At 40.6% G+C, this 66,108-nt stretch overlaps 4 protein-coding genes across 7 annotated transcripts in view; 3 read left to right on the forward strand and 1 right to left on the reverse strand.

Moving 5' to 3' along the window:
• The window catches only part of Tmem269 (transmembrane protein 269), a 13,928-nt gene extending 2,248 nt beyond the window's left edge, over nt 1–11,680 (forward strand). Inside the window, exons 1-5 of the mRNA XM_078026071.1 lie at nt 1–537; nt 3,547–3,644; nt 4,267–4,410; nt 5,320–5,520; nt 9,289–11,680. The exon at nt 1–537 is cut by the window's left edge and continues 2,248 nt beyond it. Coding sequence (XP_077882197.1) covers nt 497–537; nt 3,547–3,644; nt 4,267–4,410; nt 5,320–5,520; nt 9,289–9,410 — 606 coding nt within the window. The 5' untranslated portion in view covers nt 1–496 and the 3' untranslated portion in view covers nt 9,411–11,680. The remainder of the gene's footprint in view (nt 538–3,546; nt 3,645–4,266; nt 4,411–5,319; nt 5,521–9,288) is intronic.
• Nucleotides 11,681–14,722: 3,042 nt separating this feature from the next.
• Nucleotides 14,723–21,597, reverse strand: Svbp (small vasohibin binding protein). Of its 2 annotated transcripts, none has more exons than XM_078026072.1 (3): nt 21,460–21,597; nt 20,637–20,782; nt 14,723–15,123 (listed from the first exon to the last, which is right to left on the reverse strand). In XM_078026072.1, exons 2-3 carry the CDS (start codon nt 20,748–20,750, stop codon nt 15,037–15,039), a joined length of 201 nt encoding a protein of 66 aa, XP_077882198.1. In that variant the 5' UTR covers nt 20,751–20,782; nt 21,460–21,597; the 3' UTR covers nt 14,723–15,036. The 2 variants fall into 2 exon arrangements, with proteins under 2 accessions (XP_077882198.1, XP_005317951.1); XM_005317894.4 differs by lacking the exon at nt 21,460–21,597 and adding an exon at nt 21,253–21,374.
• Nucleotides 21,598–34,550: 12,953 nt separating this feature from the next.
• Nucleotides 34,551–49,356, forward strand: Ermap (erythroblast membrane associated protein (Scianna blood group)). Its single transcript, XM_078026073.1, has 11 exons — nt 34,551–35,899; nt 36,208–36,546; nt 37,825–38,106; nt 39,706–39,822; nt 40,456–40,488; nt 41,386–41,418; nt 43,438–43,458; nt 44,542–44,562; nt 44,661–44,687; nt 45,161–45,187; nt 46,940–49,356. Exons 1-11 carry the CDS (start codon nt 35,821–35,823, stop codon nt 47,659–47,661), a joined length of 1,701 nt encoding a protein of 566 aa, XP_077882199.1. The 5' UTR covers nt 34,551–35,820; the 3' UTR covers nt 47,662–49,356.
• A 1,521-nt stretch (nt 49,357–50,877) lies between these two features.
• Nucleotides 50,878–60,732, forward strand: Znf691 (zinc finger protein 691). 3 transcript variants are annotated; one of them, XR_005735147.2, is made up of 3 exons: nt 50,878–51,019; nt 55,664–59,660; nt 59,784–60,732. XR_005735147.2 is itself a non-coding variant. In XM_005317895.5 (2 exons), the coding sequence occupies exon 2, from the start codon at nt 55,673–55,675 to the stop codon at nt 56,525–56,527; it is 855 nt and encodes a 284-aa protein (XP_005317952.1). In that variant the 5' UTR covers nt 50,878–51,019; nt 55,664–55,672; the 3' UTR covers nt 56,528–60,732. The 3 variants fall into 3 exon arrangements, 2 of the variants coding, with proteins under 2 accessions (XP_005317952.1, XP_040144420.1); XM_005317895.5 differs by having other exon boundaries at nt 55,664–60,732; XM_040288486.2 differs by having other exon boundaries at nt 51,008–51,138; nt 55,664–60,732.
• Nucleotides 60,733–66,108: the final 5,376 nt, after the last annotated feature.

Raw genomic sequence — 66,108 nt, forward strand, 5'->3', positions numbered from 1 at the left:
GTGAGAGAACAACTTTGCCCTGTGGGACGAAGGTGCCTTCTGAATCCACTGCTCTCTCAAGCCAGCTCTTAGGATATGACAAAGGCCAATTTCCCAGATGGAGGCCAGGGGGGTGCCAGGAGGGTCAAGGGGACAGGAGGTGAGTCAGAGAGCAAGTAGAAACTATGGTTGCTTGAGTTCACCTGCTCTGCTACTGAGCTTTCCCAGGACCCTCCACCTTCAGCACCTTTGTCTTTCCTTCCTATGTCTCCTTCATCCACCTCTTGTCCTTAATCTAGCTTGTGACACTGTCTGGGGAGGGTGTAGTTCTGGGATGAGGTCTATGGCCACAGAAGCTACCAGGTCCTTGGGAGCCTCTTTTGGGACTTCTTGACCTTGGAAACTTCTTTTCCCTCTCTCCTGGGCCCCAGGTCAATGCCCCAGCCATAACCGGAGGCAGCCCAAGATAAATGAATTTTCCTGGAAGGATGTTACCAGTGCCTTGTCCCTGGCCAACATGGTTCTGGGGCTCTTCTCCATCTTCTGCAGCGTCAGCAGGTAGGTCTGGGGCCCAGCATGCTCTTAGCCAAGTGCTGGAGCCCATGGCATGAGGGAAGGTGGGGGGGGGGAGTCTAGAGAGGCAGGCCCCACAGCCCTGGGGTCACCTCGGGGGCAGGAAAAAGAACAATAGCCTCAGTTGTGCCACCAATATGATATACAACCTTCACTAGGTCGCAGCTCTTGGCCTCAATTTCTCCTTCCATAAAATTGAGGTGCTTACATTATGATTTCTGAAGTTCTTTAAGTTATGGAAGCCTAGAATGGTTTTTATAAGAAAAATCAAGAGATTCTCATCTTCCATTCATATTTTCTGATTCTTAAATTAGAACATATGACCTGGCAGAATATTTGAAATCAGCACTGTTCTGGAAAGTCCAAAACACATATTATGTGCCTCCAAAGCAATTTATATAAGCAAATTATGTTTCTATGAATTGAATCATGTTTCAATGTCTTTGAGAAGTCAGCTTCTTAAAGATAAATCCTTTATAATGCAAATGATAATCTATTTGATTCATAGCCATCAGCAAGTGAATTCTTTTAGGATCTTTTTTTTTTATCCAAATGAGAAGAAAATGATATTTAAGCTCCCTCCTATATTAAAAAATTTTTGATTCTCTAATTTTGGATTTTTGGAGTCTAATAAACTATGCACATGGGCATATCTGCAAGCAGAAAATCTCTGTCTTATTAGTTCAGCCAAATCTTCTGGGAGTGTGGTTTTTCATACCACAATAGTATGATAAATATTTTTTATTTAGTTTTAGTCCCCTTTTAATCCTTAGGTCTGGGTCTAAACAAGGGACAGGTGAAGTCTGAGGTAAAGCTCTCTGTTTGCTTCTGCTGGGCCACCTAAGCATTGTAGTCACCTTGCAGACTGGGAATGGACCTCCTGAGGACAGGTTGCTTAGAACTATGGTGGCTATTTTCAGAGGGCATTGGGAACATGGGCTGGACAAGGTACAGGACTCAAGAACATGAGGTCTGAAAGAGTCCTTTGAAATCATTTAAAGCATCAAAATACACAAGACCACAACTGGTAGAACTTCAAGGAGAAATTGATAAACTCACTATTTTAGTAAAAGATTTAAACACCTATCTGTCAGTAGTTGGCAGATCCTGCAGACAGAAAATCAGCAAGGACATAGTTAAATTCTAAAACACCATCAGTTACTGGATATAATTGACATTTATAGACTATCCAATACCAGTGGAATACACATTTTTCTCAAGCTCACTTAGAACATTAACTAAGATGGACCACATTCTGGGTCATAAAATACACCTTAACAAATTTAAAAATCAGAAATCATACAAAGTATCATTTCAGGTAACATGGAATTAAACTAGAAATCAATAATGGAAAGAGAGCTGGAAAATCCGGCACTATTTGGAGATTAAACAACATATTTCTAGATGATACATGGATAAAAGAAATCTCAAAATACATCTAAAAATATTTTGAAATGAAAATACAATTTACCGGGCTGGGGATGTGGCTCAAGCGGTAGCGCGCTGGCCTGGCATGTGTGCGGCCCGGGTTCGATCCTCAGCACCACATACAAAATAAAGATGTTGTGTCCGCCGAGGACTAAAAAAAAAAAAAAAAAAAAATACAATTCACCACAATTTGTTGGATGCAGGAAAAGCAGGGCTTAGATGGAAATTCATAGCCTTGAATACATTTACAGTCATGCATTGCTTAACAATGTGATGTTCTGAGAAACAAAACAGTAGGTGATTTTATTGGAATATCATAAACTAAGAAAGCTGTGACATCTCTAGGTGATATCTTCTGGGACCACTGTCTTTTATATTATACATATGGTTTGTAGTAGACTAAAATGTCATTATATGGTGCATTGCTGTATTAGAAAATAAGATCAAAAATCAATAATCTAAACTTTCACCTTCAGAAACAAGAAAAAGAAGAGCAATTCAGAGCAGAAAAAAAGAAATAATAAAAATAGAGTTAGCGATATAGCTCAGCAGTGGAGCACTTGACTCACATGTGCAAGGCCCTGGGTTCAACCCTCAGTTCCACACAAAAATAAAAAATAGAGTGGCAATTAAAGAAGTTAAAATAGGAAATAATTAGAGAAAAATCAATGGAATCATTAGCTGATTTTTTGAAAATGTCAATAAAATTGATATACTTTTGGCCAGGAAAACCAAGAAAAAGGAGAGAAGACACAAATTACCAATATCAAAAATTAAAGAGGGGCCATCACTACATTCGTACAAATGTGATAGCCTGGGTGAAATGGATCAATTCCTTAGAAGATATAAGCTACCAAAACTCACACAAGGAGAAACAGATCATCTGAATAGGTTTATATCTATTAAATAATTCATTTAGCATGTACCCCTCATTTTGCAAGTGGAGGGGAAAAGGCCTAGAGCAGGATAGTGATTTATCTGAGAATTCATGATGAGATGGTGGCAGGGGCTGGATTAGGACCTAAGAATGATACCTGGGCTATCAAATATGCCTGGAATTTAGAGTCAGAGGGGGCCTTAGAGATTACCACAGGGATTTGGAGAAATCCTTTAAGAGGATGGGTTAAACTGGGCCCAGTGGCACATGCCTGTAATCCCAGTGTCTCTGGAGGCTGAGACAGGATGATAGCAAGTTCAAGGCCAGCCTTGGCAATTTAATGAGAACCTGTCTCTAAATCAATAGATCAGTCAATCAGTTGATCAATTGAAAAGGCTTGGGGTGGTTAGCTCAGTATAGATTGAACCCTGGGTTCAGTCCTTAGTACCAAAAGATAAAAAATAAAAAAAGACTATGGGTTATGTGTTTGAGAAGGATATAGGTGTATGTGAGGGTGTGAGTGTATATGAGTGTAAGGTGGAATATACTAGAAAGGAGGTGAGCCTAGAGGATATGCTTGGGTGGGCATAGGTGTTCAGGGAGTATATTAGTGTATTGGTGGTGGGAGAAGTTGTCCAGTGGGGACTTAAATGAACTGTCCTGTTTGGGCCTGCTGGCCTGCACTTCAGGAAACCTCAGTCTGCCTCCTGGACGCTTCTGATCAGCTTCCTGCTAGACATGGCAATAGGGGCTATGAACAGACAATTCAACATATTATGCAAATCAGGTGAGTCCTGGCTTCAGGCCCCAAATCCCTGACCCTGGGAACATCCATCTTGGGTCACTACCCACCCTCTAACATCCAGCAGACTTTTTCACCTTCTCTCATTTCTGTTCATGTGCATCTAAGAATAGCTGAGCAGCCCTGGAGCAGGAGTTAGGGAGCCTTGCAGCCTAGATCAGCTCCTCTGCAGGCTCACTTATCCATCTTTGGGTAATTTTTGTCCTGGCATTCAGTATCCTCATTGGCCCTGCCTCCCTGTCCTGGGTAGATCCAAGTATTAGAGAGGAAATGGGGAAGGTGGGGGGGGGTAGTGGGGAGATGAAAAACTACCTTAGGCAGAGCATCTGGTTTAAGATTCCAGGAAATGTTTCCCTGTATGATTTGGCTTGCATAAAGGATTCCACTGCTTGTCATTTTGCAGTCAATTGTAATGCAACCTTTAAGTGATGGGGAAACTAATATACCAAAGGCCACAAGGTCATTCAGAGGCAGAGCTGGGAGGAGACCCCAGACTTTGATCTACAGACCACTCTAGGGACCTTAGGACCCCTCCAGCTCCGCCCCCCACCCCATATCCACCCAGGAAGGCTAAGGTGACAACATGAGTGTTGGGCCTCTCGAACAGGAGCTGAGCTGAATGACTTTGCTGTCTTCACCACCTTTGGCCTGGCCTCGGCCCTTCTCCTTGGTGCGGATGGGCCGCTGAATGGGTTCCTGGCTGTCCTCTATGTGTTAACCACTTCTTTCCGCCTGTGTTTTTATTCATCTGGTGAGTGGAACCCAGGTAGCCTTAGGAAGTGAGGGTAGGGCACCACAGAGAGGGAGGAGCTGTGGGAAGCTAGAAGCCCTCTTCCTTCCTTTGCGCATGCCCCAAGCCCCACAAAGGTTTCAGGCTACCTTGATAGAGTCCTCATCTGAGAGAGGTCTTCATTTATTGGAACAACTGTACCTCTTTCATTGTGTGGTTTTTGGTTGGAGAACATCATTTCATGGACTCTAGAAATGGAGGTCATACTCCAGTTCCCCTCAAACAGGAGAAAGCTAGCCGTGGTAAGGGAAGTTACTTTCCTAAGGCCACAAAGATAGGGAGGGCAAGTACAGGAGGGGCAGAGGGGAGATGAAAAACTACCTTAGGCAGAACATCTGGTTTAAGATACCAGGAAATGTTTCCCTGTAAGATTTTGTTTGCATAAAGGGTCCGCTGTTTGTCATTTTGCAGCTGATTGTGGTTGTAGCCTTTAAGTGATGGGGAAACTAAAACCTAGAGAGGGAAGGATTTGCCAAAGGTCACAAGGTCAGTCAGAGGCAGAGCTGGGAGGAGACCCCAGACTTTGATCTACAGACCAATCTAGGACCCTATCAGCAGGGACTTCCCAGGGGCCAGGGCACATGCAAACCCACACAACATCTGTTTGTGAACAACTAAGTGATTCTACAGCTGCCATTGCCTCTGGGCCCAAGGGAATTTTATAGTCTAGGAGGGAAGATCCAGGGTTGGGGATGTAGCTCAGTAGGAGAGCACTTGCCTAGGGTGTACAAGGTACTGGGTTCAATTACCAGTACCACAAACAAATAAGCCTAAGGAGGGAAGACCCAGAGAGAAGGGGACTGGATTCATTTAGATGACCCTAGATCAGGAGAAGCAGCTAACCTGACCCCATGTTTCTTTCCCTGGCAGAAGTTTCCTTATCCTATAAGGGTCTACCCTGCCCCTATGCTTCCTGTGTTTTGGCTTCCACCTCCCTTCTGACCAAAGGCAACCCTTTCATCCTCGGCTGCATGGCTTCACTTATGATGCTATTCATGGTAGACCAGAGCTACTACCCATATGATGAAATTCTGGAGTCAGACAGTTGGAAAAAAGCAGTTTATGTGGGAGGTGAGTGAAAATACTCTTTCAAATGTCACTATTAATATTGCCTTTCCTGGCTACCCCAGAATTCCCTATCTACTCTTCTACCTTGCTTTATTTTTCACCATAGAATTCATCATCATCTGACACAGTATATATTTACTAGTTTTAAAAAATGATCTGTGAACACTTAACCTACACCTCTGAGCATAGTGACACATGCCTGTAATCCTAGGAACTCAAGAGGCTGAGGCAGGAGGATTGCAATTTTAAGGCCAGCCTCAGCAGCTTAGTGAGACCCTGTTTCAAAATAAAAATAAAAAAAGGACAGGGGATGTAGCTCAGTGATAAAGTGTCCCTGGGTTCAATTCCCAGTAACAAAACCAAACAGACACTAAATCTACCCCAAATATGCTCTCTTGTATTAATATACTATAATCCCCAATTCCTAGAATTATACCAATAAATTATACCAAGCATTATGTCAATGTTTAATCATTATTTGTTGAATGTTAATGAGTTCTATAAAAATTTAGGGAGCACCTATCATGTGCCAGGTACTGGGAAGCAATCTACATACACAAAGTTCCTGCCTCAGAATTGACAGATGGGGGAGAAAGATACCAAAGTAGAAATACCTAGAAGCACATGGTCTTTTTTTTCTTCCAGTACTGGGAATTGAACCCAGGTTGCTCTACCACTGAGCCACAACCACAGCTACCTCCTTTTTTTGAAACAGGATCTTGTTAAGTTGCTGAGACTGACCTTGAAGTTGAAATTCTCCTGCCAGACTAGAAATAGATAGTTTTGGTGTACCATGAAGAACAGGATGACGCTCTGAGACGGTGTCAGAGAGTGGCCTGGTATAGATTGAGATGGTCTAAAGGGAGGGAAAGGATCCTTAAGGCAGTGACATTCAAGTGAGTCCTGCAAGTTGAGCCTTCAGGTGAGTAGGAGGCTCAGACAGAGGAAACAGTATTTTGTTCTGAGCCAGGTGTTGGAAGTATTAGCAGAACGGTGTGGCTGGAACTTGCCAAGAACCCAAGATACAAAATGAGACCAGTGAAGTAGGCAGTTTAGACAGGATTGGGATTTGACCTAAAGGCCAGTGAGAAACCTCTGAGCATATTTTTGCAGGAAGTGACGTGATCAGGGAGGCAGTTTCCAAGGATCACTCTGACTCCATTGTGGAGAACAGAGGTAGAGCTCTGAGGCTGGAATCAGGAAAGCCAAACTTTTGTTCAGATGGGAGAAGATGATAGTGTGGATCTGAGAAGTGACTGGACTTCAGAAACATGTTGAAATAGAGTAGATGCCATGGGAAGGGGAGGAGTCCTGGGTGACTTAGAAGTTTTGAGTTTAAGCAATCCAGTGCTGGGTTTCAGGCTCTGATGTTCCTGCCACACTGGGGCCCTGGAAGATGTCTTCCTAGTCTTTTCCTTGATTTACAGCTTTCTTTAAGGAATTTTGATTCTTTTCTTTTAAAATGTGCACACATCAACAAAACAATAATCTTGAGGATACTGTTTTTCCCATTATTCCTTTGTGGTGAGTCTGCTGTAGTTTATAGGATCCTTGGTTCTATCCTGATCTTGCCTTTAGGGTTCATACCTTTTGTAGCATTAGCACCAACAACCCTATCCAAGTTCTCAGTGCTGGCCCTTCCTATTCCCTAGGTGGTGGAGGCAGAATGGTGGTGAGAATCTGGGTTTGGAGCTTAACAGATCTGAGTTCAAGTTCTAACTTCAGCACATAGTAGCTGTGTGAACTTGGCTAATACCTCATTGTTTTGAGCTCATATTTTTCATCTGTGAAACAAAGGCAAAAATCCCTACTTTGCAGGATCATTGAAGTAAAATGAGGTAATTCTGAATTCTCTGGCACAGATGTGTGCCAGAGGTGATAACTCCCCCCCCACCCCGCACTCTGTCTTCTTCTCCAGCTTCCCTTCCCAAACTCACAACAAGATTTACCACAGTGTTCTTTGCTCCTGTAGATACTACTGATGCTCTCTTCTCAAAGTAAACCATGCATTTGGCCTCAGCCTTCCAGATTGTCTTGGCTGTGGGAGACAAGGAGGAAACTGTATCTCACAGATTTTGACACCAGTTAATACCTGAATCTCATTGGGTAGATTTCAAGACGACTGCTGTTAGCTCTATTCATAGTAGCTAAGCTATGGAACCAACCTAGGTGTCCTTCAACAGATGAATGGATAAAGAAATGTGGTTTATATACACACAATGGAATATTACTTAGTCATAAATAAGAATGAAATTGTGGCATTTGCTGGTAAATGGATGGAACTGGAGACTATCATGCTAAGTGAAATAAGCCAATAGCAAAACAAACAAACAAACAAACAAACAAACAAACAAAAAACAAAGGGTGAATATTCTCTCTGATATATAGATGCTAACACACAGTATGGGGTAGAAAATAGAAGTTCTTTGGATCAGACAAAGGGGAATGAAGGGAAGGGAGGAGGATGGGAATAGGAAAGACAGTAGAATGAATCAGACATAACTTTCCTATGTTCATATATGAATACACAACCAGTGTAACTCCACAGCATGTACAACCACAAGAATCTGAAGTTATACTTCATATGTTAATATGTCAAAATATATTCTACTGTCATGTATAACTAAAAAGAACAAATAAAAAAGATGGCTGCTGTTGATATTCCTCTTGCCTGAAAAACAGACAATTCTAAACTATAAGATTATTATGAAGTATAGATAAAATAATTTATGCACAATATCTAGCAGAATATTTAGATATGCCACTAATGGGGCTGTCCTTTGCCTTTTTGGTGATGAATCTGAGGTTCAGCTTGTATTGGGAGTCCCCAAGACCACTTCCAGATTTGGTGATTTGTTAGGAGGATCCACAGGACTCAGCATCTTATCTTATTCAGGGCTATGATTGATTAGAGAAAAAGGATACAAGGCAAGATCAGCACAAAGGAAAAAATGCATGGGATGAGGCTCAGAGGAAACTGAGTGCAAGCTTCCAAGAGTTCACTCACAGTGGAATCACACAGGCATGCTTAATTCCTCCAGCACTGAATTGTCATGATTCACGTTTTGTTGTTTGCTAGGGAAGCTCATAAGAAACTTGGTTTTTACTGGGGACTGGTCACCTAGGAACCCTCTACCCAGCATGTACCCAAGTCCCAAACTCTCAAAAGTAAAGCAGGTATTCAGCACAAACCACTGGGCTTGGACAGCCTAGACACAATGAGTCACTCAGATCACTTAGAAGTTTTCTGTTAACAGTTTTCTGCTGGCCATGGCCAACCTTGCACCCAGGCCTTTATAGGGATGGCATTCTCAGGCCTGCTGTGTTAACTCCTTCCTGCATACAAAAAATATGATATTGACCATTTTTCCATATTAAACTCAAAGTAATTAGGAAGATGCCCTCTTACGCCAGTGAAGGATGTGGGCAACGCACATTTATTCTTGCCTAGGACTGGTTTCTTCCAAAATAAAAAAAAAAAATGGAATCTAGAAGTGCAGTAAGGTACAATTGTCTAGTTATTTGCAAAAATCCACTAAACTGAACTTAAAGACAGGGCTCCTGTCTCTTTTTTGCTGCTAAGTGTCTGGGGGCTAGGGTTGTGGCTCAGTGGGAGAGTGCTTGCTTAGCATGTGTGAGGCACTGGGTTTGATCCCCAGCACCACATAAAAATAAACAAATAAAATAAAGGTATTGTGTCCATCTACACCTAAAAAAATATAAAACAACAAACAAACAAACAAAACTGAATGTCTGTTTTGCTTCTTCCAGGTGTCTTCATGGTGTTTTTCTTCCCATTCTCCCTCACTGCATTTTACTGTCTGATGTGGTCACTCTCCTACATCTTCTTCCCAGATGCTGTGTGGAGCAGGGCAGCCTGTTTTAGATTCTAGCACTGAGGAGCTGCAGCTCTACCAACTCCTGCTGGCCTTTGTGGGATTTGTTCCAGCATATCGGGCCAAGCCTGGACTTATCCTCACTAAAGCTTTTACTTGTGCCTGTGTTGTCATTTGTTAGATAATGCAATCTCTGTTGTCTTAAATCACAGCAACCCACAGTAGGCCTGGAAGCCATTTCTTCTTTCTCTTTATTCAGGGTTCTGGTTCTCTTTGATGCAAGACTTGTACATGTCATGTGGAACAGATTTTTTTTTTCCCCAAGCTAAGTTTGGGCTGAGTTTGTGTTCCAGCTCTGTCACTAGCTAGCTGAACTTGTGCATTAAGGTGTATCCCGTGGGAAGGAGAGAAGGCCTCCAGAGTTGGTATAGCCTCCATCTCGGCCCTGCTAGATCAGATTCAGAATTACCCCCTAGTGTTGGGGTGGCCTCATGTTTTACACTTGCGGACTGCTGCAGAACCTGTCACAGGACAGTTACACTGTCTGCTTGGAATATGTGTAGAGTCTTGTAACTTAAAAATTCTGCCTTTTAACAGTCCAAAGCTTCTGCCTTGTGGGCTAGAGATATAGCTCAGCTGGTAGAATGCTTGCCTTGCATGCATAAGGCCCTGGGTTCAATCTCCAGCACTGCAAAAAACAAACAAAAAGCCTCCTGCCTGTTACTTTGGTACAGACTGGATGAATTGGCAGCACAGGGCATCCTCTGGTTTCCTGGATGTCTTTCCTAAACTCTCAACACTAAACTCTAGATAATAAAATGCTACTTCATCTCCTACATACATCAAATATGGTATTGTCCATTGTCAAATGATTGTCAAATACAAATCAAATAGAAATAAACAGTATTGTATGGTAAAGTTGTGCTCACAGAGAACTTGGGTCCACTGGATATAGTGAGCCACAATGTGGCCCTTGGACTTTGGATTCAGATGGGACACCAAGAGGATGGCTGGTGAATTCTGCTCCTTGCCCAAAGGTGGCGCCAGAGCACCTTTTACCACATCTGACTTTGAAGTTTTCACAAGTGCTTGTGGTAAATAAGCATCAAATTTACAATAGGATTTAAAAAAAATACTAATCCAAAGAAGCCCACATCACTCTGATTTGACTGTAGAGGAGCAGGTAGCATCCTCTTCTCTACTGCTTTCTAGTCATGTTTCTTAGATCATTTGTATTGTCCTCATGGTTAGATGAATATTCTGTATCCCACTAAAGTTTTAAACTGCTTCAGTTTTCATTTACATAGTTCTGTGACAATAATATTTACTTTGTAGATGAATTGATTTGTGGATTCTAGTGAGTTATACACAGGTTACTATACTATAGTACCTTAGTGGAGTCTGAGGGGTCTAAGCAGTTCCACTAGTCTTTTTTTTTTTTTTTTTTTTTTTAAAGATTGACATTTATTTTTTAGTTCTCAAGGGACACAACATCTTTCTTTGTATGTGGTGCTGAGGATCGAACCCGGGGCCGCACGCATGCCAGGCAAGCGCGCTACTGCTTGAGCCACATCCCCAGCCCTCCACTAGTCTTAAACTCTGGGTTGAATGTAGATGTCCCTCTTGACCTGCTATTCCCAACCTGAAGGACTATTTTGTCTAGTGAGCAGACTCAAATGACAGAGAATTCTGCTACATTTTTAGCTCTGTAAACTTGAGTAAAGTGTTTAATCTCTCTCAATCCACTTCCTTATCATAAAGTGGAAGATTTACTTCCTCCCAGGGTTTTATGGACTAAATACAATGCATAAAATACCTAGAATAGTGAATGACATGGAAAAGGTGTTAAATGCTAAATTGCTCTTTTTCTCCTTTCTACCTTCCTCTTCCCATATATATCCTTCAACTTAAAATAATGTTAATAATAGTTCATATCTACAATGTGCAATGCAGTAAATGCATAATTAACATGTACTATGTGAAGAACTGTCCTTGCATTTTACTGTTTCACTTAATGCCCTAAACAATCCAGTGAGGTAGGTGACCACAGGCTTAAGGCCAGAAGTTCTCAAAGTATGGTCTGTAGACCTCTGGGGTTCCTGAGACCCTTTCAGGATCAAAATTATCTTAATAATCTGAAAACAGGGACTGCAATGTTATTGTGATAATTTTACTAATGGAGCAAGATCATGTCTTGTTGTGACTCCAGCTGGTCCTGGGAGTCAGGGCACTTTCCACCACCACTGGCTCTTTTAAGGAAAACAAAGCAGTTTCTCTTAAGAATGCTTTTGATGAGGCAATAAAAGTTATTAATTTTATTAAATATTCACTCTTGAGTGTACCTTTTTAACATTTTCTGTGCACCGAAATGGAAAACATGCCTGAAATACTCCTGCTGTATAACGAGGTAATGTTTTCTCCAGGAAAGTCCTGGTTTGAGTTTGAGTTAAACTGACTTCTTTCCTTATGAAACAACAAAGGATTATTAACAGACAAACTAGGGCTGTTCAGACTGGTTTTCTTGAAATATGAATTGAGTAAGCCTGTCACTTCAAGAAACATTCTTTGTTGCCAGGGATAAAATTTTAGTTTCCATGTGAAAATCTGATTTTGGGAAAACTTGTATCTATCACTGTGAGCTTGACCCCTTTCTAATACTCTTAGGAGTTTTCCTCTGAGCTTGGTGGGATATGAATGAGTATGTACTTTTGATGTTGCATAATGCAATGTGTCAACATTGGGAAGACCAGCGTAATTCAGTGAACTGGGTATTTTCGAAATGACCAATGCATTTATGGTTTAGTGCATTGGTGCATGCCTGTAATTCCCGCAACTCAGAAGGCTAAGGCAAGAGGATTGTAAGTTCCAGGCAGCCTGAGAACTTAACAGAGATCCTGTCTCAAATAAGTTCTGGGGATGTTGCTCAGTGGTAGAGTGCCCTTGGATTCAGTCCCCAGTATCACACATGCTTGTGCACACACACAGTTAATTTATAATGGACTTTTATTCTACATTTTAAAATTAATTAACATTTCAAACTTTTATTCATTTTTAACATAGCAAAAATGATACATACAACCTGCATAAACAAAAGTTCTTTGGGGTCCTTAATTTTAAGTGTAAAAACGTCCTGAAACCAATTAAGAATTACCCTCATTGTTATACAAAATTACATATAAGAGGTTGTGAGGGGAATGGGAAAAAAATAAGGAGAGAAATGAATTACAGTAGATGGGGTAGAGAGAGAAGATGGGAGGGGAGGGGAGGGGGGATAGTAGAGGATAGGAAAGGTAGCAGAATACAACAGTTACTATTATGGCATTATGTAAAAATGTAACCGATGTGATTCTGCAATCTTTGTAATGTTTTGAACAACCAATTAAAAAAAAGAGTTACCTACGAAGATTAAAACTTGCACACACAATTAGTAAGTGATAGACCTAATTAAACCTAGACAGCCTGACCTCTGTCAATGTTCTCATTATTGATTTTTTTGATGTAAGGGCTTCAAAAAGATGATCTCTTACCTCAGGATTAGGGAATCCTAGGCAGATGAGCAGAATGTGTTCCTAGTTTTCACTGATTATACCTATAAGAGCCTTGGCATTCAATGCTATTCCAATTATGGACAAAAAGGCATCTGGAGCCCTTACCCTAGTATTACTCAGAAGATGACTCCTTTTTGTTATTTAAAATATGAATAAAGTGATGACCCATTCCCATCTTGAGTCAGGTTTTTTTTTTTTTTTTTTTTTTTTTTTTTGGTAATGCTGGGGATTGAGCCCAGGGCATTGAAGTGCTCTCCCACTGAGTGACATCCCCAATCCTCAGGCATCTTCTTGTACCTCAAATTTTTCTGTAAAGCTGTAACTCAGTAAGAAATAACATTTGCATCAAATTTAATATATGCATATGAATGTATATAAACATATAAACCTGAAACAAAAGCTTCATGAAACAATATCCTTATCATATATGATTTTTTTTCTTTTGGTTCTGAGGATTGAACCCAGGGCCTCAGCATGCTAAACACACAATCTACCTCTGAGTTACACTTCCAGCCTTCAAATATGATATTTTCAAATTTATCATCTCATTAAAAAGAAAAGTCAATTTAGTAAGCTGATTTTAAAACCCCCTGTAGTTTGAAAAACACTGCCCTACCAGGATGCTTCTCCAGGACAAAAGTATACCCATGGATGAGACATATTAATACAAGCAGTTCAAGAAAGGTAGGAATCTTTCCAAACAATCTCATGTATTACTTGGTTATTAGAAAGTTAATGCATTTCCTATGAAACAATCTGAAAGGTAATTGGGAAGGGAAACAGCCCCGTCTAGCACAAACATTATTTATTTCTCAATATTGATCCTGAGAGGAAGAAAACATTATTCCATTATGTAGATGGGATTTGAGGCTCAGAGAGGTTAACAGATACTTAACTCAGGTCATTTGGCTTCCAAACCGTGCTCTTTCTGGTATATTAACAGCAGTTCCTTATGTTTATACGAATAGCTCCCTTGAATAGCCACTCCTCCAAAAAGAACAAAACAAAAAGTTCAGCCAAAATTTAGCAGGACACTATAGAACTAATTACCATTAATGGGAATAATCTATGGATTATCCATAGTTATAATTTGGGCTTTCAAAAACACATCCTCACAGTGGTAGCAAGTTTCTAACACTCACTTAACTCCCCCAATTTACTCTTGGAGTAGGGGAGGTGGTAGTGGTTGTCTCCTCTGCCCTGAGACTCTGCCTCATTCCATCTTTGTTCAGCTCTCTGAAATCTTTTTCCCCAACTCCCAAATAAAATATCCTGAAAGAATAATCTCTTTTTGCTCAGCATTAAACATGTTGGTATGAACTACCATTCCTGATACATACTTGTTTCCTGAGGCAGAAACAACTTTACATTTCTACCCCTAAAAATGGAAGTTGGATGGGTGGATGTTTGGTTTCTGAGGGACTAGTCTTAATATTCCCATCACAAACTTAACCCTGACAGAGTGGCACCCAAGATGAAAAACAAAAAGCACTTGTTCTGGCCCCTGGCAATCAGGCAGTCAGCGTTAAGCCCACTGCTAGTACTCTGCAGTCACAGGTAAGGGGCCCCAGCTTCCAGCCTGTGGCCCTGGCTAGCTGCTCAAGTGGGAGTCCAGGTCACACATTTTTACCTGTGAGATCAAAGTCTGTGATCAGTAGGGTCTTCAGAGCTTTAGACCCTGAGTAGCACCAGGAACAGCCATGCTCCTCCTATCCATCCAGCTCCTGGAGGAGGAAGGCTGTTGGCTCACCCCCACATTTCTTACCTACTACTTTCTTTACTTTCTATGGTTAGGCATTCCCAAGCTAAAGAATGAGCAAATTAACATTTTATTAGTATTTTATTTGCATTTTTGGAGAAGATACACAGTTTCACAAGAAACACTGATTTTTCTCAAATAATAGAAAAAGGTTCTTAAAAAAGAATATTATCTTAGAAGAAAACAAGTCTCTTCAGCAAGCCAGGACCAATTCATACTGGAGGAACCAGTGAAGTGGAAGTTACACATAGGAAGAAAGTTCAGGTTTATGCGTAAGTGTCTTCTTGTCTTGTCTGTAAGGGCAACCTTAGCTTAACACTGGTAATAAGCTCACAGACAAAGCCTCCAGGGTACAACAGTTGCACTCAGGGCTGGCTCACTCTCCAGGAGGCTGCATCTGTTTACAGAACTCATCAAACTGCTGCTGCTCCAGTTCCGTCATGACTCTGTTGAGGGCATAGATCTGAATAGAGAAACAGATATGTTAGCAACGGAAGCAGCTGTTCAGCATAGTCTTCAGACACAATAGGCTAAGTCATCTGAAAATGCTGGAACTGCACCAGTAATGGTAATGCAGGGAGAAGGGTTTGGGAACAGGAAGGTAGGTATTAATTCCATCTGGGGAGTCAAGAAAGAAGCAGTGAGAGAGGTGACTTGGTCTTTAGGGAATGGTAGGCTCTGAAGAGATAGAGACAGATGCGACTTGATAGATAATGGGAGGAGTATTATGCATAAATAAATATGAAGGAAAAGAACAGGATCATGTTCTGGAATTCAAGTAAGAATACAGAGTGGAGGTTGGGGATCGGGAGAAAGCAAAACAAGTATATTGGGTCCTCAAATGCCATCCCAAAGAATCTAGACATTATCTGCAGACTTTGGAGAGCAAGCCAATTCTATCTGTGCTTTGGGAAAGATAACTGGAGGCCACAGGAGGATGGAGTGGTGGTGGGAGATCATCAATCACCCAGGAGGCACCAGGGAGACTGTGGGATTATGGCCTAGGGTAGTGGAAAGAACTGCCCACAGACATTCCAAAGTGAAAGGTGGGAGTCTACATCTTCCTCATTCCTTCTTCCTCACAGTAATTTACCTATCTATTAAAGAACAGAAACCAATCATAAAACTTCCCAATGTGCAGAATAATGTAGTTTCTGTGTGTCTAGGAGATATAACTTGGTTAATTGAAAAGAAGACATGAAAGGAGAAAAAAAATGAAATGAGACAGGACAAATAGAAAATACAACAAAAGAGCAGAGAGTAATACAATAACAACCAAACATACAATGGAGAGGATCACCAAAACTACAAGATGGCTCTTGGAAAAGTACTAAAAAACCCTTGAAAACCTGACATGCCTGATCAATATGAAAAGGGAGTGGGCATGGCAAGCATCATTAGGAACTGAAAAGAGCATAGGACCATGGACGTGACAGAGATGAAAACAAGACATCATGAATTTATGTCAAGACATTTGAAAGCTTCATATTTCTAGAGAAAGCAAACTGAACTGATCAAAGCTTACTAGAAAGCTTGATCTTATCATCTTTAAGGAAAAAGAAATTCCACACAGTGATGAAAATAGTGACAACTACAAACGATTTCCCCCAAAATGTAACGCTGATGGTGAAAGTGGTAAATTGTATTTTATGTATATTTTGCCACAAATAAAATAATTTGAATGGTTAAAAAATGTTGAGTGCTAGATGCAGTGGTGCATGCCAGTAATCCCAGTGGCTCAGGAAACAGTGGCAGGAGGAGTGTGAGTTCAAAGCCAGCCTCAGCAACTTAGTGAGGCCTTAAACAACTTAGTGAGACCCTGTCTCAAAATAAAAAATAAAAAGGGCTGGGGATGTGGTTCAGTTTAAACACCCCTGGGTTCAGTCCCCAGTTACTGGCTTCCCCCAAAAAAAGTTGAGTGAAGAGAGCTAGTCACAAGGAAGACAGATAGACACACACACACACAATGTATATAGAAGTTCAGAAACATGAAAAACTAAATGATATATTTAGTTTATATAATTAGGACTACACAGAGATAGTAAATTTATAGAGAATAGCAAGGGGAAAAGATTAGCAAAAAATTAAGCAAGAACACTGCTTATGTAAAGGGTCAGGTACATGACCAGAAAGGTGCTCAGAGTTTCCAAGTTCTGGTCATGTACTAGTTCTTAAATTGAAAGGTAGATACAAGGGTGTTTTATTCTTTAAACTATATACACACATTATATGAATATGTGTATGTGTGTTTCTAAAAATCTCTGTCCCATTCACTTGGTAACTAACAAGCATTTGTCATCTGCATATTATTGGGCTGGGGCCTGAGAGGGATATTAAATAGCTTCTTGGAGCCCTCCACTTTAGAAAGGCAGTGGCAGGAGAAAGGGGAAAACAAAATAGGCAGGGGAAGAAGAGAGTCAAAATGGGTCAGGGTGTCCAAGCCAAGGAATGAAAGGCTTTTGGTCAAGTAGGAAAGGGTCACTAATAGTGTCAAATACTGCTTCAGCTGCCAAATGTGCCTCATTCCCATTCATCCCTCACATCTCCTTCACATTGAACTTTCTGGAATGTGGCATCTTTGCAGAGCTGAATGGAAAATGCTGCTTCCTGTGAGGGGGTCTTGTCACATTGCTATTTTATGTGATTACATTCCAGGCAATACAGATAAAGAAAATAGCAAGGAAGCTGTAGGGCAAAGCAAAAAACAGACAAGGGTAAGAAGGCCTGTTCAAACTATAGGCCTGCCCCTCTGGTCACATCACTTTGTCACTTTGCTTTAAAGGGTCTTACCTCACAGAGTCATATGTTTTATATATCCATACCTTATTCCAGGAAGAATTTACAAAGGATAAAATGGGAATAACAATAATACCTGCATTGGTGGGGGGATTACAAGTGTTCATGCATGTGCAGGCTCAGCCCAGTCCTGGTACATCCTAAGAGCTCAACAAGTGCCACCTGCCACTAGACTGCAAACCCAGAATACATCTCAGCAAAGAACACAAACAGGATGTTCATTTTGCAGTCCACACGAGGAAAGCAAGCAGACTGCTTGGAAGTACCATGATTCCTGATCATAACTGCTGCTACTTATGGAATGCCTTCTCTGTGCCAGGCACTGTATTAAGTGCTTTACATATGACATTTCTATTCCTTATAATAGTCTTGTGAGATAGACAGTTGCATCCTCATTTTACCAAGCAGGCACTGAAGAAGTGAGGTTCAGCAGGGTGCAGTGGCACTTGCCTATAACCCCAGAAGCTCAGTAGGCTGAGATAGGAGGATTGCAAGTTTAAAGCCGGCATCAGTAATAGAGAGGTGCTGATCAACTCAGTGAGACCGTGTCTCTAACTAAAATACAAAATAGGGCTGGGTATGTGGCTCAGTGGTTGAGTGCCCCTGAGTTCAATCCCCGGTACCAAAACAAAAAACAAAAAAACAAACACATGTCTGAAGAACTGTGTGAACTGAGGTTCAGAGAGATTAAATTTCTTTTCCAGGGTCGCTGTGATTTGAAATCAGACAAATAATTTCAACTTCTGTAACCTCACAGGAAGAGTAGCAATAAGGACATGAACAATGTTCTCAGTATCTATCTTTATAGTGTGCACAAAGGATGATTTCATAGGGTTGTTTCTTATAGCAACCCTCAAACTGTTTGCCAAAGCATGATGCAATAAAACCATGCAGTAAAGGAAAGGGCAGAACCACTTGTTAGAACCCAAGAGCACACCTTTCAGGTGGTCTGCTTTAATCGAGAGGTAGATTTTCATTTACAGATTAACTTCAGACATGCTGTTATATTTATTACATTTACTAGAATGCAAGCTCCATGAAGGCAAGGACTCTGCTTTGTCCAGTCATGGGTCTCAAGTTCCTAGAATAGTGCCCAAAACAGCAGTATGGCTGCTGTTTGTTTGCAGTACTGGGGACTTAATCTAGAGCATGCTAGGCAAGCATTTTACCACTGAGCTACATCCCTGACCTTTTTATTTTACTTTGAGACAGGGTCTTGCTAAAATTCACAGGCTGGACTTGAACTTGTTATTTTCCTGCCTCAGTCTCCCAAGTAGCTGGGATTACAGGTATGTGCTACCATGCTCAGTTTCTGTATTTGTTCATCAAATGGATCAGATTAACAAAATTAAAAGTTTGGCAATATTAAGAAGTGAGAAGTCTCATACTGCTAGTGGGGGTACAAGTTTGTACAATCGCTTTGAAAGCAATTTGGCAATGTGTAGTAAAACTGAGAATGTAATTCAGTAACTCTTCCAGTTAAATATCCTATAGAAATCTTAGCACAGATGCCAAAGGAAACATCTCAAAGGTTATTACAACAGCAAACCTTTTTTGTTTGTAAAAGCAAAAAAAAAAAAAAAAAAAAAACTATAAAATGTCAGTCACTGAAAAAATGGGTAAGTATACAAAATAAGGTATTTATAAAATAAGACTGCTAAGAGAGAAATTAACTAGATTCTTATGTTAAAATGAAGAGCTCTAAAATAATGCAAACAAAATGCAAAAATGCACAGAATTTTATTAATGTAAAAAGTTAAAACACAAGAATATTGTACATTGTTCAAGGATATTTGTTAATATATTTGAATGTAAATGTATAAAAATATTGCTTACCTTTGGGAAGGGAAAAGGGTAATAAACAAAGGGGTATTCAATTTACCTTTTTTTTTTTTTTTTGGTACCAGGGATTGAATTCAGGGGCACTCAACCACTGAGCCACATCTCCAGCCCTATTTTGAATTTTATTTAGAGACAGGATCTCAATTGAGTTATTTAGAACCACGTTTTTGCTGAGGCTGGTTTTGAACTCGTGATCCTCCTGCTTCAGCCTCTTGAGCCACTGGGATTGCAGGCATGCACTACTGTGTGCGGCTTACACGTGATTTTTTTTATCTTACTTTTAAAAGACTCCAGGCAATTATGACAAAATGCTAACCATTACCAATCTGTGGTGCTGAGGACCAAGCATTTGTCTAATCTTCTGTATTCTTAAATTTCTCAAAAAGAACAAAATGAAAAGAGGAGAAAAGACCAGAAAGTTTTTTCTTGATAATATTAAAATATTCACGTCTGGATGTGGTTTAACTTTAGCATTATAAACAGTTTAAAGATTTTTGGGAGGGGGCAGATACTGAGGACTGAACCCAGGAGCATTCTACCACTGAGCTATATCCCTGGCACATTTTATTTTTTATTTTCAAATGGGGTCTCACTAAGTTGTGCAGGCTGGCCTCAAATTTGTGATCCTTCTGCCTCAGTCTTTTGAGTTGCTAGGATTACAGGCATGCTCTGTGGCATTCAGCTCAGTTTGAAGTTTTTTATTCTTAAATTGATTTTTTTTTTAAAAAGAGAGAGTGAGAGAGGAGAGAGAGAGAGAGAGAGAAAATTTTTAATATTTATTTTTTAGTTCTTGGCAGACACAACATCTTTGTTGGTATGTGGTGCTGAGGATCCAACCCGGGCCGCACGCATGCCAGGCGAGCGCACTACCGCTTGAGCCACATCCCCAGCCCCCTTAAATTGATTTTAAGTGTTGAGAAAACAAAGGAATACACGGGTAGGTTTAAAGCTTGGGGCTTTACCTGCTATGAGTAGAGCTAGTTTTTGTACCAAATCCAGAACATGTGTGCTGGGGTGTCTAACCCCAGTTTGCTTGCCTGGTCTCCCCTGCTGGCCGAATTCTGACCTTCCCTTATGCATGGCTTCTTTATCCTATCACAAAAGCCAGGTGCCAGAAGTCATCTGAAGACTTGGTGTGGTTTGAGATTCTGACACTAACTTGGTACTGTGACTCTGGGCTGTCACCTCATCATTCTGGACCTCTCTAAATCTGGAAGAATCCCCTCCGTGCCTGGAGGCAAGCAGTGATCCTCTTCATAATTCTTCTTTCTATTGTTTGCTATTCCAGCATCTTAATCAGCAGACTACAGCCATACAGAGCCCCCTCCTTACTCTCACCTCTGCTCTTTGTCTTTGCTTCAGCTCCTGCTGGGCTGATTTCTGCTTAGCCTTCTCCACTCTGCTGACAGGTTCTTTAACTTTGGATTTTTCCTTACGTGCAGGTGGATCCATGGCTTGGCTTCTGAAAAGTTCTTTGCTCTGACCTGGATTGTATAGAAAGGGGCAGATGAAAGAAAGAAACAGAGAGAAGAAAAGAGAAGGGAAGGGAAGGGAAGGAAGGGGAAGGAAGGGAAGGGGAGGGGAGGGGAGGGGCAGACAGGAAGGGGAAGGGGAGGTTGTAACTCGCCTAAGAGTAACTCAGCCCATCCCTTTGACAGGTGAGGCATTTAGAGTGGCCTGATAAGAGAGAAAGACCCCTCGACCTCGCTGGATGTCCCTAGGCAATTCTCCTTCCCACTCTGAACCTTAGTTTTCTGTCTGCAAAATGGGACAATCGTCCCTTCCCAGACTTCCCTCCAAGAACTACCGCGTGAGCATCAGCTGAGAAGGCCCAGTGACAGCGGTCCGAACGCCGCAGCTGCTGTGCCCAGCGCGGCGCGGTTACAGTTAGGACACCGAGGCCGAGAGGGCAAGCCGGCCCAATTCCTGCAGCGGAAAGGTCGGAGCCCCTTACCCAGCCTCGGGGCCAGGACATCCCCCACTGCCCAGCCCCGCAGCCGCCGGCCCACTCTGCTCGCAGGACACCCGCTGCCGGCGCTCCCGGGCCGGGCAGCCGGTCCCACAGCCCGCCCTGGCCCGCCCCCCGGCCCGCCCCAGTGCAGCGACGGCCCCCTTCCTTCCCGCGGCAAAATGGCGGCTCGGGATTCGGTGCCTTCCCTACCGGGCCTCGGACTTTGGGCCTCGACACCGTCGCAGACCCGGGCCACGTGGAGGATACCCTTGCCTCTCCCCTTCCGTCAGACTCGGGGAGTCCAGCCCGCAGCCAGCGGACGGGGCCGGCCCCGCCGGGAGGGCGGGGCCGCGAGTGGGGGACTCCCCCGCCCACGGGAACAGCCGCGCATGTGCAGAAAGCTCGTCTGGGCGGCCCTGAGGGAGCCGGGGGCGGGGTCGGGTGGGCCTGGGCGGGGCCTAGGCGGGGTGGGCCGGGGCAGGGGCGGGGTTACAACTAACAAAAGCTTTCCCAGATAAGCAGTGTTTATAAATGCTGGAGTTTTATAGGGCCGTAAAAAAGAACAAAAGTGGAAAATGGATGAAACTAAAGAGCATCATGTTAAGCGAAATGAGCTAGACAGAAGGACAAGTATTGTATGTTTTCTCTCATGTATGGAAGCTAGGGGGAATAAAAGAAAAGAAAAAAAAATTGTATTGTGGGGGCGGGAATGTTAAGGAAAGTAGAAAGGAGACCTATAGGGTACAGAAGGAGATCCCGGAGGAAGGAAGGTAGGGTAAGGAGAGTCAATGGGGAGTGAAATTGACCAAATAATGTTATAAGAGTATATGAATGTACCAACATACCAGAATGAAACCTATTCTTTACTGGTGTGTTAATATACACCAATATAAAAGTTTTTTAAAAAAGCTTTTCCAGGGAATATTTTCTGAGACAGTTGCTAGGCTTTGAAGGGTGAGATCTGAATCCTGGGATTGCTCAACACTGTATTTTGAAGCTTCATTTTTTAAATTCAAAAAATTAGGATTGTGATTGCTTCATTTCTAATTCACGGTTTATTTAGGAGGATCAAGTGAGATCCTGTTTGCCACAGTGCTTTGAAAGAGGAAATCTTTTTTTTTTTAATTTTTTAGTTGTAGTTGGACACAATACCTTTATTTTATTTTTTATTTTTATGTGGTGCTGAGGATGGAACCCAGCGCCTCACACATGCTAGGCGAGCACTCTACCGCTGAGCCCCAACCCCAGCCCTGAAAGAAGAAATCTTAACAGAAATACAAATAGCCAGTGTAAACATAGAGAAACATAGTCCACAGATAATAGAAGACTTTTAAGTTAAATAATTATCTGGGAATCATTTTCTATTTGTTAGATTAGCAAGAATTCACCAAAAAAGTTAAATGATATGATGCTGGTGGTGGTGATGATGATGATGATGATGATGATAGCTTCCTCTTTTTTGGGCTTCCTATATTCCAGGCATTGTTCTTAGAATTTTATTAACTCATCTATTCCTTATAATAAATATTTATAATATATACATGTATAGCAGTAAACTATTATATATATATATATATATATATATATATATATATATATAACTAGGACACTGAGCAGTATTTTAGCCAGGATTTACATGACAATGCCTTTATCCAAAAGAAAAGATGCTCAGGCCCACTCCCTTTGTTCCTCTGTCAAAGAATGATGAAACAAGTGACAGATGGTAAGCAGTGAATGCATAGCCCAGGTAGACACTCATTTATTCCCAATCTGTGTAAGTTGTTACATCATCTTTGGAGGCCACTTTAGCACTAGATATCAAAAGCCTTAATAAACACACTGCACAAAAAGATAGTTATGGCTTAATTCCATTTACATAGGTAGCTAAAGTAGTCAGACACTAAAAAACCTCAAACAGTATGATGGTTGCCAGGGGCTGAGGGGAGGGGGAAAGGAAAGTTATTGATCAATGGATAGAGTTTGTTTTGCAAGATGAAAAGCTTCTGGAGATGCATTGCACAAATGTTAGTACTATTGTACTGTATACTAAAAATGGGTAAAATGGTAATTATCTTATACTTCAATAAAAAAAATGAGTACAACCTTTGACTAAGCAATTTCACTTCTAAGAAGTTAACCTAAGTAAACAATCAGACAATTCTAAGAGGGAAAAAAAACTGGAAAGAACCTACATCTTTATACTAGGGGTTGATAACATGAATTCTATGCAGTCATTAAAATGACATAAAAAGTTATTATCATGAGATGTTTTTAGTGTATTAAATAAAAAAGCTACAAAGAAGCATATACTGTCTAATTGTACTATTTGTTTACAGTCTAAAAAGAAATTATACACACATGGAGCTGGGCATGATGGTGCAGGCCTGTAATTCCAGAAACTCAGGAAGCTGAGGTAGGAGGATGGCAAGTTCCAGGCCAGCCTCAGCAACTTAGCAAGATCCTGTCTCAAAATTTAAAAAAACAAATAGCACTAGGAATGTAGCTTAGTGGTAAAGTACCCTTGGGTTCAATCCCCAGTACAAAAAAACCCACAAAAAAAAAAAACAAACAAAAAAGACACATACAAAAGAGAATAGGTGAAAATACATCAAAATTGCTAATCCAGTTTCCATTAAAGAGTAGAGGTTATTTTTGGCTACAATCTATATTAAATGTATTTCACAACTTAATTAAAAAAAAAAGAGTAGGGGTTATTTTGGTCTTCTTTATGCTTTCTGTATTTTCCAAAATTTCTTCAGTGAACATTTATACTTTAGCAAACAGAAGACAGTACCATAAATATTATTTTAAAAATTCTATACAAATATGAATTGTAATGTTATTAATAAAAGTAACCAAGCCAGAGTCCATTTCAGAAATCTTGACATAATATTGGTAGTTAACATTTGTGTTACAGTGTACAGTTGATAAAGTTCATATAAGCTCTGGACTAGATCATAACTAGTTAAAGGGCAGGGCCTTTGGAAGGCTTAGAAAGCCAGCTAAAACAGATACAGGGAAGAAAGGAGAGGAAATGCTAAATTGGAAGACTGGAAAAAGTGGTGTAGATAAAAGTGGAGATAGCATGATAAGATGGCTTGGGAAAGGGTGAAGAAGAGGATAAACTGGGGGTGAGGGGGTGGAGAATGGGAAGGAGATTATACTTTTGAGTGGCAATAGGCAAAAAAGAATTTTCCAGGACGCAATTATCAGATTCCAGAGAAGCACAGGACTGGAGATCCTGGTTTAGGATTCTTCATCTGCAAGTTGAAGGTTGGTGCTGGGAGTGAGTACATGCTGAGGCTGAGTACCACCTATCCAGGTTCCTTCTGAATTCTCTCATTCTCTCTCCCACCACCTTCAGTGCACTCTTGTCCAGGCTGCAGAATTCCCTGGTTGGTGGAACTACTGGTCAGAATTTATATTAATATAACTGTGAAATATGTTTGCAGTTGAGGTTATACTATATCAGATTATATTCACTTTATTGACTACCTTTTCCCCCCTGGAGTAAAAAATTGCCTATCTTTTATTTGCTTCATTACTTATGCCTCCAGCTAATTCTCCTGCAAACTCTCCATCACCACTCTAAAATATCTTCTCATCTAGTCATAGGAACCAGGCAATCTACCAGTGTCTTTTTCTTTTTCCTGGTGATGCTCCTTCTTAGACCCATCCTCCTCTGGCTCCAAATTGTCTTCTTGGCCTTTCCACACAGCTTTTATCCTAGGATTTCCCCTAACCACATCCTGGGGATTTCTCTTCCCATCTCTCCTGGGCCAAATCCTCTGCTCCTGGATTTTATATGTTTCCATTCTCCGTTTATGATGTCTTTTTGGAGGAGTATGTTCTCCAATAATTCCCCAGAAGGGTTTCATGGGAAGTCCTTTTGAATCCTTACTTGTAAAAAAAAAAAAAAAAAGAAAAAAGAAAAAGAATGTTAAAGGCTTCATCTAGCTTCTCATAGGCTGGACTCTTGCAGAATCTGATTGATTCTGACTTCTGTTACTTCCTGCGTAAACGTTGTTTGTTGTTTTCTGGAGCATTTGGGATTCTCTTTTCCTCTTTATCCTTGTGTTCTGAACTTTTGCAATAATGTGTACTGTAAATCTGTTTTGTTCATTGTGCTGGGCACTTGGTGGCCTTTTTCAGTCAGGAAATAATAGTCTTCAATTCTGAGAAACATTCTCTGTGGTCAGTTCCCTGATTTTTAAAATCTTTACTCTCTTGTGTTCTAATTCTTGCTTTTGTTTATTCTACTTTATAAGAAATTTTCTTGAATTGTATCCTCCAACTCTTCTATTGAATTTTTTCATTTCTGCATACATTTTTTTCCCCATGTAGGGGATCCAACCCAGGGTCTCACATATGCCAGGCAAGTGTTCTACCACTGACCTATACCATCAGCCCCACTAGTACAAAAACCTTAATTTCCAATAGTTTTTCCTTGTTTCCTATTTTTTTTGTGACCTCTTGATTTTGCATTATGGATTCAGGATATTCTCTTATTTCATGTTTATGTAGATACTAATTGTAATTTTTCTGGACCTTCCTTCCTTCCTTCTTTCCTTGTCTTGCTATTTTCCAGGCTGGCCTTGAACTTGGGATTCTCTGCTTCATTCCCCAGAGTTGCTGGGATTACGCTGTGTGCAACTGTGCCTAGTTTCTGGTGTTTTCTGCTTCCTAGATTAGTGTCTCTTGTTTATTTTCATCTCTAGCTTTCAAGTTGGAGTCTTTCCTCAGGTAATAATAGTGTTCATCATTTAGTATTTGACCTACATGCTTCAACAAATTTAATCTTTACTGCAACCCAATGAGATGGAGCCATGCCCTGGGCCCACCCAACCCAAGACTGAAAGCTTCTCATTTGAGAATTAGCTTTCTTCTTATTGGTATCCCAACCCGATAGGCACCTAGATTAGATTTCTGTTTTTACTAGATCCGTTACTAGTCATCCATCTCCTTCCCTCGATTCAAAGTGAATTGACATCTTTGTTTCACAGTTATTTCTTCTCCCATCTCTTTGTCTTTGCAAGCATTTCCTTTTTTATTTCAAGATTGTCATTTTGAGCTAGGTATGGTGGTACACGTCTGTAATCCCAGCAGCTCGGGAGGCTGAGACAGGAGGATAGCAAGTTCAAAGTTAGCCTCAGTAAATAAGAGAAGGCCTGGGTAATTTAGTTTGGCCTTGTCTCAAAATAAAAAATAAAAAAGACTAGACAATCCTGGTATCAAAAAAAAAAGAAGATTGTCATTTTGGTGGGATTTCAGGAGAGAGAAATATGCATTGATCTTCAGTAAACCATGTTTATATACCCAGAAGTCCAGAGGAGCATCTTTTTCTTTAAAGCAGAGTGTGACTGAATATTTAGATTTTGACCTCTGAGTTGTTCAAGTTTTCCTGAAAAATAAATTTAAAAAAATAGGGACAAAATCAAGAAATAATTGAGATTAAAACTATTATAAGTACACCTAAGTAAAAATAGAGTTTATTCATTATTATGTATATTGTAGCCTCGTTTTGGAGGGGAAAAGGTGTGTAAGCGTACAGGCCAAAAATATCATAGAGGTTGTCACTAGATTTGGGGGATTACAATGAGTGATATCTATATCTATTTTATCTATTTTTATCCTGAGTTTATAAACCGAAAAAGAAAATTTCAGAGAAGAAATTCATTTTAAATGTGATTTAGATTATTTGATGAAATTAATGCATTCCTTGAGGAAGTAGTAAAAATACTAATTATGAAAATTAAATTAGGAGCTGGGGTTGTGGCTCAGCAGTAGAATGCTCGCATTGCACGTGCAAAGCCCTGGGTTCAATCCTCAGCACCACATAAAAATAAATAAATAAAATAGAGGTATAAATAAATAAAATAAAGGTATTGTGTTCAACTAAAAAATAAATATATAAAAAAGAAAGTTAAATTATAAGTTGGTACAATCACTTTGGAATGCAATTGAATATCAGCTACACCCTCACAATACCACTTCCAGATACATATTCTCAGGAAAACTTTACACTCTTAAAATTATTGAGGATCTCAAAGAGCTTCAATTATTTGAGTTATGCTTTTCAAAATTTGCCAGATTAGAAATTAAAACTTGGGGTGATGGAAATGAGAAAAGTTCATGATGGGTACCAAAACACAGTTAGAAGGAATAAGTTCCAGTGTCTTATGGTAAGAGTAGGGTGAATATAGTTTACAACAATTTATTATATGTTTCAAAATAACTAGAAGAGAGGAGTTTGAAGTTTCCCAACTTTTGTTTTCAAACACAAATGAATGTTAAATGTGTGAAGAGATGAAAATGCTAATTACCCTGACTTGATCACTGTGCATTTTGTACATGTATCAAATTATCACACTATACCCCATACATGGGTGCAATGATGTGTTGGTTAAAAGAAGTTAAAACTGATAAATAGTAAATATAACTATCACTTCACTTAAAATAAACATAATATGCATATTACATGTTAACATAAATAACATGTTTTCGTAAAAAAAATTTTCAGGAGAGTGGTACTGTTTTATATTTCTGGAAATCTTAAGTGGCTAGACAGTCACTTAAGGAGACAGCTGTATTCTCCTATCAGCTGTTTCTTCCAATATGCAGCAGCATGTTGTGTGATTGAAGTGTATAAAATTGGAAAAAGGAGCATTTTGACAGTCTTTTTAGATAATCTTGAATACTCTTCTTTGACACCGTGCCAAGACTCAGCAAGACATGGACTCTGAAACCATAGCAATGAGCTTCTTGTACTCCATTATAGTAAGACCCACTAGTTGATCTTGCATTTTGAATGGATCTTTTTCTGTGCATGATTTTGCAAGATGTGCATTGGTCACCTGGAAATTATTGGTATGCTACGTATGCAGATGTTCCAAAGGTTGACACATTTCATTATACAATATTAAGAAATCCCACTCAGCCATACCATTACCAATCTTATCAGAAAGGTCTTTCATTATTGGGAAGTTATTAGGCTCATGGTAACAGATAAGAGTTTTTTCAGAATTCTAATTTTCACTCAAAAGACTGTATTTTCTCCTTGGCAATCAACACTGCCAGTTGTTCTTCTTGAGATAACAGGTATGCCTCTTTCCTTTGGGAGAAAATGCCCGACAAGTCCAAAGTCTGAGTGACCATAGTTTGTGAGTTGTCCTCCCAGGTAAGAGTGATACTCCGTGAGTTGAGTGACTTCTTCAGCCCACAGGTTAACCACCACTATGTGTGTCTTTGAGAAAGTTGTAAGACTGAGAAGCAGCAGAACTGTTTCCTTCCCCTTTGATTTCACAGAATATTGAAAAAGTATGTCTCCAAATGTTGAGATGTAATAAAATTAGTAGCTTTCACTGCAGTTTGGTGTCACTCATTGATGTGCATTAAGGTGCCAGCAGTTTTGTCCATCATTGCTTTTGTGGTGTCCCTGAAATGTCAGCACAGTGAAAAAGGCAAATAGCACCATTGTGTTAATATGAACATCATTTTGACCCTGCCTTGTGGACCTCCTGAAAGGGTCTCAGGGATTTTCAGGGCTCATGGATCACACCACACACACTGAGAACTGCTGTCCTGAAGGAGTTTGTACTTAGAAACTGGGAAATGGTTCTATCATGAATTTCAGGTCCGGGGTTGTGGCTTAGTGGTAGAGTGCTTGCCTAGCATGTGTAAAGCCATGGACTCAATCCCCAGTAACAGAAGAAAAAGGAAGGAAGGAAGGAAGGAAGGAAGGAGGAAGAATTTCAGAGCATCACTGTTTGTAAAAGAAAAAGAAATAACCCACATTTCTTTAAACAAGGGACCAGACAAACTTGATATATTTGCTACTATACAGCAGTGAATGAATGTTCTTGAACTCTGCGAAGCAATCTGGGTGAGTTTCCTTTTATTTTCTTTCCTTTGGAGATGCTGGGGATTGCTGCTGGGCCTTGTACTTTGAGTGAATTCCAGTGTCTTAATTTGGACTCGCCCAAAAGCAGAGTGTGAAGCAAACCCTTCAGTGCAAGTTTATTTAGAAATGGGAGTGAGAAAAAAGGAAGAAAAGCTGAAGTGATGGGCAGCATTGAGAGCTACTTATAACTATAGGCTGCCCTGCTCAGTCCCATTGGGAACTCTCCAAGGAATCAACTAGAAGATGGCTCAGAAGTGTCCCTCTGAAGGTGTGAGGTTGGGGCATTTCTCGCTGACTCCCATCACTACTGGCTGATGCCCCTGAGGCATTAACTTGGGTGAACTTTTGGGTTGCCCACAGGCTGAGAAGCCTACAGAAACTTTCTGTAAAACTTTCTACAAAAGTTTTACAGAAACCTGACACAGGTAAGCAAAGAAGTGCTGTGCCTGTGAGGTGGCACATTGGCAGCTTGCCTTCAGGCCTCAATTACTCTGAAACTGGATGAATTGAGGGGCCATAGTGTGGGCCACCACAAGAACCTGCTAGTTTTAGAAAATAATATTGAGTGAAAAAAGGAAATCATTGTACTCACTGTGTAATGAGTGCATCTTTATAAAATTCAAAGTACTACAAGTATACAATACATTATTAAGAATAAATTATGGATATATGGGTATAAGATTATGGGATTAAGATAGGCGGGAAAGAGTTTATCACACGTTGAAGGACAGTAAGCGGGTTTGCTTATTGGAAAACACACATCAAGGTGTGGTTGGAGATAAAGGTAGTGAATTAAAGAACGTGGCTAATTCGTGGGTGTCTCTGAAACCAATCTTCTAATTTACTCTGTTTTGAAAGGTGAAGGGGGACAAGCTTTTCGAAAAGGGTGTGATAGGATCAAATTGTAGCAGAGGGAATCATTATTGGCTGTGAGCAGTGGAGGAAAAGGGAGTCAGGATAAAGGTCCCTCAGGCCCAGTGGCCCTCAGTGGTTCCCTCGCTTTTAGGGACTCTCCTCTTTGCTCTGCTCCTTTATCAGAAACAGGCAGGCAGGCAGGGCGTTGCTTGTTTGTTTACAGGGACAGCAAGAAGGGAGTCAGTGGGGCAGAGGGTGCCCCTGGCTTGGGGCTTTGGTCTTTAGAATAAAATATGAACTCTCCCCAGGCTCTCCTCCTGGGACTCTTCCTGATGCTCTGGCCTGGTGCCTGACCTCCCTACATGGGGCAAGGAGAATTCCCAGCTTGGAAACTCCAGCTCTGTTGCTGAGGGACAAGAGACCCTGTTCCCAGAAGTGGTGAGTTCTCTTTCCTCTTTTCATTCTTTCTAATCCTTTAGATTTCTTGGGATTCTAAGGTTCAGTGGAGAAATAATCCCTTTTCTTCTTATTCAAAAATGTCTTAAAGGATGAAATTGGACAGCGGTTAACTGTCATTTAAAGAACATAAAAGGGGACGAGGACAGACAGACTTATCTAAAGACTCTAGCTATTACTGTCATCATTGTTAATTTTATAACTAATATGTATTTAGACTGTACTATCTTCTGGGTCCCGTGCTGTGCGATTTCAGACTGATCATTTGTAGACTGGCAGGGTTTTCTTAAACTGCTTGGGATTGGCAAGGGACTGTCTGTTGTAATCTTTTTTTTTTTTCTGATTTATAAGTTTTTAAAATTCAACAGTTTCAAATTTAAAATGTAAATGACTGCCTGGGGAAAAACATTTCCAACATGTGTAGTGGAAAAATATTGCTTACTTATATGAATCATTTTGGAAACTATTAAGAAACAAACCCTCCAACCAAAAATGAACAAAATACATAGGCAGATCATTGACAAAAACCCAAATAACAAATGAGTTATCAAAGAAATTCAAATGAAAATGAAAGACCATTACATTTTTAGAAAAGAGATGCCGTTTTGTTACTCACCAAAGCAACAAGAAGAAGAAATTTTTAATTGATAATATCTACTGAGGGCAAGGTTGTGGGGGGAAATAAGTAATTTATCATACTTTGAAAATTGATATGAGCTTTCTGATGGGCAGTTTGGTAATGCAAATTAAAAATCCTATTTTGAAGATGAGAAACTCAAGGCCTAAGAGTTTAAGTAACTTGCTTAACTGTGTAAAGTCATACAGGTAGTTAGGGGCCACTCCACCATTAGGACTAAGCCTCCTGATTCCAGCCTATCAATCAGATGAACATCGCTTGTAGCAATGTTCAGAACAGCAATGCATTAGAAAACAATGGAGATATCCTACAATCGAAATTATTTTAAAAATTTTCAATGTTTGTGATGGAATACTGGAGCCATTAAAAATATTTAGTGGTATTGGAAAATGTGTATCTGTAGTGCTTGGTGAAAATATCAGATATCAAGATGATACAGCATACCCTATTTTTTTTTAAAGGTTATATACATGCATGGAAAAAAGATTTGAATAGTTGAGCTAGGGTTATAGCTCAGTGGTAAAGTGCTTGCCTAGCATGTATGAGGCACTGGGTTCAATTCTCAGCACCACATAAACAGTAAGTAAGTAAATAAATAAATAAATAAACAAAGGTATTGTGCCCATCTGCAACTAAAAATTTAAAAAGAAAGATTTGAAGAATATTATAAATGATTCAAAATTGAGAAGGGGATTTCTAGACTTTCTTACAATAAGTAGGAGAGAAAAAGCCCCAAATCGTGGCATGTCTGTTAAACTTTAGGAAGTGAAATCATGTTTTATATTTATTAGGGGAAATATCTTCATAAAGGAATTCCATGATAATTATTCTGTAAAGTGAGGAATCATTTGCTCATTTTGTAACTCATGACACAGAGATATGCATGCAAACATTCATTCATTCATGCATCTATTTACCCATGTTTTGCATTCTGCTTCCAGAAAGGTTCTGGCAATTTCACTTGCATAGTACCTTAACGTGTGCATAATTGCCTTGCTTGTTCTAATTGTAAAAAGTCAACAATATCTTCTTTCAGGGTTGTTGTCAGTACTAAAGACAGTATTCTTAGAGTATCTAAGATGCAATAAATGGGAGCTATTGTTAATATAGAACCATATTGCAATTAAAAATATATTTGATGCCTGTAATCCCAGCAGCTTGGGAGGCTGAGACAGGAGAATCAGGAGTTCAAAGCCAGCCTCAGCAATGGCGAAGCTCTAAACAACTCAGTGAGACCCTGTCTGTAAATAAAATATAAAATAGGGCTGGAGATGTGGCTCAGTGGTCGAGTACCCTTAAGTTCAATCCCTGATATATATATTTGAGTTCATGTTAATTCAGTCATACACTAATATAATAGTGAGTACTGTAATGTTCATACATGTTACATGAGAACATGATGGGGGAAGGGCCATTCTGGCCAATCAGATCAGAAGAATCAATCCTAGAAATCCATATGGTGACCAAATGGTTCTTACATCCATTAAAAAATACCCAACTGGCCGTGCTTCTTAATCTTACCCTCTACACTGTGGGCTAGAGGTCCCCACTGAGCCACTGTAGCTACCTATAGCATCTGTATACTCAACCCCATGGGGACCTCCAGCTCTGCTTCTGTTCTTTGTCCTTCCCTTCTTTTTTCTTTCTTTTTTTTTTTAAATAAACGACAGCAGTGGAAAGCGTTACAATTCTTATTACACATATAGGGCACAATTTTTCATATCTCTGTATATAAAGTATGTTCACGCCAATTCATGTCTTTATACATGTACTTTGTTGTTTTTTTGCATTATAATTCTTAATACACATATATACCACAATTTTTGTATCTCTGTTTGTATATAAAGTATGTTGACACCCAATTCAAGTCTTCATACATGTACTTTGTATAATGATGTCCATCACATTCCACTATCCTTCTCCTTCCTTTCTTGATCAAGCATCTCCTCCTCCTCTTAATAACTTTGTTTTCTGACAATAAAAATAATATATCTTTGAGGCAGAAAATTTGGAAAATATAAAGGAAAATACAAACAAAAACCATAGGATGACCTTAATCCTCTCCCTACACCCAGGAATAGCCACTGTTTAATATCTACATTCTTGCCTATTTTCTTCCAAATCATCATACTATATATAGTTTTTAAAAACTTATTGTAGTGACAATTCCTCAGGGCTATTAAAGATTGTTCTCCCATGTGATTATTAAATGCTTTGTAGTATTCCATTGTAAGAATGTACCATAAATAGTTAACTGTTCCCATTTTAGTAGGTTGTTTTTAGTTTTTTCCTTTTATGAATAACTGTGTGATGCTCATCCTCACTATTAAACCGCTATGCAAATCCTTATTTATTTCTTTGGGATCATTTTCTGGAAGTGAAATTTATGAATTAAAACTTTGCATATTCTTGAATCATTTGATAATTATTGCTAAATTGTCCTTGTGAAAAAGAGTCAGTTTGCCCATGTGTGTGACAACTCTGGGTATTATTGCTGTTTATAATATTTGAGTGTTCAAAGGAAGATGAGTGATGCTTAATCATGGTTTTCACTTGCTTTGCACTTGTGACTGGAGAGTGAGTACTTCTGACGTCATCCTTTCTTAGGTTAGTCTGTTCACAGGGCTGCTTTCCATTCATTGGCAGCTTGGTGATGTGCTTCAGGGAGACTCCTCTCCTGAAGTCACCTCAATTGCCTTTTTACACAGAGCAACACCTGATAGAACCTCACTTGCTTTTTAAATTTCCAGTGTCCAGTGCAAATCACTTCACATGTATTTCTTTGATCCTCACTATATATCTATATCTATATCTATATCTATATCTATATCTATATCTATATCTATATCTATATCTATATCTATATCTATAAGGTAGGTACAATTATTAACTTCATTTTCTGTGGGGGTGTGGCTCAGTGGTCAAGTACCCTGAGTTCAATCCCTGAAGTTTGAGAGGAAGTTTGAAGATGAAAATTAAGCTGTCTAAGGCCACCAGCTAGGAAATGGCAAAGCCAGGACTAGAACCTCTTAAGCACTTCATTAACTGTCTGCACCTAGGAATACAGGTCCGTAGAGGTCCCCTCTTATTTGATTTCAGGCAGCCCCTGATAGCTGGGAGTTCTGGGTCACACACTGGGTATGTCTACTAGGGTGTGTTTTAAAATCACTAAGAAGTTGAGGGTTTTTGAGAATTGTGGGGATTTCTTGATGAATTAAACTTTTTCATATTCACAAATCATTTGATAATTATTGTTAAATTGTGGGGATCCTGGACCCTACTTACTTTCAACGTCAATCATAATTAGGAGAGAGTTTTTCTCATGTACTTAATTTCTTTTGTTCAGTTTCTGAGTAACTGAACAAAAACTTGTAGGTAAGTAGGTGAGATGGGGTGGGTTGGGGAGGGAGGGAGAGAGAGAGAGAGAGGGAGAATATGAATAAATATGAATTATTGTAATATTAACCTCACTTTTGCCTCCCATTATGTGGGATTACAGGGTATGTTGTATGCATCACGATTAAAAAACAAAACCAACTCTAAACCAGTGTGTTTTTTGCCATGAGAAAAACAGAATTGGATGTTTGAAGCAATAATGCGTTCAGAGCTTAAAGTTCACCTTTGGCTTCTCCTTTTGATACCCGCTCATACCCGCCCAATCTGTGACCTTTTGGGAACAGGCTTGCTGACCTCTACAAAAACCTCCTCTTTGGAAAGGATCTGAAACGGTGATAATTTGAGAGTTCTGTCTTCCATGAGTGTCTATAAACTTTATCCTCACTGTAGCATGAGAAATTCTGTTTCCTGTTGAAGGAGTCTCAGACAGTAGCAAGTAGGCGGGGGGCAGAGTTTCACAGCAGGAACACTGTGGGGTGTCCCTTGGGCAGTGCACACGGTGATCTCTACCTTCCAGGGATAGTTCAGTAATAATAACATCTCCATATTGTCCTGTGTGCTGTTGTGGTCTGTGCTTTGCGCTTTCCTGCCTTTGAATCCTCTCACTCTCCTGTGAAGAAGGCCTCCTCTTATAGGTTAGGAACCTGAAAGATGCAGATGTTTACAACTTTCCTGGGGTTAGTAAATGGGTAGAGTTAAGACTTTAACCCAAGTCTTTTCAACTCCAGACCCTGAGTTTGTAGGATTAGTACCTTTATGATGAATGGGAAAGAGCTTGAATATTAGTTTGTTGCATGTCAACTTGAGAGACTGTTAGGGAGAGGAGCTCCAAGCTATATGGTGGGTGAAGATTAGTTTGAAACAGGCATTTCTCAAGCCTGGCCTGGAAACTAAATGCAAGAGGCCAGTAGTCTGACCAGTTCTTACTTTCTTAGTTCTGGGTATACGTTCTCATTCTCCCAGACTCTTCCTTTTGCCTTCTAAATCATACTCAGTGTTCACTCGTCTCATCCTCATCATTATCCTCATTCACAGTTTTTATAGATTTAAGGCTCCCAGAGTACTTAGCTCCTTCTACCCTCACAATAATGCTGCAAGAAGGCATGGTTATTATACCCATTATAAAGATGAAGAAACAGCATTTCCAAGAAGTTCAGTCACCCTGTTACAAGGGAGTAAGTAGTGGAGCTGGACTTAGAAGCAGGTCTGTATCGTTCTGGAACGCAGGCCATGGGGTCTGGGTCTCAGCCCTACCTCCTAGGTGATACGGTCCCTCCTGTCAAGCTCACCACAATTCTTCTCTTTGCCTGTCTTAGTTCGGAAGGAGATGGCAAGTTCCCCTGGCTCCTGGTTCTCTAGCTGCCTCATTACTCTGGTCGCCCTGCAGATGCCTGCGCACCTGTCAGGTAGGAGTTTAGGAATTTCTTTCCCTGCCAGGGACAAGACGTCTGACCTTGGAGTCTCCAGAATGAGGAGGCGTGGCTTGAGATCTTATTTCTTTGGGGGTTCCCTTTTTCTCCCAATCCTTCCCAGTGCTTTTCGTAGTCTATATCCTTCCCCCAGTATATCCCCGTCCTTACCCCTTCCCAAGTTCTTTCTGCCACGTTTCTTTCCATCCCTTCCGAAGCCGTTCCTCCTGCATCCTCCCCTCCCAGATCCCTATTATCTCTCTTTTTTCCCCTCTCCCCCTCCCCCCCCCCCCCGCACCTCCCAGGAGACGTCAGCAAGTTCCACCTCGCCCCGCTAGGGGGCACAGCCGAGCTGCTCTGCCCTCTGTCTCTCTGGCCGGTGTCGGTGCCCATGCAGATACGGTGGCTGCGGCCCTCCCGATCGCAACGCTCCCAGGCTGTTCACGTGTTCCGGGATGGAAAGGACAGGGATGAAGATCTGATTCCGGAATATAAGGGCAGGACGACGCTGGTGAGAGACATCCAAGAGGGAAGTGTCACTCTGCAGATCCGCAATGTGACCCTTGAGGATCGAGGTCCATACCAATGTCAGATCCAGGTCGGAAACCTGAGTCGAGAGAGCATCCTGACTCTTCAGGTTGCAGGTTAGGATGGGGTTGAGGTGCCTGGGGTCATTTGTGGCAGTTAGAGAGGCTTTGTCAATACCTGCTTTGTCCCTCATCTAGAATTTTCTTTGATCTGCAAGCACAGTTTTGACTGCCTGGATGGTTCAGCCTTACCATTTGGTCCCACAGATTTTGGTGGAAGTAGCAACTCCGGTTTCTGATGAGGAAGGGACAGGGACTTTGAAAAACACTGTGCAATGCAGATCCTGGTTCTTTGCTCTTATTATTAAGGAACTCATAACTACAATTGTAAGGAAAAGTCCTCAAGGGCCAGAATCCTGGATGTGACGTGGATGTACTGAATGGGTCCTCTTCTGGGCTTCCAGAATACTTAAAGAGCCAGGAAGGTAGAGACAGTGTTTCTCAAACTATCTTCAATATTTAAAAAATCAGCCTACCCCAAATTCAGCCCAACCCAAGTCCTTTGCATTTGCTTGAGTGATACCATTTCTATCTGGTCACACACTGATTATGGTCATAGCTTAGTCACACACTGAAAAGAGCAAGTAAATCAATTCCTTTAAAACATACAAGGGCTGGAAAAGTGGCTCAGTGTTAGAGTACTCACCAGGTGTGGTGTGAGTGAGGCCCTGGGTTTGATCCCCAGCCCTGAAAACCAAAAACTCAATAGGTGGTACAAAGACTCTTCTATTTTTTTTTTCTCTTTTTTTGAACCTGTTGCCTTGTGCATGTACTCTACCTACTGAGCTATATCCCCAGCCCCCAAAGACTCTTTCTAAACACAGGTCCTTTGGGGTGCAAAATAAATTTTTAAAAGGGACTGAGATACTAACTGGGTGTGGTGGTGCACCCCTGTAATCCCAGCAACTGGAGAGGCTGAAGCAAGAGGATCACAAGTTTGAGGCTAGCACTGTCAACTTAGTGAGATCCTATTTCAAAATAAAAAATGAAAAGGGCTGGGGTTGTAGGTCAGTGGTAGAGTGTCTTTGGGTTCAATCCCTAGTATTACAATCAATCAATTTTTTAAAAAATCCTGGAAGGTGGGGAACAAGGTATCAGAAGACCAGGTATCATGGGCACTTACAGCTTTGGGTGGATTTCAATTATATTTGGGTAAAGCTAGACGCTGTCTTATCCCATTGGGAGGAGAATGGAGGAGTGAGGAGAAAGTAGGCATTAAAGTGTCAATAACAGTTCATCAGAAGTGGACGGGGCCTCTGGCTAGAACCATGCCCTTACTGAGGCCCTGCCAATCTATTTCTGGGCTGGTTCAGCCAGGCAGTGTCTGCTCTTCAGTTCTAGGTTCTGATCCTTACATCCACATGAAGGGCTACGATGCTGGATGGATCCAGCTTGTGTGCAGGTCGGTAGGATGGTTCCCACAGCCATGGGCCCAATGGAGGGACCCGGAAGGCAGGAGGCTTCTATCCCTGTCTGAGGATCACTCCCTGGATGAAACCGGACTCTTCCGAACCGCAGTGTCCAGCAGAATCAGGGACAACACTCTGGGGAACGTGTCCTGCACCATCCGCAACATGGTCCTTGGCCGAGAGAAGACCACAGCCATGCTTATAGAAGGTAAAGGCCGCGTGATAGGTCTGAAGGAAACTCCTACCCCACTGGAAACCTTATAAAGACCTTTCAAATGTTTTAATTTCCAAGAATAAAGCACGTATATTGTAGAAAACTTGAAAATATAGAAGATTTTAAAGAAACCAAAAAATGGCCTATGATGTCACAACTTGTAGAGAAATACTGCTAACTTCTTGGTGTATTTCTTACAAGACTAATAGTTGCATGTATTGCTGAACAGTGTCTGTGTGTGTGTCTCTGTGTGTGCTTGTGTGTATGTATTCTTGTACTGGGATTTCCCTTCACTTCCCGTCATGAGTATATTTTGTCCATGTCCTTAAGTAACTCTTCTTATGATTTTAGGGGCTGCATAGTATTCCATTGTACAGCTATAGAAGACTAAGGTCAATCAAAACCTAGTTCTGAATGTTTCCCATTTTCTCCTCACATTACCACTAATGATGTGATGAACGTTTTTGCATGTGTTTGAGAGGTGACTCTGATTATTTTCTTAGAATGTGTTTCTGGAAGTAGAATTAATAAATTAAAGGGTAGAGACCTTTTCAAAAGACTCTTGAAATATGGATTCATATGGCAGAGAACAGTGGTTTTAAAGCCATGAGAGATAGACGGTGGCTGGAGTCTTGGGGTGGAGACGGGTCATGGACATTTGCTAATTGTGTCCCTTTTTTATCCTTCTGTTCCCCTTCCCTCTTTTCTTTCTACCGCCACTGGATGCTAAGTGCTTAACCTGACTGATCTTTACATCTCTCCAAGCCCTTGGGGATGAGGACCCTTATCACCCCCATTTTACAGATGAGGGGAACCAGGCTGGATCTCTAGCCTAGGGTCACACCGTGGTTGAGCAAGGAGACACAGCCAGTTTGGGCTTGCCACCACTTGTTATAGCCCTCTTATCTCCTTTTCCTTTTTCTCTTTCTTCTTCCTTTCCTCCTTCCTCTCCTTTAGGCCTGCTGCCACAGCACCTAGAGTTTATTTTGCTGCTCCTTCTGGTGCTGGGGACAAAGAGGCTGCTTTCTGCTGTTCCAGACCAGAGCAAAGAGGTCTGAAGAGAGAGGTGGTGGGAGCAGACCTGCTCATGAGAAAGCTCTGGGTGATTACTCAGCAGAGCACTTGCAGGTCCCAGGATTATTTTTTCTTAATTTTTTTTTTCAGTTTTAGGAGGACACAATATCTTTATTTTTATTTTTAGGTGGTGCTGAGAATCGAACCCAGGCTTCACACATGCTAGGCAAGCACACTACCACTTGAGCCACATCCCCAGCCCCCAGGATTACTTTTCTATTGAGTTTGGGGCAGGATGAGATGGTGGTTGAGAAGCTGAGTTGAAACCATGGTCTTCAGGCAGGGCCATCAACACCCTTCCCGAGACATTAAATCCCACTTACTTTTAATGTCCTCCAGGGTTTGAGTTACCAAGAGAACAAAGACCCTCACCCATCTTGGTCAGATGATGACCAAGAGGTGATGGTCATCCCTAGAGGTGATGAAGGTGGCTGGGATGCACCTGACTGTTTGCATCTGAGGCAGGGAGCAGCTCTCAGATGTCTTCCTGGGACTTCTCATTGGTGGTCTCTGTTTCAGCCCCATCCCCAGGAATGCGCTCCTCCTCAGCAGTGGCGCTGGCTGTGGTCCTGCCTGTCCTGGGGCTCCTCATCACAGTAGGCATTTTCCTCATCTGGAAGCAAAGAAGATCAAGAGGTAAGTAGGTGGAAGGGAGTCCAGGTTGGGAAAAGACCAGGAGGAAGTGGATGTAGGCAGGATGCTTATCTATAGGTTGGAGACCCTGCAAGTTGTTTGGGAGGATACTGATGGAGTCATGCCCCAGGGACTCACATTGCAGAGGGAATAAAATAAACTGCAGAAAGGCCCTTGGCAGAGCTATGAATTCTTATCCTTTGAGGTATTAGACAATAATCAGTCACCTCAGCCTTTTAATAAATGAATAAATTAGAGCCTTCTAATTAGGAAATCCAATCATACTCATTGGATAAAACTCTCATGAAAATGATCACATTCACAGGATCTCATGATTGCAATGAACTCGGAGAGTTATATAATCCAACACCTCTCCCTCCTTCTGATGGTTTGAAATCCTCTAATCTTTTCAAATGGGCACACAGCCTTGGTCCATATTGGGACAATTAGCTTGTTAGTAAAAACCCTCCCTAAAGACCAGCTGAGGGCTGGGGGCACAGCTCAGTTGGTAGATCACTTACCTAGCATGCACAAGGCCCTGGGTTCAATTCCCAACACCACACACACACACACACACACACACACACACACACACACACACAGACCAGCTGACCCTTTTTTCTCCCTGCCTTCTAGAGAAGCTTCTCTATGAACAGGCGATGGAGGTAGGTAAGTGTCCTGGGCTGTGTGGGGGAAATACTTCTGTTTGGCTGAATGTTGTATACCCGCATCCACTAATATAAGTCGTATACCTGAAAATTCCATCTTCCACTGTCTTTGGTGGGGTGGTGATGGGATCTAAATCCATTGCTTCTGGTTTTTAGCAGCTTTTACTTTAATAGCTTGCCTTCTGGTATGTTTGGTGATTTTTGCCTGTGAGCTCATTATTCACAGGTTAAACATGGAGAAGCTTTTATTCAGTCAATACATAATTGATAATGGTCTACTAAAGAACCTGGTTCATACTAGGTTTGGAAAAATCCCATGGTGAGCAAAAGCAGACAAAGATTCTGCCCTTCTGGAACTTTCAAACTAGCCAGGAAGATTATATGAATTAAATATTTACACAAATAAATATGTACAAATGCCACAAGAAAGGTTCTATGAAAGCTGAGCAGAAGGAATCAAGCAGCTTGAGGCCTGAGATTGTAATGTTTGACTTGAAGGATGGTCAGAGAGAGTAGTATTTAAGTGAAGAGCTGATAAGGCACAGAAGCAAAGGGGAGAGATGATAGGGCTGCATCATGGGAGGCCTTGTGGGTCATGTTAAGGATTCTAGTCTGTTTCCTAAGAACAGTGGTAAAGCAATGAAGGGGGACATTCTGATCAGAGTTGTGTTTTGGAAATCTCTCTCTGAGAAGAGAATCAGAAAGAGTAATATAGGATGTAGGGGGCAATTTGAGTTGCCATTTCTGTTGCCCAGATAAGAGATGATGAAGGACTAGATCAGGGAGTGGAGAAGATGGACGGAAGTGCACAGGTTCAAGAGCAGGTAAACCAAAGGAATAAGGAATTGTCAAAGTAATAGCAAAAAAATCTCATTTTCTTTTCCTTTCCTTCCTCTAGAAAATCTTCTTGCAGACCATGCAAAAGAAAAAGGTAATTATATATTAAAAGTAAAATATAAGGAACAAGTAACATATTCTTTATCCTTATACATAATTACCAACAGTCTGTTAACATTATTGGAATTTAGTTTCCAGCATCAAGGGGCTATGGATCTGATGGCAGTGAGGGGAGGCCCATGGTCAAAATGAATAGGTCTGGATCATCATAAGCTGTCTTTATCAGCCTTTCCGCCAATCACTGAAAATAAATCTGCATATCATCTAAAACATATTGATATGTTTATATGGGATGTATGAGGATCTTAAGAGTCCATACGATCGTGCCATGAAAAGAGGGTACAAGGGAAGCGTCACAAGCTTTGTGACACCTGATCTGCCACTTACTTACAGGTCTTGGAAAAGTTGCTTTGCTGCTCTGAGTTTTGGTTTCCTCATCTGTAAAGTGGAAATAATAAGTTCTCTTATCTGATTGTTTTCAGCATAAAAAAAGACAATCTTCTGGGTGCAGTGGTGCACACCTGTAAACCCAGTGGTTTGGGAGGTGGAGGTAGGAGGATCACAAGTTCAAAGGCAGCCTCAGCAACGTGGGAGAACTTAAGCAACTTAGTGAGACCCTGTCTCAAAAAAAAAAAAAAAAAACCAATCTATGATAGTGCCTGGAACTCCTTTCCCTTCTTGCCATTTCATTTTCATTAATTGAATGTGTGCTGTGAACAGGGTAAAAGTTAGACTCTCTATTGAAGCTTCTCTGGGAAGACAAGTCACTGGCCCAGATGGCTCCAAATTCAATGATGTTGGTAGCTCTTCTCTTCCCCACTTACATCTCCTCTAAGTTGATAAGAGTGTGGGTGCACATAGCAGACACTCTGGCTCTTCTGCCTAGCTGTGAAAGGCCAATTGTTGAGGGCCTCTGATGAAGGAATCAGACAGACTTGAGTTTGAATCCTACCTCTTTGGCCACTTACTGACTGGATGACCTTGAGCCAATTTCATGTCCCTCTGAGCTTCAGACCATACCTCGGTAAAACAGGAATACTACTTCTATGCCACTCATATTCTTGAGAGGATTCAGAACATGCCTCAGTATGAGAAAATGACACAGTCGACGGAAGCTGTTAGTAGTGGAAGTTGCAACAAGAACCCATAAGCCCCTTAGTGTTCCGCCGTGTGCTTGTACTAATACGTAACCAAAAAATCCCATCATTATGTACAACTATAATGCGGAGAAAAAAGTAAATATTAAAAAAAAAGAATCAATAATCTCCTAAAGAGCTGTGACATACTTGGCCTCCTTGCTCTAAAACCAAATGCCTAACCATGCTCAGCCCTTAGCCCAAGGTCTGGTGGTGAACTCAGGTGTTTGATGCTAATTCTCTGGGAGGGCCAATGATAGGTAGGGGAACAAGTGGACCAGATGACTCTGCAGAGAAACCTCAAAGACTCTCCCATAGCATGTGGAGCATGACCCCAAACTCCTGCAGCTTCGAAATTTGTGAAAATTTTAACTTCAGAGAGTTGCTGTAGAGGATCATAAAGCCACATCAACAAGTTGATGCCAAGCTTTTAACTAGTTTTACACTAGCTAAAACACAATGCAAATGAAAAATAATTTGTGACAAATATGATATCATACATTTATGATATCATCAACAGCAGACTCTAAAAGGGTAGCAAGCTATATTACCACAATTATAAACATATGGAAACACTCAGACAGCAGAAATGAAACCAGACATTCAAAAGAGAAGAGAAAAGAGGAACCAAAATCTGGGTTAGGATGGGGCAGAGAAGGTGGCATTAACACCACTGGATTCCTGAGTCTGATTTCTGGGACATGGTATTGGTATTGGTTTAGGGACTAATGGAAAATTATCCCTTTCCATTTTGGGGGGTGGAGGCAGTACATCATGGTGGGAGAGATGGTGAGCCTTCTAGGGCCCTAGGGATAAAGGGGCAAGAACCAATCGCTCACTCACCTCTCTCTCTCTCTCTCTCTCTCTCTCTCTCTCTCTCTCTCTCTCTCTCTCTCTCTCTCTCTCTTGTTTTTTAGGAAGACTCCATAAAGGCATGAGTAAGTTCTACTCCTCCATAGCACAACTTGCTTATGCTGACATCCCTGCTTTTGGATGAGCATTTCAGTTTCACTTCCTGGGATAGAAGGGAGGGGGCAAGATAATTCAAGCCATGAGATTGGGAATTCCTTGGCTCTCAGAGTCTTCTTTTCTCAAATATTCCCAGCTTCTCTTTCTTGCATAACTGTTATCTAGTCTCTAAATGGGAAATGTTATACCAAGAGGAGAAATGGCTCCCATGGGTGAAACCATTTGGAAGTATCTTTTATCACCCTGTCATGGCCTTTCCTAATGTGGCGTCCAAAGCAGACGGATCCCCATTGACTGAATATGCAGGAGCAGGGTGCCTCCACCATTTCTTCTATAAGAATATCTTTTTATTATTTGAAAAAATCTGAAGACATGTGACATGTCAATTTTGTTTTACAAGGAGAAAATATACATGATAAAATCTAACAGAGATTCAGTGATAGTTTTTTTTAAATATTTATTTTTTTAGTTATAGTTAGACACAATACCTTTATTTGTTTGTTTGTTTGTTTTTGGTTAGATAGACACAACACAATGCCTTTATTTTTTTATGTGGTGCTGAGGATCAAACCTGGGTCCCGCCCGTGCTAGGCAAGGGCTCTACCGCTGAGCCACAATCCTAGCCGCTTACTTATTTTTTTTATATGGTGCTGAGGATCTAACCCAGGGTCTCGCATGTACTAGGTGAGCGCTCTACCGCTGAGCCACAACCCCAGCCCTCAGTGATAGTTTTAAATGAACTTATGTTTTATTCTTTCCCCACGATAATCTATACACATTTATTTTGTCATTACCTGTGGATATGAGAAGCATTAGTTATTTGTCTGCTGGTAAGGTTTGGCTCACATAAAAATTTGTTAATCTTCTGCAGTATCTTTGGGGACCCAAGGCCCATAGCTGGAAGATATTGCCATTATAGACATTCTTAATGGGGAAGTGCTAGAATATAGCTATTGAAGATCTGCTCTAGGACTGTGGGTAGGATGAGACAGTAGCATTGTGGATATGTAGTAGCTCTTGATCTGATTTGTTCAACTATTTTTATTCTTTAGAGAAACTCCGGATGGAACTGAGTAAGTTTCTCATATTCTTATAACCTCAATATCAACTTATCTCCTGTTGTCCTGAGGTTCTCAGTGATAGCTCACCTGCTTTGTTTCTTCTTCCATAGAGTTGAAAAGAGCTGCAGCCAACTCAGGTGAGTGAGATGCACTTTCCCTATGTTTGATCCCCACCCTAAGAGAGTTCTTGATTTCTTTATTGGTTTAACAATTCCCTTGTGCTAGCTCTCTGTTACTATGACAAAATACTTGAGATGGACAACTTGTAAGGAGGAAAGGTTTGTTTTGGCTCACAGTTTTGGAGGTTTCAGTCAATAATTGGTTGGCCCGTTGACTGGGCTTTTGGAGAGGCAGTACATCATGGTGAGAGTGTGTGGCAGAAGATATTGCTCACTTCATGGTAGCAAAGAGAGAAACTGAAAATGGGCCAGAATCCCAATATCCTCTTCAAGGGCATATCCCCAAGGACCTAACTTCCTTCCACTATGCCCCATCTCCTAAACCTTCCATCACCTCCTAACAGGGTCACAGGTTGAGACCAATCCTTCAATACACAGATCTTTGGGAGATATTCATGACCCAACTATGGCACTTCTTTTATGTCTTTCAGGTTGGAGAAGAGCCCGGCTACATTTTGGTAAGTTATACTAATTAGATTGATTCACATTCAGAACCCATCCTCCTGAAGGCTCTGGAGGTTGGGGCAGGAGGATCATTTTCTTCTGTAGCCTTAGATTTGGCTCCATTCCTTTCTAATGCAATTTAAAAATTTTTTAATCAAATCCATTTATTTGATTATCAAAAATTTTTTAAACTTTGATTTTTAGGAGTCACATTTAGATTTAGAAAGTTTACCCTCTTTTAGAACACTGATAAATATTAGGTTTGATTTTTTTGCACATTTTTATGATTTTTGAGATTTTTCCTTAAGTTTATCAGTTATTTATATTTCTTCTTTGTGAGTTGTCTGCTCCCGTTCCCTTTAATTATTTTTCATTTGCATTTTAATTTCCTTATGATATTTTGGATACACAAGCATTTATTTTTATGAAGTCAATTTTATTGATATTTTCCTGTGTGGTCTCTTCAGTGCTTTCAGATTTGGAAAGTCCTTCCTGTACTACAATCAGATTAATAGTTACTGTTTTTCCTCTTTCTATACACCTGTCTGTGGACCAATTTTCTTGGGTGATAGTGACCAGATTCTCAGAGAAGAAGGGTATGGGTTGGCAAGATACCCCAATAATATGGACTATGAAAAAGTTCATGATTTTATTCTAAAAGATTTACATCTTTTAATGTTTCCTGTTCCTCTTGCAGCACTGGAGATTGAACTCAGGGGTTCAATCTACCACTGAGTTATATCCCCAATCCTTTAAACTTTTGTTTTTAAATTTTGAGGCAGAATCTTACTAAGTTGCCAGGCTGACCTTGAACTTGTGATCCTCCTGCCCCAAACTCCAGAGTAGCTGGGATTATAGGTGTGCTAATGGCTCTAAGTTTCTCTTTCAATTTATTCCTTATAATTTGCAATTCTACTGCTGTTTGAGTAGGTTGGTTCTTTTCACTGCTTTGAGCTCATTTCCAGGAACTTTAATTCCCTCCCGTTTATACTCTCTGAAATGATCAATTGAAAGAATACTGGGACACTTGGTTGGAATTCTGGAACTCACAAAGCCTCCTGTCTCACATTCACAGTCTAATTTACTCCCACCATCTCAACAGAATATAGATTTTGTGTATTTAACTCCCCAAGAAGAATGGGTTTCCTCTATTTGGGGGCAAAAGTGAGACTCACTTCGAGCTTCATAACCAACAATTTCAAGCAAGAATTATTTTTCTCTATACTACTAATAATTTTAGGCAACAATTTCACTCTCTGTAGGAATGTGGCATAATCTCATGCATTAGTTCAGCAATCTATGTGACAGCTCTATGATGTAGGCTCTGTTAGTAGTTCCATTTACAGATAATGAAGCTAAGCTTAGAGATGATCAAGAAACCCAAGGTCATGTGACTAGCATATGGCAGAGCTGGGACTGAGACATGTGGCTGTAGAGTCTAACATCAAAGTCTATGTTTAAATCATTCATTAGATTTCTTTGGAACATCAAAGTCAAAGATGTTATTTCCTAAGGATTAAAGAAGCCTCACAGACAGGTGAAGCACTTTCCCCTCTTTTACTTTGTTCCCTACCAGGTGACCAACTTCTTGAAAGACAGTATTCTATGGTTCTGGTTTTTTTGTGGCAGGGACAAGGAGGCTTGAAAAGAAATGGGTCAATGATGGTGACTGCAGACCTAGAGATTATGGCTCTTTCCAAAGACACCCCCCAAAATCCCTTAAGACCTAGTCTTCCCAATCCTCATTTCTCTGTGACTTTCTGCAGTGGCAGTGACCCTGGACCCAGACACAGCACATCCCAAACTCATCCTATCTGAGGATCGGAGATGTGTGAAGCTTGGTGACAGAAAGCAGCCTGTGCCTGACAACCCCCAGAGATTTGATTTCGTCGTCAGTGTTCTGGGCTTTGAGTACTTCACGGCTGGCTGTCACTATTGGGAAGTGTATGTGGGAGACAAGACCAAATGGATCCTTGGGGTGTGTAGCGAGTCGGTGAGCAGGAAGGGGAAGGTCACTGCCTCGCCCGCCAATGGACACTGGCTTTTGCGACAGAGTGGACAGAGTCATGGTAATGAGTACCAAGCTCTCACCTCCCCGCAGACCTCCTTCCGCCTGAAAGAGCCGCCGAGGTGTGTGGGGATTTTCCTGGACTACGAAGCGGGAATCATCTCCTTCTACAACGTGACTGACAAATCCCACATCTTTACTTTCACTCATAGTTTCTCTGGCCCCCTTCGCCCTTTCTTTGAACCTTGTCTTCATGATGGAGGGAAGAACATAGCACCTCTAATCATCTGTTCAGAACTCCAGAAATCAGAGGACTCACTTGTCCCCAAGCCAGAAGGAAAAGGCCATGCTAATGGAGATGTGTCCCTGAAGGTGAACCCTTCCTTACTACCTCCTCAGGCCCCAGAGCTTCCCCCAGTGATGTCCTGGCCCTCTGACCTGGGCCCTGCCCTTCAGGGGCTCAAGGCTCCTTCTTTTTAGAACTGTGCCTCGTGTCCCGCTCCCATGACATCCAGCCCGGGGACTCTGGATTTCAGTCTCTTGGTCCACACCTGATCCTGCGACATCTCTTCCCTTTAACTGAAATCCAGATCCTTGTGTGATTTCAATTTGTACCACTTCTTTTTTAGGGCTCAATTCTGAACCCTGCCTTTCTTTTAGGGTTCCCATAACCCTGAAAAGCAAATGCTCAGTTTAGGTGATGTTGAACGTGTGTCCTCAAGATTCAGGGAAAGGGTCCTCTACTCAAGGGGATATTTTTGAGTACTTGCTTCTGACTCATCCTGCATTTGGACTTTCAATGATGCAATTAGATCCTCAGACCCTGACTTCTTACTTATTCTATCAAGGATTGTTTGCCCCTTACCCCCCCTCCCCCCACAACACACCTCTGGCCCCATCTTTCTCTTTCTCACTCTCAGTTTAGACCTCTAGCCCACAAAGTCAGGTTTTTAAAAATAATAAAATCATACACCTTTCCTTCTTTTTTCAGGAGCTGGGGTAGGGCAGAGGGGTCACATATGCCATCTTTTTTTTTTTTTTCTTGATAATGTTTATAACATAGTTTAGAGACATTCAGAGCAAATGTACATTTTTCAAAAGCCAATTTACATATTGATGATAATCAGGTACAGGAATTTTAAATACAGCAGCCATAATTCTGAGGATCCTCAGAAGCACAGTTAGGAAGCACAGCTGTAACAGAGCAACTCAGCTGTGTGTGGCCTTGAACGGACAGAGATAGAGGAATAGGTCTGTTGTGGCAGATGAGTCAGAAGAGCCAGTCTGTTGCACTGGCCATTTTGAATACTTTCCTGAGATTCAGAGAGGCCCCATGAGAAAAAAGTGACAGTTTTTTTTTTTTCCCCCACAAGACCATTATAATGGAAGACTTGACTATTTGTGCAGCAAACAGCCTCTTAGGTCAGAGAGTATTGATTTCAAAGAAGTTGTTGGTAGATTCTTATTCGAAAGATAAGAAGGTGGGAGGATAAAATAATGAATCGGATTTTGGGGAGTGATATAGCTTATTTGTTGAGATACTGGCTATCGTTTTGCAGATGGATATACAGTGTGAATATGTAGATCTTTTTGTCTGTTTAATGGTCTTTCCATTAGCACTTATAACAGTGTTCTCCCAGAAAACTGTTCTTTTTGTCTGTTTAATGGTCTTTCCTTTAGCACTTATAACAGTGTTCTCCCAGAAAACAGAATCAATAGAATGTGTGTGTGTACATATATATCGAGTGGGAGAAGAGGATTGATAAGACTTGGTTCATATGATTATAGAGCTGGCAACTTCAAGACCAAGGAAGAACCAATGTTTTCAGTTCAAGTTGAAGGTGGGGAAAAACTAATATACCATACAAAGACTGTCAGGTAGGGTGATTTCTGTCTTGGTTGGGGGAGGATCAGACTTTCTGTTCTATTCAGTTATTTAAATGATTGGGTGAGTCCCATCTACATTAGGGAGAGCAATCTGCTTTACTCAGTTTGCTGATTTAAATGTTGATATTATCCTAAAACATCCTCACAGAAATACCCAGAATAATGATTGATTGAATATTTGGGTACTTTGTGACCCAGGCAAGCTGATACATAAAATTAACCATCACAGTGACTGAGTGGAATTTTTTTGATTTTGTACAGTTATTAAATAAAGCTTTTGGTATCCATTGTTTGTTATGCTGTTTTCCTTATAAACAAAAAGTTTATAAGGGGAAAGGCTTTGGGCTGCTAAGAGAAAAACATATTATGGGATTGGGATTTTAAAACACTTTTGAGTCCACTGAAGCAAGTTTTAACCACAGTTCATAAAAAAAGACAGTTCTATTCTTGAGTCTGCCTTCTAATGTTTTGTTTTTATCAATTTATAAACTAATTGTGTACAACAGGTATTTGATTTCTCTCATGCATATTCAGTTCTAAAAACACTTTCCTGAATATTCCAATCTTAAAACTAACATTGTACACACTGGCCCCACCCATTGTGAGATATATATGAATGATTGAACCAAGTGACAGTGGTACTCTACCATTGTGCTTCATACATTTCAAGTCCTTTGCATTTAAAAAAATTTGGGATAGGATTTCATTAAATTGCCACTGTTGGCCTGCAATGTGATCCTCCTCTCTCAGCCTTCCCGGTGGTTGGGATTACAGGTGTGCACCATCACCACTTGCACATGGAGAGAATTTACCAGCTGAAAAGAAAATTGATGCTACCCTACACGGTGGCACACCCTTGTAATGCCAGCTACCCAGGCTGAGGCAGGAGGATTGCAAATTAGAGGTCAGTTTGGGCAATTTGGCAAGACCCTTGTCTCAAAATTAAAAAAAAGAAAAAAAAAAAAAAAAAAGCTCAGGAAATTTGGCTCAGTGGTAGAGTGCCTCCTGAGTTTAATCCCTCGGTATGGGGTGGAGTGCAGTCGGGTAAGCACGAAAACTGACATTTGTGGAAGCAGAAGCTCTATCTATCTCATCAATCAATCAATCAATCAATCTATGAACTCATTTAATCCTCACAATCGGCCAGGAATTTCTACAGAGGGGAAAATGGGGCTCCAAATGCGTAAGTGGCAGTGCTGGGTTTACAAACCTGTTCTCTATCTCTGAAGGCAGAGCTCCCCCCGCCCCCCACCCCGCACCTTTGCCCTGAAAATATCATGCAGATATTGAAAAACCTATAGTTAGCCTGCATATTCACTTAGCTTTTATCATCTTTATAAAATGAAACCCCCCAAACCCGAAATCCTATTGCTGGAAACTTTAGTGATCTTGCATCTACTGTCAGATTTAACTGGGATGCATATGGGACCCAGAAAAAAATCCCTGCGCAACGCCGCTGGGAGAGTTGGAGGTCGTTTTTTGGACCGGGAACATTTAGCTCCTCAATAAGGGGACTGCGTTACATTATCTTTAAACTCCCTTCCAGATCCACACTCCTTTAATCTTTAATTATAAATCTTGAGTGAGGTTCCAGACTCAAGGCTTCGCTGGATGACCCTCAAGGGCCACCAATTCAAAGGAAGGAAACCTTAAGACCTTAGAAACAAAACCAATTTTCACAGTTCGGTTCTCAACTTAGCAAATGTTTTCCTCGAGGCTACGGTTTTCTTCGGGACTACAGCTCCCAGCATGCTACGTCCGAGGCCAATGCTTATTGGCGGTCCCGCCTGGGCCTCGTGCGTTGTGGCAGCCAATACAGCCAGTGGGAAGGAAGAGTGACTCCCAGAACCCAATCCTGGAGCTGCAGGGCGGGTCCTTCATGGGTTCCGTCTCCGGCTCCTTCCCCCGCCCAGCGAGGCGGCGCTGTACCTGACTGAGCGGCGGGAGTGAGGTGGGTTGCGGCTGGGCCGAGGTCGTGGGGGGAGGCGGACACGACTTCGCTGGGCACTCTGAGGACGGTCCCTTCCCCTCACCGAGGAGTTGGCGGCTGCTGCTTTGCTCCAGGACCCAGTGGGTAGCAAAGGGGCCCTCTTGTCCTTCCACCCTACCCTGCCGCTGTCCCCCAGCCCAGGCGGCCAGTCAGCTGTCCCTACACCCACTCCTTACCCCGCCCTTCTCTGGTTGACCTTTGAATACTCCTGAGTCCTGCCACTTAGCATACCTGTGGGATCAGCCCTTGGTTTCTTCCACCCTCTTGTCTCTGACCCTTCCAGAACGCTGTACCCTTTGACTTCTCCACCCGCTTCTCCCCGCCCCCTGCACACGACCCAAACTCTTGGGCCCTGGTCTCTGACACCTCATGACGGCTTTTGAACCCCTTCTGCATCACATTTCCTCAGATCTTGTGACGCTTTTTCTAGCTCCCCTGTTCTCAACACCTTGTCCTTGTTTTCCAAGCTCTTCTCCCCTCATCCCCCACACCTCTCACCTCCTTTGATTTGGTTGCAGACCTGGAACTTTGACCCTTCAGACCACATATCAGCTTGGCTTTCATCATGTGTGATCACCAGCCCCATCTTGACTGGTGTTTCTTAGACCTGGCTTCTTCTCCACTACCTGGATCTCTTTCACTCTTGCTCCGAGTTCTGCTGAGTCCCTAGGAAAATTAGCCAAATAGGCCCCTTTCTCCCTCAAATCTCTGAAATATGATGTGAATGGTCCTGTATTTTACCTTTACTGCCTTCTCAGTAGGTAATGATCTCCCTTCTTTTTTATCAGTTTGGGTCTTGTTTACCCACTCATCCTGTAAGTTCTACCTCAAATACCATTTCTTCCATGAAGCTGCTTGTCCTTGATCTGCCCATTTCACTTGAACTCCTGTGACTGTTTTTCTTTTCTTTATTTCTGTCCCTCCTTCCCTTTTTTGTCTCCCACCAGTACTAGTATAATGGTTAAAAACCTTGACTTTGGAGTGGTGGACTGCAGTTCTGCCAGTTACTTATTTTGTGCTCTTGGGCAAATCACTTAATTTCTATGAGCCTCAGTTTATTCATCTGTAAAATAAGGATGAAAAATGAATAACTGTAAAAATTAAATGATGTGATTCATATGTTTGCTTAGGCCAGAGCCTAGCCCTTTGTATGAGCTTAAAAAAAAAAAAAACTATTATAGGCTCCTGTATAATATGCCAGGTGCTGTGCTAGGCACTGGGGAGATGGTATATAAGTTCCTTGCCCACTGGAACTTAACCTTCTTATTGAATGGCAGTTTCTGGAGTTTATGTCTATGTCACTACATTGTATAATAAACTGTTTTAGGGTGGAAGTTGTAATTCTGAATCTTTTTGCTCTTTTATTGACCCAGCATTTAGTCCTGGGAAGAGCCCAATCTTGGTAAAATATAGGTTCTCAGAATAACAGTTTTGGAAGTGAATGCAGACCATATAGCTCATTGCATACAGACACTGGAGTCCTAGGTGGGGTAGGCAGGGGCAGGGAATGGATTAAGATAATATCCATTTACTCATTAATTCAAAAGACATTTGCATACCCCACTTTATGCTACAGAAGATTATGTAGGAAAGAGACTATGATGACCCAGTCTCTTTCCTCAAGTTGCTTATAAACCACTAGTGGAAACAGGTAATTACAGATCACCATAACAGCAAGCACCAGATTCTGTGGGCACATAAAGGAGAAAGTGGGGAGGAATCCGGAAATTGCCAAGAAACATTGGATAAGAATAGATGTGAATAGGCATAAAATGGGTTCTGGAGACAAGTTTGGCCTTCCTTTATTCAGTTCATTCAACAAATATTTATTAAGCATCTATGTTGCATCTATTCTACATTAGTGAATAAACAAAGATCCCAGCCCTCATAGAACTTGTGTTGATCATGGGAGGCAGATAATACTGGGAATGTGGGAGGAGGTTGTGATTTTTACAGGATAATCAGAGAAGAGTAAGTATCAAGGAATAAGTACTGGTGTTTAAAGCAGGCTTATTAATCTTCATATTGCTTATCTAAATTCTTCAAGGAATGCTAACAGGGATTGTTAAATGGCAGTTTGTTACCTGTTGTTTTAAACAGAGTTTTATTGAAACACAACCTCACTCATTTACATCTTGTGTGTGCTGCTTTCATGCTATAGTGGCAGAGTTGAGTAGTTACAACTGTGATCCTATGGCCCTAAATATTTATTAAGTGTTTGTTATCTGACCTTTCACAGAAAGTTTGCTGATCTCTGCTTCTTAGAGAGTTGATATTCTATCTTTCACATTGAGATTATGTAATCTTGTACTATTTTTTAATTAAAACACGTTTCTTTCCTAATAATATCATTGAAAGGATCTTTTTGATCTTTTTGTGCTCTTCACAAAGCTAGGATATAATGTCTTTGATAATTATACTAGCAGCTGTCTTGCTGAATGAACACTGTGTCTCGCAGACCCTGCTGAGTGTAGTATAGGCATTTTCTCTAATACAGAGTCCCACAGCATAACTACCTATATTGTAGGTAGTTATCAGTTTTAGAGATGAAGGAGTTGAGTCTCAGAGTGATTGAATAATTTGCAAAGTTATAAAGATCATCTGTCTGTGTCACCATTATAACTTATGCTAATGTAGTCAGTGCCCCTTTTACTGTGGCTTATTTTCAAAAATGTTTGCTGACTTGCAGGAATCATCAGACTTCGTTGTTGTCAGTGTTCATTAGAGTCTGTGCTTCCCTCCCTTATTCCTTTGTTCTTGTTGCTCTGGACAGCATCTCCATCAGCCCACTCAGCCTTTTGAAGTGTCATCATTTCTTCAAGGACCAGAGGACATGCCACCACTCTTGTCTTATCAGAAGTACTTTTTTCTTCCCCTCCTTTCCTGTCCTTGGCTAAAGGAACCAAAGGATTCTGTGCCACTTAGCAAGCATTTTACTGATGGTTGCATAAGCAGGCCGTGTGCTGGGCATTGTGTGTTTAGCTGTGTTGTGGAGAGGAGTGTGGCTTGTGTATCAGTGTTTATATCTTTGTGTATGTGGTATGTATCTTTGTGTGTGTGCATATGACTGTGTGTGTGATATAAGAGTATGGCTGTTTGTGTGTATGGTACATGAGTATGTGTCCATGTATATTGAATGTGGCTATATGTGTGGGAGGGGTGTGTATGGTATGTGATCTGTATATATGTAGCTGTGTATATGTGACTGTAATGTGAAGGTGTATGGATGTTCATGTGTTTGTATGACTGTGTGGTATGTGCATGGCTGTGTATGTGGTATGTATGTGTGGTATAAGTGTGACTGAGTGTGTTTGTGGTATATGTGACTGTATCATGTGAGAATGTGACTTTGTATGTGTTTTGAGTATGTGTGACTTTGTGTGTGTGTTTTTATGTGATGTTTGAGACTGATGTGCTCCAACTGTTCAGCGCAGGCAACTGAACCAAAGTCACTCGTGTGAATTTGGGGTGACACAAAATACCTCATAGACATGGAATACCTTTTTATAAACTACAGGAGGGCTTCCCCTGCTCCCAGCCTCAGGCTCCCACAATGGGGGCAAAAGAAAGTCACAAGAGGCTGAGACAGAGGGAGTGCTCATTCTCCAGTTGGCTTTTATTGGGGGACGCTGTCAGATAAAGGGCAAGGGGTAGGATTACAAAGGAACTATAACTCAACCCTACCAGATAACACCTAATCCTGGAGCCACACCTCATTCCTCATTATCCGAGTTAAAGCCCAGTAAGTTATTGTGGGGTGCAGTAATTGTTCAGTATCTCTTGCTCAGGACTTAAGGGCGTGTATTTCCAGAGCAGCTCCAGGCACTGGTGGAAGTGTGTACTGATCAGTCAGAAGAGATATAGTTCAGGCCCTGCAATAGGTTTTGGAGGTCTAGATATTAACCCTTTATTTACTAGATTATGGTAAGATCTAGAGAGGGATGGGGTAGTGGAACATTTAGGATTCAGACCTGGGTCTTGTAGACAACTAGGAGGGCCTTAGGAATGAGAGGGTCTGTTATTTTTGTTTCAAAGGCAATCAAATAAGTGGATACTTTTAATCCATTAAGTCCCAAGTTTTAAATTCTGCATACATAATAAATATTCACATATTTCAAAATTACCATAGTTGGTATATATTTGTTGCTCAAATTAAGTTTTTATAGGTGTTCCACATCTGGGACCATAGGACAAAATGGGTTAAGAAACATTTTTAAAATAAATTAAATGTAAAGAGAGTTTTAGTTACAGTTCGGCAGAGAAATTAAACTCATCATAAAACAAAAGCTCCTTACACACAAATCTAGACAGTCTAAATGGTCATCTTTTAGTGGTATTAAGAAGAGTGACATTGTTCAATTGCATAGAAATCATCTGGGTAGTAGACAAAGGTTGTGTCTTGTTTTGCTCTGATGGGTAGCGTTTTATATCTGTCAAAGTTTGTCACTTGAAAGTTGGTAAGTAAAAGCTTTCTGTCCAAGCAGTCCAGTTAAATCAGGTTATCCTGATAGATGTTTCCATAGGGAAGGTGCATACATGTAAGATTTTATAAGGTCTGGCTTGATCTAAGGAATAAAGGTTTTGAACATTTGTGTTCATTCTCAGGGTTCAGAGATGGGCAGTGAGAAGGAGCAGAGTCCAGAACCACACCTGCCTGAGGAAGGGGAAGCGGGTAAGCCTTGGAGAGTGGATGGCTCAGAGGGTTCTCACATCCCATCTGGGGAAAAGGACCATGGGCAGGAGAACCCACTGATGAGGCCACAAGGAACACAGTCAGAAGAGCCATGGCAGAAAATCATTGCCCCAGCTGAAGGACCAGAGAATCCTATTGCTCCTCCAAAGCCTGAGGCAGAGGAGAAGCCCTTTATATGTGTTCAGTGTGGCAAAACCTTCACCAATACCTCTAACCTGAGAACACACCTACGGATCCACACTGGTGAGAAGCCTTACAAGTGTTCCGAATGTGGTAAGAGCTTTTCCCGAAGCTCCAACCGCATCCGGCATGAACGGATCCACCTGGAAGAGAAGCACTACAAATGTCCCAAGTGTCAGGAGTGCTTTCGGCGGCGCTCAGACCTCACCACGCACCAGCAAGATCACCTGGGCAAGCGGCCGTACCGCTGCGATATCTGTGGTAAGAGCTTCAGCCAGAGTGCCACACTGGCTGGGCATTATCGGACCCACCTGGAGCCAGCGCCCTACATCTGCTGTGAGTGTGGGAAGAGCTTCAGCAACAGCTCCAGCTTTGGAGTACACCACCGCACCCATACTGGTGAGAGGCCATACGAATGTGCTGAATGCGGGCGGACCTTCAGTGATATCTCCAACTTTGGAGCACACCAGAGGACCCACAGAGGGGAGAAGCCCTACCGGTGCACTCTTTGTGGGAAGCATTTCTCCCGGAGCTCAAATCTTATTCGTCATCAGAAAACACACTTGGGTGAGCAGAATGGGAAAGATTCCAGCTGAAGGGAAGCCACAGTTAGAGTGGGAAGAGAGAGTGAGAGACCCATTCTAATGGAGGAAGAAGACCTTTAGGATCTGTTGCTGCCACCTTGATTTCAAATGCTTCATCCCACTTTGGAGATTGGTTTCCTGTTGCCTCTGAAGCCAGGATCTCCAAGAAATCCTGAGAAGGGACTCTGAATAAAAATCCTCCCGGGCAATTTCTTGCCATAGAAAGTCAGAGAACCCAGTCCTGGCTTCACCTTGTTGGATGTGAAAGAGAAGTAGGGGAGGCTCCAGACATGTTCATGTTATTGGGTTAGCAGTTCTCTGGCCTTTGAGGAAGCACCTGTGAGATGGCATCACTGTCTGAAGTACCTTCATATTGTCCATGAACTGTTTAGGGTACACTGCAGTGGGCTGTTAGGTTCCTACCAGCTATACCCCAACTCAAGTCGTGCTTCTGGATCTGGAGGCTGGGAGGAGTGGCCCTCCTAATGGAAGGGTCCCTCTTGGCCTGAGAAGAGGTTTGAGATTCTGTCTTAGGAATGAAAGAGAAGCCCACTAGAATCATCACACTCCCCCATATTTGTTACCTATTATCCCCACTTCACTCTCCATCTGTTTCCTTGTGATGATTAGCACTTAATAATTCAACGAAAAAGACCCATGGACCGACTTGAAGAGCGGGGGAGCGGGGGAGAGTGTCCCAGTGCAGCCATTCTGGAAGGGAACTGAATTCTAACAAAGAAAGATGGGAGCTGGAGTTATGGCTCAGTGATAGAGCGCTTGTCTCGCAAGTGTGAGGCCCTGAGTTTGATCCTAGCACCACGTAAAAACAAATAAAGATATTGAGTCCATATACAACTTTTAAAAAAAGGAAAAGACAGATAGGTGGCTGTTCTGAAAAGCAAAGAAAAGGAGGCTGAGTCTTTTAAGTGTTTGAGGAGAAGGGAGAAAGGAAAGGACTAACATCAATTGAGTATTCACTATAAGCTATTGATTCTGCTGGTTACATCAACATTCTTCATTTCATTTAGTTGTCAGCAGTCCTCAAGGGTATAAGATGAGGAAACAGAAGCAAGGTATATAGTAGAGTCCATTTAAACTTGGGCCTCCTTGGCTCTCTACTGATGCTCTTTTTTTTTTTTCACTACATTCACGTTGCTGACCTCTAAAGGAGGAGCCATGTAGTCGATAAACCTGGAGATGGGAGCCGGTGTGGTCTTGTGATATGGCTCTGGACTATTCACTGTGTGGGAAGTCAGTACTAAGCATGAGACCCTTTTCAACTTTAGATTACTGATTGAGGATTTCTTCTGTTGCTGGAAAAATGTCAGTGGCGGGGTAGATGTTGAGGGATGGGATAAGATGAGAAAAATCTTAAGACCCATAGTAAGTTTGCCATTAATATCAATAATTTATCCCTAAGATTGGGAATACAGGGAATTATGCCTGGTTTTCTGGCCTTCTGGCTTAGATCTGGCTTCACATGGCCTCAGATGGTTTAGATTTGGCTTCATATGAAAGTTTAGTGTTCACCTAGCTTTCCTCTAACAAATACAAAATACCCCTATCTTGCTTTACCCCATGGTGCTGGAGATTGAACCCAGAGCCCAACCTAGCCAGGCAAGTGCTCTACCACTGAGCTATACTCCAGCCTCCAGATGTCTCTTTCTGTCTCTCTAGTCAGTTTGGGTCCCTGCCTTCCAGAGTAAGGGTTCTTCTCATTTGTAGCTAATGGCAGAATGTGAATCTGTTGAAACTGATACACCCATGACCTGACCTATCATGTGGGGTCCCTGCCACTTGTTCAGGGAGAGATATGCCAGGAACTTTACAGTCATCCTCTTACTAAATTCTCAACCATAGGAGAATTATGCACATTTAACAAATGTGGAAACAGGTGGATAGAAAGTTACTTCCCAAGATAAAAAAGCAAGTAATTGTCAGGGCCAGGAACTGAACCTTATTCTACCCAAAGCCTGTGATTTTTTTTTTTAAGCTGTAGAAAACTTCCCAAATTATTCCCTTACATTTGTAGGATGATTTACAGTTACAAAACACTTTTCATATTCATTTGTTTTTGGAAAATCTACACACAATATTTTAAACATAGTCACCTAAACTTAGACATGTAAATTGGCACATGACCTTAATAATAAATGTCACCATCTATTAAATGCCTACTGAGTGCCAGTTATTGTACACCTATTACCTATGATCTTCATGCTATAAAGTAGAAGTGTCTCCATTTTCAAGATAAGAAAATTCTACAAGGTTAAATGACCTGACTTGGCAGAGCTGGGATTTATTTAGGTATGTTTGATGCCAAGACCAGGCTATTTATCATATCCACTGCCAATCTAGATCTACTGGTTCTTTCCCAGCCCAGGGAGCTTGGTATGATTAACCTTCTAGACCTGGAACCTTAGAAACAACTGCAGTGACTTGGAGACTTCTTGCCTTCAGCCCAATACCAATGTACCAAGTGTCTGCTTTGATCTTGGGTCAGGACTTCCTGGCCAATCTCATTTGCCCTTTTTTGACCTAGTTCATTAGCTGTGGTTTCTATATTGGTCAGTGCTTTGACGTGTGTGTGCGCACGTGTGTGTGTGTGTGCGCGCACGTGTGTGTGTGTGTGCGTGTGTGTGTGAGAACTTCCTTTATTTTCTCCTTCACTTTTTTCTTTTCCTTTCTTCCTTCTGAAAATTCTGTTAAACCAAGCATTTTATAAGTTTAGAATCCTTTTCTAGAGATTAGGAATTTGGGTGGAGGGGGTTACATCATGGCATGTCACTAGCTTCTTCCCCTCACTCCTCCCATCTTGCCCTTAACCCTTTCCTCCTTTTTATGGTTTGCCATAAAAGACTGTGGTGCATCTTACTACAGCTGGTGTCTTACCATCATCAAAGGTAACTTTTTTCTACACATTTTAAATCTCTAGTTACAAATGTTTTTAGAGTGAATGAAAGATCACATTACAGTAGAGATATGAGTCAATAATGTCAGCAAGATAGTGAAATAGGAAGTCCCAGTCACCATTTTCCCATAGAGACACCAACTTAACAATATACAACCTAAAATACCTTTTTGAGTTCTTTCAGAAGTAAGGGGCTTCAGACAAACACAAAGCCAAGAAAGAAACACTGAAATGGTAAGAATCATTTTGCTTTACCCAAGATTGCCTTTCTTATAAGCAGCACAGTTCAGCTTGGACCATAGATTCTTCTTCGAGGATGAAAGAGAAGGGTGTAACATACTTTCACTGAATTTTCAGAGGGCAGCCCGAAGAACTGGTTCCAACCTCACCTAACTTGGAATGCTGATGGAAATGGAACAGTTTGGATGCCTGGGGGAGCCACTAAAAGCCAGAGAAGTTTGCTGTCTCACCAAAGAGCATATACTGTGGTACATAGGTTTCATACTCAGTATGACTGGGAGAAGATTCTCAACTGCAGCTCCTCCCTGGAGAGGGAGGGAGAAGAGTAGAACGTGTGTCCAATATTCAAACATTTTGAAGAATTTATTGGAGTCAACAAAATTTGGATGCTTGGGGTTCACCAAGTAAAAAGGAGAACAGAGAAACTGGTTGTTATAGCACCAGAGAGCCTGCAGCACTGTAGGCAGACACCAGAGGGAGCAAGAGATTATTGAGCTCCTGAAAAAGAAACTGGCAAACATCTAAGAAATTACAAACATAAACCCAGAGAAGTCACATTCCCCCGCAAAGTATTCAGAGATCCTCAGAATTTAACCACACTGATTACTAAAGGTTTTTATTGTATGAAGCCAGTCTGTTAAAAGTTTTTTTTTTTTTTAAAGAACCAAACAGGGCTGGGGTTGTGGCTAATTATATAGACAGATATAAAATAAAAGAATATAAGCCAGGCGCAGAGGCGCATGCCTGTAATCCCAGCAGTTTGGGAGGCTAAGGCAGGACGATTGTAAGTTCAAAGCCAGCGAGGCGCTAAGCAACTCCGCAAAACTCTTTGTCTCTAAATAAAAAACAAAAATTGGGTTAGGGGAGCTCGGGTTATGGCTCTCAATGGTACAGCACTTGCCTAGCATGTGTGAAGCACTTGGTTTGATTCTCAGCACTGCATAAAAATAAATGAACAAGGGCTGGGGATGTGGCTCAGGCTGTAGTGCGCTTGCCTGGCATGTGTGCGGGCCGGGGTTGGATCCTCAGCACCACATACAAACAAAGATGTTGTGTCCGCCGAAAACTGAAAAATAAATATTAAAAAAATAAAATAAAATAAATGGACAAAATAAAGGCCTATCAATGTTAAAAAAATATTTTTAAAAAATTGGGCTGTGATGTAACTCAGTGGTTGAGTGACCCTGAGTTCAATCTCCCCTCTCCCTAAAAAAGTAATATAATGATGGTACATAAATCGCTTAATTCTGATATAAAATTTAAGAGCAAAAATCACTTTAAACTATGTTAATGAATACAAAATATTAAAAGACATTAATAGCATGAATTAGCGTGGGAAGGTAAAGGGATAGAGTTTTTGTATAGGATTGGAACTATAGGCATTTACAACAAGGTTGTAGGATATAAGGTTCATATACAAAAGTTTATCACTTTATACCAGCAATGAATGAGTGGAATTTGAAGTTGAAAACACAATATGGTTTATATTAGCATCCCCCCAAATGGAAATACTTATATGTAAATCTAACAAAATATGCACAAGATCTACAGGACAAAAACTACAAAACTGTGTTAAAAGAAATCAAAGAGAGGGCTGGAGTTGTGGCTCAGTTGTAGAGTGCTTGCCTAGCACGTGTAGGGCCCTGGGTTCGATTCTCAGCACCACATAAAAAAAAATAAAGGTATTGTGTCCAACTACAACTAAAAAAATAAATATTTTTTTTGAATTTTTAAATATTAATTTTTCAGTTTTCGGTGGACACAACATCTTTATTTTATTTTTATGTGGTGCTGAGGATCAAACCCAGTGCCCCGCACATGCCAGGCAAGAATGTTACCGCTTGAACCACATCCCCAGCCCAAATAAATATTTTTTTTAAAAAGAAATCAAACAAGAACTAAATAAATGGAGATATATTTCATGTTTGTGGTTAGGAAGGCTCAGTATTATCAAGATGTCAGTTTCCTAACTTGATCTGTAGATTGAATGAAATTCCAATCCAGATCCCAGCAAGTTATCTTGTAGATATTGACAAAATGGTTTTCAAGTTTATTTGGATAGGTGAAAGACTCAACATAGTCAATATTGATCAAGAAGACGACTAACACTACTTGAATTCAGGACTTAACTATAAAGTCATCATAATCAAGACAGGGTGGTTGTGAAAGAATAGGAAAGAGTTCAATTGCACAGAATAGAGAGCCCCCAAAATATACCCATACAAATATAGACAACAAATCTTTGACAAGAGGAAAGGAAATACAATGAAGCAAAGTTAATATTTTAAATGATACTGGAACAATTGGATATCCATTGCAAAAAAAAAAATTGAAGAGAAAAAGAAATCTAGACACAGGCCTTAAACTTTTCACAAAGAGTAACTTAAAATTAATCAGAGACCTAAATGTAAAAGAAAATTATAAAATTCCTAGAAGAAAACAGGAGAAAATGTAAGTGACCCTGGGTATGATGATAATTCTTTAGATACCACACTAAAGAAACATGAAAGAAACAATTGAGTCAGGTGCTCATGCCTGTAATTCCTGCTACTTGGGAGACTGGCAGGAGGATTGCAAATCAAATTTAGCCTGGGGAATGTGACAAGACCCTGTCTCAAAATAAAAAATAAAAAGGCTGGGGATGTAGCTCAGTGGTTGAGAGCCCCTGGGTTTAATTCTCAGTCCCACAGCAAGGAGAAGAAAAACAATTGATAAACTGGACTTTATTAGCATGAAAAACAGATGCTCTGTGAAACATAATGTTAAGAGAATGAGAAGATCATCCACAGACTGTGAGAAAATATTTGCAAAGTCTTTAAAGGACTTTTTCTAAAATACAAAGAAGTCTTTGTAAGAAAACTAAGAAATACAAAAATGAACAGCATGATTTAAGAAATTGGCAAAAGACATGAAAACATTAAAGATACAGAGATGGCAAATAAACATGAAAAGATGCTCCACATTGTGTATCATAGGGAATTGCAAATTAAAATATGTATCACCACTACATACCTATTAAAAAGCCAAAATCTAGAACACTGATATCACAAACGCTGGCAAAGATGTGGAATAATGGGAACCCATATTTATTGCTGGTGGAAATACAAAATGGTCTAGCCACTTTAGAAGGTCATTTGGCAGTTTCTTATAAAACTAAATGTACTTTTAGCATACAAACCAGCAATTGTGCTCCTTGGTGTTTATTCAAAGGAACTAAAGACTATGTCCACACAGAAACCTATTTTTAACAACTTTATTCATAATTGCCCCAAACTGGGGCAACCAGGATGTCCTTCAGTAGGTGAATGGTGAATGGATAACTAAATTATGGCACATCTATTCAACAGACTATAATTCAATGATAATAACAAATGAGCTTTCAAGCCATGAAAAGAGATGGAGGGAACTTAAATGCGTAGTACATAGTAGGAAGTCATCTGAAAAGTCTAGAAACTATAGGATACCAACTATATGACATCCTAGAAAAGGCAAAATTATGGAGACAATGGAAAGGTCAGGAATTGCTAGGGCGGATGGATCAACAGAACACAGAGGACTTTTAGGGCAGTATGATATATGATACACTGACATGTCATTGTACATTTATCCAAACAGAATGTACAACACCAAAAGGGAACCCTATGATAAACTATGGACTGGGTGATAATGATGTCTCAGTGTAGGTTCATCAGTTGTAACAAATGTACCACATGGTGGGGGATGTTGATAGAGAGGATAGCTAAATAAGGTCTTAAAAAAAAAAAGACTGTTGTCTACAGGAGAATTGCTATTGATATGAAGACACATATAGGCTTAAACAAAGATGGAAAAGTTATTGCAAGCAAATGGTTATCAAAAGAAAGTAGCAGTGGCTCTCTGTGTGTGTGTGTGTGTGTGTGTGTGTGTTTGTGTACACAAAAGTAAAAAATATAAGAGTTAAAGAAGGATATTTTATAATGATGAAAAGGTAGATAGAATAAAAATAATGATAATAAAACATGGCATGTAACAAAGCATCCAAATATATGAAGCAAACATTGACAGAATTAAAGGAAGAAATAGAAAGTAATACAATGATAGCAGGAGGTTTCAGTACCTGACCTTCAGTGGAAGAACAACTAGGCAGAAAATTACTAAGGAAACAGAATTGGAACAATACTAGACCAATAAGATCTAACAGACATACAGAACACCTCACCCAACATTGGTAAAATACACATTCTTAAGTGCAATGGAAAATTCTCCAGGATAGATCATATGTCACAAAACAAATCTTAACAAATTTAAAAAGATGAAATCATACCAAGTATTTTTTTTTTTGACCAGGGGCACTTTACCACTGAGTTACATCCCCTACCCTTTTTATTTTTTATATTGAGACAGGGTCTCACTAAGTTTTATTGCTAAGCTGGCCTTGAACTTGTAATCCTCCTGCCTAAGCCTCCTGAATTGCTAGAATTACAGGTGTGCACTATTGTGTTTTCTAATCACAATAGAATAAAACTAGAAATAACAAAAGGAAATCTAAAAAAATTCTAAATCATTTGGAAATTAAACAGTATATTCTTGAACAAACAATGGACCAAAGAAGAAATAAAAGTGAAATTAAAAAAAATCTTTTGATAAATGAAAATTTAACATATGGGAACTTATGGGATACATCAAAAGCAGAAGGAAGATTATAGCAGTGAACACCTGCATTTAAAAAAAATCTCAAATGGAAAACCTAACTATACTTTAAGGAACTAGAAAAGAAAAACTCAACCAAAGTTAGCAAAAGGAAGGAAATGATAAAAATTAGAACAGAAATAATGAAATTGAGACTAGATTTCACCAAAACTGGAGAAAGATACCACAAGGAAAGATAATGACAAGCTAATATCCTGACAAATATTAATGCAAAAATTCCCAATAAAATGCTGGCAAACTTGACACCATATTAAAAGGATTACACATCACAACCAACAGTGTTTTATCCCAATACAAAGATGGTTCAATATACACAATACATATACCACATTAACAGAATAAGAACAAAAGTCACATGATCATTTTATTGATCAGCTCATTGAGGCAGAAAAAGCATCTGACATAATTCAATACCCTTTCATGACAAAAACAGTAAAGTAGGAATAGAAGGAAAATTCCTCAATCAAATAAAGCCTATATATGTAAAGCACATTATATTCAGTGGTGAAAATGGAAAGTTTTCCCTCCAAAATCAGGATCAAGGAAAAGATGTCTATTCTCCATTTCCATTCAACATAGTACTGAACATTCTTGTTAGCAGGCAGATAAGAAAAATAAAGGTCATCTAAATTGTAAAGGAAGAAGTTAAATTATCTGTTCACAGATGACATTATTTGTAGAAACACAGAGAAATAAATAATTGCAGGATATGACATCAATATGCAAAAATCTGCTAATTTCTATACACTAATAATGAACAATTTGAAAAGAAAATTAAAGAAATAATCCCATTACAAAAGCCCCAAAAAGAATTAAAATATTTAAGAATAAACTTTTTTTCCTTTTTGCAGTACTGGGGATCAAGTCCCTGTACTACTGAGCAACACCCCCAGCCCTTTTATTTTAAATTTGAGATAGGTTCTCACCAAGTTGTCCAGTCTGGCTTAAAACTTCTGATACTCTTGCTTTAGTCGCTCAAGTAGCTGTAGTTATAGGCTTGAGCCACCATGCCTGTCAGGAAAAAACTTTGGAAGGCAAAAAATTGCCCACTGAAAACTACAAAACATTGCTGAATTGAGGCTCTGGGTTCCATCCCCAGCACTGAAAAAAAAAAAAAAAGAATTTAAAGAACACACAAAAAATGGAAAGACATTCTATTCTATGTTCATAGATTGGAAGACTTAATATTGGTAAAATGTCCATACCATACAAAGTAATCTACATATTTCATGCAATTCCTTTCAAGATACCAAAAGCATTTCAGCAGAGGTAGATTATTCATACAGAATGTCAAAGGACCCTGAATAGCAAAACAAACCTGAAGAAAAAGAAAAAAGCTGAAGCTTCCCACTTCTTAGTTTCAAAACATATTATGATATAGTAATGAAAACAATATGATACTGGCATAAAGAGAGATAAAGATCAATGGAACAGAGTAATGAACTCTGAGGTAAGTCTTCTTATATATATGCTCAAACAATCTTTGACAAGGATGTCAATACTATACATGAAAAAGGATGTTTTCCATCAACAAATAGCAATGGGAAACTGCATGTCTACATGCAAGAGTGAAGTTGGACTTTTCCAAACCTATGTAAAGAAAAATCAACAAAATAAAGACCTAAACATAAGAGCTGAAACTATCCCACATAATAACTAATGAAAGGAAATATAGTTAGTGTGTGTTTATGGTAAGATAAAAAAAGACAGATTATGAAGAAGAAAGCATTTCTAGGAATAAAAAAAAAAGCCC

This window comes from Ictidomys tridecemlineatus, chromosome 11 (genome assembly GCF_052094955.1).
Source record: "Ictidomys tridecemlineatus isolate mIctTri1 chromosome 11, mIctTri1.hap1, whole genome shotgun sequence".
Taxonomy (NCBI): domain Eukaryota; kingdom Metazoa; phylum Chordata; class Mammalia; order Rodentia; family Sciuridae; genus Ictidomys; species Ictidomys tridecemlineatus.

Coding starts and splice junctions, on each gene's coding strand:
- Ermap (XM_078026073.1), top strand. CDS start 35,821: ATGGCAAGTTCCCCTGGCTCCTGGTTCTCTAGCTGCCTCATTACTCTG. Junction 40,489..41,385: donor TGAACAGGCGATGGAGGTAG/GTAAGTGTCCTG, acceptor TCCTTCCTCTAG/AAAATCTTCTTGCAGACCAT. Junction 45,188..46,939: donor AAGAGCCCGGCTACATTTTG/GTAAGTTATACT, acceptor GACTTTCTGCAG/TGGCAGTGACCCTGGACCCA.
- Znf691 (XM_005317895.5), top strand. CDS start 55,673: ATGGGCAGTGAGAAGGAGCAGAGTCCAGAACCACACCTGCCTGAGGAA.
- Svbp (XM_078026072.1), bottom strand. CDS start 20,750: ATGGATCCACCTGCACGTAAGGAAAAATCCAAAGTTAAAGAACCTGTC. Junction 15,124..20,636: donor AGCAAAGACAAAGAGCAGAG/GTGAGAGTAAGG, acceptor TTCTCTATTCAG/ATCTATGCCCTCAACAGAGT.